We start from the raw sequence: 72,089 nt of genomic DNA on the forward strand, positions 1-72,089 counted from the left end.
AATAATATTTAAACAAATTAAAAATTAAAAAGAAGTTTGGCCACCATTATATATTAATAAAAACAACATTTAGGTAAAAGGTCAAATTTGTAAATTTTTCTTACGTGTCAAATTTCAGGCTTTTCAAAGAAGTTTTTTTTTTGTAAGTGGTAGAGAAAAGCAAATTAAATTAAGATTGGTTACTCGTTAACACGTTCACGGCGGGTGTTGTGCCTGAAAGTGGGATGGAAAAGAGAAAATACTGGTAGAAGAACTATTTAAATACTAGATCATATACGGGAGGAGTTAATCTATTCTCAAAAATAACAATTCACTGCAAGGAAACTATTCACGGCGAAGAAACAATTCAATATAAAAATTGCATCCGTTAAAAACAATTGGTAGTTATGGATTCTTATTAATTCCGGGAAAAAAAAAACTAAAAAATGAAATTTATTTGTTACCAGTTTTTACACCGGTGCGCCGCCCAATGAGACAATCTACCGTGACCCACCGGTGGGTCACCCCGGCGTGAACGTGTTAATATAAAATCTTCCGAAAAAACTGGAAGTGTTCGCAGGAGTGCAAATGTTTTACCCCAGGATTCGCACGCCCCTTTCAAAATTAACAACAGACATCAAATTAGTCACCAAAATATTACACATCACGATAAAATTCTATATCTAAATAATATAAATTCTATACCTTATGTATATCACGTTCACACCGGCGCGGACCACCGGTGGCGCACCGGAGTAAAGAACTGGTAACAAATAAATTTCATTTTTTAGTTTTTTTCCTGGAATTATAAAAATCCATAACTACCAATTGTTTTTAACGGATGAAATTTTTATATTGAATTGCTTCTGCGCCGTGAAGAATTTCCTGCCAAAGAATTGTTATTGTTGAGAATAGATTAACTTCTCCGGAATATTATCTAATATTGAAATAATTCTTCTACCAGTATCTTATATTTTCCGTCCCACTTTCAGACCTGTGAGTAGCCGGCGTGAACGTGTTAAATTTACTTAGTGATAATAAAAAATTCTGGTATCTACAAACATAATAATATAAAAGAATTATATTAATGTTATTACCACCTTTCAATTATTTCATGATGCTTATGTACCCTGATTTAAGTAAGATGAATTTTCTATTTGTTCAAAAATGTTTTGCAATAGTTTACTACCATTTTAAACTATATTTCAAGATACCCTCAAAGGAAGAAGGGAATTGTTACATTAAAAAGTACTTAAAGGAAATAGTAATGCAGTCTTGTTTAAACTTATTAATGCTTATGAAATAATGTTTTTGCATATTAGATACCCTTTTCAGTGCTGTCAATGTTCAACTTTTTTTGTAAAACTTTGTTCCATTGGTAGCTATGTTTATGCTTTAATGTACTGTTTTTTATTCATTTAAGCTTACTTTAAACAACACTATTTGTAAATTATTCAAAAGTTCATAAAAAACGCCATTTCGTTTCAAATCCTCTTGGCCGAGCGGTGTCACTCGCCAAGCAATATGCATAGCGTGGAGGTAGCGGGTTCGAATCCCGCTGTCATCCTGGATGTATCGTCGTGCTGTCCATCTCTTTGACAAAGATTTATAAGCCTATATTGAGCAAACAAGCTTGCAAATGTTTTTAATTGCAATAAACAACTTGGTGAGGCTATTAAAATGTTAGCAAATTTTCTGAAAATTTTGGTGTTGGATTTCAAATCTCTAACACTTTATAAAATATTTTGCACAAAGGCGAGGTAGTTGGGAGGCTTGCTTTTTAAGAGGATTTCTTCATCCTCATACAATAAAAAATTTTCACTTAAAACCCGAATTGAGAGGTTAAGTTTTTATCAATTTTAATGTAATATATCAAATTTTATGAGATTTATATTAATCATAACAATAAACAAATACGCCTTTTTTAGCTGTCAGAAATTTTAATGAAATCAACAATTTTATTAAGAAAAAAACAAGAACTGTAAATCAATAAAACTAACTATAAATTTCAAAACATTTAAGAAATTAATTAGATTAATTTTGTCACATTCATAAACAGTTTAAAAAGTTTTGTAAACACGAGCTATTTTTTATTCCTGGTCGATTACTCTTTAATTTGAATTGTCCTCTCTAGAACTCACAATCCCCCTCTATAGCACGCGAGTTAACACCTTTAGATTTTTTTTCTAATTTGTTACTTGAAGTCAAAGGTGTATGCACACTATCTTATATCCTTTACATACCTGCCAACTTTTAATCCTTTCAAGAATGATTTTCGCCAGTGGTAGTCAAATGGAATATAATTTGCAATTATAGACAAAAAAATATGCTTTATTTTGAACAAGCTTATGAAGATTTCAACAGCTTTACTTTACTTTATTAATCCAAAATTGGGTGCCTGGGCCGCGCAGCGGCCCCTAACCCATCCATCATGAAGTATTTACAAGTTGAATTAAAAACATTTTGAATTATGCAGCATTAAGGTAGCAGAACAGAAGATCAAGCAAATTTGCTTGATAAATTAAACATGAATTGATATTTAATATGAGTCATGATTTATAAAATAATCAGAAATTTTCATGAATATAAAAAGCACAATTGATATTGAAGTATTGAATGGGATTAATTTGATGCAATCATAAGTTGTGTTTTAAAAGTGAATTAATTTAAAATATAAACAAGTACAATTGACATTTTAGCATTGAATGGAGTTTAAATTTGATGCAGTCATAAGTTGTGATATAGATATGAATAGAATCAAGATATATACAAATACAATTGACATTTTAGCATTGAATTGAGTTAGAATTACGTGATTTGTAAAAGATTTCAACAGCAGTATTACATATTGATATATGTGCCTAATTTTTTTTAAAAATAGTGGTGGATCAAAAAGGTTATAAATTAAGTTTCTATATTGCAAGGAATATTTAGAAAGCATACATTTTACTACCACTTTAAATATAGAAATAAAATTTTACGCCAAATGCGTAAAAGTTGGCAGGTATGCCTTTACGTATTGAAAGAGGAGACTCAACGCTGCATCAATGAAATTCAGCTTCGTTTAGTATACGACGGTCTTGAAAAGTTACAACAAAAAAGTGTACAAGTGCCAGCAAAACTGCGGAGGTCATATGCCCGACCTGCCATTTCATCCATAACAGTAAGAATTATTTCATGTTTCAATAAACAATATACTTATTTAAAAAAAAAAGCGTCTTTTATTTATGTTAAATCTTGCGCAAATTTATGGATATCTTTTGTATGTGTAACAACTTACTAATATATTTCCTAAAAATGACGTGAAATTAAGGCATATAAATCTATGATTATCCCCATTTTCTTTATTTTTCGTAATTCAAAACCTTTATTATCAGTTTTTTTAATAAAAACTTTTCTTTCTAACCAAGTTTGGAAGCTGGATGCTGGATATGTCGGGTGCCTCGGTATTTGGCGCGTAGCGCCACCAACTGATTCATCTTATACTGGTTTGTTCTATGCTCAGAAGTCATGTAGGAATAAGCTTATACTGGTACAAAATTAGCGAGGGAGATCCACAGGGTCAATAGTATATAAGAGTTAAAAAACAGTGGTACTATCATTTGTAATATTTTGATATGATACAATCTGACATGAGGAATGCGGTTACTGGGCTATATTCTATGTTGTCGTCTATTAAGCTGATGTCTAGCAGATGATTGAAATTCGTGGCCGTACAGTTTCTAGCTTCGCTATAGAATTTACTGTTGAGTTTGGCAATGAAGCAGTTAATTTCTTCTATGTCTAGATCCTTCCTTAGCAGCCTATTTATTGCTGATAGCTCTTGGGGCACCAGTCATGTATCTCAAAAATTTGCCTTCTGTGTATAACAATTTTTTCTTTAAATTATCACTGATAGTGGTTAGGGCGTAGGTAAGAGTTGGTCGAATGACTTGTAGGTATATCGTTCCTTTATTTGCCAGGTTTAGCTTTGAATTTTTATTTAAAAATCCTTTTAGTGCGTAGAACGCCATGCCTGCCAACTCTTCCGGATTTTCCGGAAGATTTTATTTTCATATTTAAAGTGGTAGCGATACTCATGTTATTCCAATTAACTTTTTGAATTATAATGATAATTATAAATGAGTTTGACCACCACTACATATAAATAATTACAATAAATATATAAAAGAATAATAGTCCTTGCACAAGCGAATTTCAACGGGATCAAAATATAAATATATTTTTGAGTCAGATTGTTTATCGTTAATTGTATTACAACCACTCTGAAAATCCATTCTCGGAAAGAGTGAAAGTTGGCAGGTATGAAACGCACCTCTGGCTTTTTAACTAAGTTTGCTTTTATGAGATTCGATATATATCTTACAAATATTATTGTGGTGGTAAGAATCTAATACTAGAACAGAATACTCTGTACAGATACTCTGTAACCACATTAACAGATACTCTGTAACCACATTAAACTTTTAGGAAAAATTTCCGAATAAAATCCAGTGAAGTTGGCAGGTTTGAAATAATGAAATTGTCTTACCTCTAACAAACCTAAAATAAATTTGAACATTAGAATTATAAAACAATAAGCATTCTTGAAAACAGGTATGAAAGAGTTAAAAATGCATCGTAGCAGAGATGCCAACTGCTCCGGACACGCTTAAATAATTAAAAAAACCGCTAAATAACTACAATGTAAATTTGACAAATATTTGACAATTTTTATTGCTTTTTAAAAGGTATAGCATGACATAAGAAATGTAAAGTGGTGGATTATATAAGTCTATGAATTATTCAGAAATAGTGGTGGATAAAAATCTACTGAATTGTATTTATTAAACCAAGAATCACAATTGATAAATTACCACTTTAAAATATGTATTTGCTCTCCGGAGCAAGTTGGCATCTCTGCGTTGCTATGAAAAATTAGATTTTAATTAGTGTGAAAAAAGGAATAGATTTGCTCCTCCCGAAAACTAGTTGAAACTGAAATGGTTTTACAACTAGCTTTTCTTTTCGTCGGTCTCGTCTTCGCTCATGTCACCCATGCGGATACCTCAATCCTTCGTGACACCTCCAGGAAAAACCACCTCTATTTACGTTCACTTTTGGGGAACACGCACGTTTTTCCATTGACTTCGTGTTGCGGAAAACCTTGAGAGAAGACCATTAAAACCGCTCCTAGCGAACAGACAAACATCAGCCAACGCCTCCACACGGTTTTTTACATGTAGCCCGATCAGACCACTGTGGAGGATATCCACTTTCCGAAAGAGTCATTTAATACAAAGTCTAGTTAAAATAAGAAAGTGGTAGCAAATATATGACTAAAAAATTTTTTTATTTATGAATATTATTGGTTTGCCTTATTCACTTGTCAACCACTACAGATTCAATTCTCAAATGTATATGATAAATTTCTCTCAAATTCTATTATAAAAGGCTTTGGGTTCATGCGCACAACTGGTTCACTTTTTAAATAGTCTGCGCGGACAACTTATAAAAGACTGTGTGGAGGCTTTTTGATGTAGGAGGTGATGCATCAGCATAACGGAAAAATATCAAAGCAAGTAAGTAGATTAAAATGAATTCAAAATATTTTGTGAGGCTCATATTTAGAGAGCTCTTTTTGATGATGCTACCTCATGTTGCATTCAAAGTGCACTAAAGGCGATTTATGATTTACTTTTAGAGTTGAGAGTAAAATTAGAAAATAAAAGTTATTTTAGAGAAACAAACATCTCAAATAAAAAAAACCATCTTCTCATCTTTCAAAGCTAACTAACTTTTATGATATAAAATTAAAAGCATAAACAAAAATACATAATTGCTTATTTATTTAAAATAGCCTTATCATTTATAATTGGTAAATTTGTTTTTGTGCATAATTATATCTGTTGGGATAATTTTTATGGATTTTAAATTTTATTCATGGAACCGTCTTTTCATGACGCCAACAAAAGTGGTATTTTCGCCCAAAGAAAATGATACTGATTGAAATTAAAATCGTTTGCGAAAAATCACGTGCCTTCGATAAAAATATTGAAGTCAATGGAGGTAATTTCTAAGAACCACCAACCTCTATCAACGGCCATTTTACTGTGGAACGAAGTGGTCGCTCCCGCGAGGTTTCACTGTACCTTGATTTTTATAAACATAAATCATCACATTACTTTCAAAAATAAAATAAACATACTTACCCTTCTGTGAATTGTCATCATCAGCTTTTAAAACAAAGAAAAATATTGTAATGAAGCAAATAAAACTGAATTCTTTACACAGAGATAAATATTAGAATCAGAATTCTTTTCCTAGATTTGAAATTGAGTAGAAATTTGAAAATTCAAGATTCGTATGGTTCTTAAATTTTTAAAATGTTCTTGCACAACTAAGTAAATAAGGTGTATTTTAACAATTTTAGTTCATTCTCTCAATATTTCCAAATTATCTAACAGCGAAATCTAATGTTTCTGTTGCTTCATTTTAACACTTTGCACTCCAATGTCGTCTCAGAGTCGCCTTTGTCAGTCACCACTCTTAAATTAAAATTTTTTATTTCTTATAATTAGCAACCACACTTTAGAATTATTACATACTGTAATATATTAACAAAATGATATATATATTTACCTTTCCATACCTGCCAACTTTTAATACTTTCGAGGATAATTTTCCCCAGTGGTAGTAAAATGGAATTCTAATTGATTATAATTAAGTTTATAAATGCAATGAATATATAGAAAGCATACATTCACACTCTAAATATAGAAATAAAATTTTACTCCAAATATGTAAACGTTGGCAGGTATGCATACCTGCCAACTTTTAATCCCTTCAAGGATGATTTCTCCCCGTATTAGTAAACTGGAAATTGAATTTCAATTTTAGTCAGAAGCATATGTAGCATTTTGAGCAAGCTTAAACGGAAAACAGTAACATCATCATTATCGAATATATCTGGGCGCCTGGGGCCGTTAGTGGTCTTTAAGGTGGCACTTTCTGGTAATTGGAATGCAATTGGAAGAAACACAGTAAGAGCATCGCATATTAATTTATATGCTTATTTTTTAAAAAAAATAGTGGTGGTTAAAATCATTATAAATGAAGTTTATAAATGCTAGGAATATATAGAAAGCATACATTTTACTACCACTTTAAATATAAAAATAAAATTGTTCGCCAAATGAGTAAAAGTAGCTGGTATGCATTTCGAGTCAATGCATCAATGCACAGTTTATAATTATCTCTTTAGATTTCATTATTTAAATATTTAAGAGAATTTAATATAGTACTTACCGCACAAGACGGCGCCAACTGAAATAAAATTTGACATATAATATTATTAAGGCGCAGCTCAATATTTTTACTGATACATGAAGACTATAGATCAGCAGTTCCATAATAGTGTTTCGTGGAAATCTTGAGTTCTGATAAAGAGTTCCGAGAGTTAGATCTTTTTTAAACAGTTTTTTTTTTAAACATTTTTAAAACCTGTAATTATATTTGAACCGAATTATGGTTTACTTCAAATTTAACCGAATTATGGTTACCTAAACGGTATGTTTCTTTATCAATAATAAAAGGAGAAATCCAAAATTACGTATAAACCAGTTAAAGGCTACAATTACAAAGAAAAGTTGCACGATGAAGTAGAAATTCCATAAGAAATTTGAAGCCAATGGAAGATTTTAAGGAAGAAAACATTGAAAAATATAATAATAACAACCAAACTGACGTCGTTAGGGAACTAGCCCATCACCTCCTACATCAAAAAGCCTCCTCACAGTTAAAAGTAGTCCGCGCAGACTATTTAAAAAGCGAACCAGTTGTGCGCATGAACCCAAAACCTTTTATAAAAGTAATTGAGAGAAATTTATCAAATATATTTGAGAATTGAATCTGTAGTGGTTGACAAGTGAATAAAGCAAACCAATAATATTCATAAACAAAACAAATATTTAGTCATATATTTGCTACCACTTTCTTATTTTAACTTGATTTGGTATTAAATTACTCTTTCGGAAAGTGGATAACCTTCATGATGGTCTGATCGGACTACTCATAAAAACCGTGTGGCGGCTTTCAGTTATAGGAGACGTTGACTATCCCCGGAAGATATAAGAACACAAAACCTTTTCTATCGAGAAAGTACGGCAAATGTTGGAATTTGTTCTCTCTGTACCGAAAGGTTTTGTAAAGAGTCCAGGAATAGTGAAAAAGAGATTACAAAAGCAAAATACAAAAGGAAAACAATATTCAAAGAACCTACTTAAAATATACTTATGTTAAGCCCAAGCACGTAACTTTCTGAAAATCCTTAACCAAACTGAAATTCACAAACAAACTATGCCCCCATTTTATGCGCAAAAAGAATTTAAAAAAAAACAGACAAAAAAGTTGTCATCTGTTAGAAGAAAATCTTAACTAGGGCAACTCAGTTAAGTCTCGATCTAGCCCTATTAAAAGAAAGTAATAACTAATAATTTTAAGCCTTTCTTTAATTTTTCCTTCAATATTGTAAAAATTAAAAGGAAAACCATTACTCTCTAGATAATTTTAAAAATTACTAGTAGTCTCTAGAAAGTATTCGACATTATTGCAAATTTTATTAATTCTACAGAGTTGAGAAAAAACTAAATTTTTGAATATATTACTACACAAATTCGTATCACAAATACAAAAGAAAATAACCCTAAAATTAAAAGCCTCCCTTTTATCTTAAACTCCAATTTTAATTTGATCATTAGCAATATTAATTTTAAAATCAAAATATTCAACATTTAAGCAATTATCATTAGTCCTCTTCAAAACAAAATCTTCTGGATTAATTTTAAAAATTAAATCATAATTTGCACAATTAAATGAAATTAAATCATCAATATATCTAAAAGCTTTAAAATCATTAAACTCAAGATACTTTGCTCTAAAAATAATGTATACAAAAATCAGCAAAAGTTCCAGAAAAAGAATTACCTAGTGGTATTCCTATCTTTTGTTTATAAAAATCAATGCCATTAAAAAGAAATTTTTCAAAACAATTAAATTTACAAACATCAATCCAATAATTTTTATTAATATTTTCATTATTTAAATATTTATCATTAATGCAACTGCAAATATCAAGTATTTTAGCATGAGTTATACTGGTCTAAAGATTTTCAAAGTCGAATGAATTAAGATTAAAATCACATTTTTTTCAATTAAGTTCAAAACATCAATATTATTTAATAATAACAATATTTTTCTCACTTTTAACTTTAATCAAAATAATTTTAAGAATATTAAAGAATTTTTTACTAACGTTAGAATTATAACTATTAGTAACACAAGCTGTAAACCTGAAATTAACTGGATTTTTTTGAAAAAAATTTAACAATAGGAAATAAATAAGGATAGGTTCACGGTAAGGTAAGGATCTATATAATTTAAATTTTAATTTTTTACTAGAAGTAATAATACCTTTTGTCAAAAACTTTTTTCTCATATTTTAACTTAATATAAGTATTATTAGTAATATATTACTTAATAATCAATTTTTAAAGAAAATATTAACTCATAATGCAAAAGTTGTGATAAGCTTTATCATCAACAGTAATAATTAACTTATTTGTAAGTTTTTTTTTAAATTTTCTCAAACATATCATAATCAGTAGCGATAGCACTAGGATAAAAACAAAATTTAGATTTGTTGAATTTATTTTTTAAACTTTCCAGAATCCCTGTTTTCCATTTTAAAAAAATACAATTAAGGTCTCTTTCAACCAATAAAATAAAATCATCATTTTTCATTTTTAACCTTTTTTTAAATTTAGATCCTCTACTCAAGATTTTAATCAAATCTTGATCTCGAACAATATTTAAATTCCAGGTAATAACATGACCATAATCTATATCAATAAACTGAGAAAATTATGATAAAATTCATGAATTATGATAAAAGAAAGGCTTTTAATTTTAGGGTTATTTTTTCTGTAATTTTGATACGAATTTGTGTAGTAATATATTCAAAAATTTAGTTTTTTCTCAATTGTCTAGAATTAACAAAATTTGAAATAATGTTGAATACTTTCAAGAGGCTACTAATAATTTTTTTTAAAAATAATCTAGACAGTAATGGTTTTCTTTTTGATTTTTACAATATTGCAGGTAAAATTAAGGAAATTATTAAAAATTATTAGGTTTTATTTTCTTTTAATAAGGCTTTTCTACAAACAGATGGCAACAACTTTCTAGTTTTACTTTTTTTCTTCCTTTTGCGCATTAAATTAAAGGGCTAGTTTTTTTTGTGAATTTCAGTTTGGTTAAGGATTTTCAGAATGTTGTGTGCATTAGTTTTTATAAAAGAATATTTTGAACCCTTTCGAGCCGACTGTCACAAATACGTGTCAGCATAAATCCGTATCAACCAGGGTAAAAAGATAAAACTGGTAATCAAATTAATTCTTTAGCAGTTTATTTGTGGGCGGAGTTATACTTGTTTGATTTATTTTATTCACCATTTCTTTGTTCAAAATAAAACTATTTAGCTATATTTTGAATTAACATTGATTAGATATATGATTAAACTAACAATAATTAAAGTAAAAGCAAAGTAAGTCCTTCAAATTAGAAACGACTACATTTAAGTTACCGTTTTTTATTTAATTGCATCCTGATTCTGATTTTGTACGAATGCACTTCTGAATCACCCGTCCCCAAAGGGTTAGCCCTTTCTCTCCGACTGTCGCAAATACGTGCAGCGTAAAACCGTATCAACCAGGGTAAAAAGATAAAACTGGTAATCAAATTAATTCTTTAGCAATTTATTTGTGGGCGGTGTTATAATTGTTTGATTTATTTAATTCACCACTACTTATTTCGAATTAAAAATTGTATAGTTACACTTTTAACACAAATGGTTTGGATGTGTTAGATTTAAAGAGAAGAAAAAATCCGTCAAATTAGCTATGCCCAAACTTAAGCTACCGCTTTTTATTTTTTACCATCCTGGTACTGATTCCTTAGGAATAAATTCATGACTCGCCCGTCCTGAAAGGGTTAAGTAGGTATCTAGAAATTTGTTTTCCTTTCGCAATTATTTTATGGGTTTTGCATTTTACTGATGTATTTTGTAATCTCTTTTTCTCTTTTCTTGAACTTTTTGAAAAACCTTTGGGGTACATAGAGAGCAAATTTTAGACATTCGGATTTCTGACTTCTTATGTATAGAAGGTAGCCGCAATCTGGGGAATATAATCCCCATAGTTTCGTCCAAAAATTTGATTAATTTAATTTTACTTTTTGCGTATTTTGTCACATCTCGAGAAATTTTAAAGTGAACTGAAAAAAATTTGCACACAATGATAAAATTCATTTATTCGAAGATAATTCCACGTAAAAAAAATCTTGTAAATATTTATTATTTTTTAATATTTTACAAGATAATAGTCTAAAAAATTTTGAATTGTAAGGTATACAAGGTAAGGTATTCGTGATTACATATAGTTTCGTTTTATTTTGTTATTAAATTATGCAAATATGCTTTCAAAATAATATAAAAGCTTTTAAAAGTTACACAAGTCAGACAGAAATTTAATTCTTGCAATCTTCTACCTATATATTATAGAATTATTTTTTTTAAAAAAGGTAAGAGTTTCGTAGCATTACTGGAATCCTAGACTTCCCTATATATTTGGATAAATAAGATGAACATCCATTGTTCCATCCTTCTATAAGCATTATTTGATATTCTTTCATCAGTTTCTTTAAATGCGAACAGAATGATGTATATTTGGTAAGATTTTGGGATATCATTTTATTAATTCTTATTAATTGTTAATCGAGTACTATCGTTAATAATTGTTATTTTTATTGATAAGAAAGCAAGAATAAGGAGGCTGAGCAACGTCGTTTCAAGAGCTGAAAATATTGATATATGTTCGCGCTGGGAGTTTGGCATCCATTTGGCGTGCACTCATATGCAAAGGGATAATCGTTTTTTCTTAATTTATAACAGAGTGTAATTACATTATGAAAGCCCTTATTTTTTTATTCCCCTTATTTTCATATTCCCTTATTTTTATTCCTTTATTATATTCCCTAATTTTTATTTTTTAATTTATAGCATTATGAAAACAAATATTTTGAATTGCATGAAAGGAAAATAAATTCTTGTTACAGAGGTGCCACGGGCGACTAAAACTGCAAGAAGTGAAGATACAAAATTTATTTTTATCTATTTAATTTATTTAATCATTCAATCATATTACCATCATGACTTACATTGAAAATTAGTCATATTTCAGCCGAAAATAATCTTTGCATAGCAAACTGAAATAAATATGTAAGAAAATTTTGCGAAATTTAATCTCCATTGTTTTTTATTTGTCATCTCTTATTTACAGTTTTAGTCACGCGTTGTTTTAAAATATCATTGTAAAACAACATTAAAATATAAAATCCTAACAATGAAAACAATAATTGAGTGCTAATATTTGGAAAAAAAGTCAAATGTTAGCATAACAAAAATATAATTAAATGTTTGTATTGTAAAAAAATATTTTAAACTGTGTAAAATAAAAATAAATTCTTACTCTGAGATATCATTGTTAAAATAACATTGTAAGATTAAATCTTAGCATTAAGAAAAATAATTGAGTGTTAATATTTGGAAAAAAATAATTAAATGGTTGTATAATAAAAAATAATTAAATGTTTACTATATAAAAAATATTACAAACTGTGTGAAAGAAAAATAAATTCTTGTTCATTGTAAAATAACACTAACATATTAAATCTTAGCCTTAGGCAAAACAATTCAATTTCAGCAATATGAAAAATAATTAAATATTAATGTAATAAAAAATAAATAAACGTTAGCATTATGAAACATAAAATTTAACTGTATGAAACGGAAATAAATCCTTATTATGAAACATCATTGCGAAACAACACTAAAATTTTAAATCTTAGCATTATGAAAAATAATCAAATGTTAAACGTAATAAAAAATAGTTGAATGTTAGAGTTACGAAAAATGTTTTTTAACTCTGTAAAGAGAAATAATTTCTTGCTCTTAACTCTCTTTGTTTAACATCATTAAAATAACAAATAATAAACAGAAATTTGGTACACTTTTAAACATTTTGGATCCTATATAACTATAATATCGTTTAAACTTGCTACAACCTTAAAATATTTAATTTGGATTCTTGGTAAAATGTTTAGATTCATCTTCTTGATTTTTTTTCCTTTTACAAATTTTTGATGATAGAATGTCACTAAAACAATAAAGAACTTAAACCATTGTGATCCGCTTTTAGTTACAATCGAAAAATGTCAGTCCTTGGAAGTAATATTAAAATATATTCCTAGGAAGAAATATTCGAAAAATTTAAATCTCTGTTGTCCGTTCTAGGAAGTTTTAGATGAAAAATGTAAATCTATGTTGCCCTTCCTAGGATATGATAATAGAAAATCGCAAATCTACGTGACCTGTCCTTGGTTATAATTGTTAAATCGGGATCAATTTTTCTGAGAATGTAAAGATTGAATTTTAAAGGACAAATTAATATGTTAAGTTTGCAGCAAATTTTCTGGCCGAAATTATAGTTTAAAGTACAGTTATAATGGTTAACCATTGAACAGATGTTTCTGAGAATGTAGGGAAGTTTTGACTTGAAAGCACAAATTAATATGTTAAGTTTGCAGCAATTTTTCTGGCTGAAACTATAGTTCAAAATACTGTTAAAATAGTCAAACGTTGAAAAGATTTTCCTGAGGATGTAGGAAAGTTTTGATCTAAAAAAATTAAGTAATATTTTTTTTTCAATTCCTACTATTAGTTCACACTCTCCCTATATCTTATTCAAATTTCCAATCATTAATAAAATACTTTCAATTTTTTCAATTCCTACTATTAGTTCTCACTCTCCCTACATCTTGTTCAAATTTCCAATCATTAATAAAATACTTTCAATTTTTTCAATTCCTACTATTAGTTCTCACTCTCCCTACATCTTGTTCAAATTTCCAATCACTAATAAAATACTTTTTATTCTTCCACTTAAGTTCAAATACGTTTTTTTAACTTGTAGTGAGTGACACTTGATGTTAATACAGTTTTTTTCAAATATCAATCCATTCCTTAAATAGGAAGGAGCGAAAAACGAAATGGTTGCTTTAAATTTTACCACGGCAATTCAGTTTTTCACATATTTTAAAAATAACATAACATCACTGATGATTTCTAACTTATTTGAAAGAATTTTATAAAAATAACGAACGTTATACTCTATTTAAACAAAAAAATAGAGACACAAATATACAGACTTACTTAAAAAGTAACAACAAATAAAGATCAGAATCAAACGGTTGTTCATTGTCAGGCTTGAGTGTATTCTTTTAGAAAACCAGGAAGACAACTTCTTTTTAACAAGGAAAAGTTTTCAAATTCCTTATCATTCAATGCGTGATTTGCACTTAGAGTGTTAAAACTGTAAGTCGCAAATCTTGAGACAAAAACATTGGATATCTTTTCATCAGTATTTTTTCAATATTCGATAGTCTCAATAAGAAGATTAAGCGTGATTACAAAATGTATCAATGATTCTCTTAGATTGTGTGATTTGTATGAACAAGTTACGTAAAATTTGAAAATCGTGATTCTCGGAATTCGTTAGGCGAGAGATAACCTCCGAAGGTGCGTAGTAAAATACATGTATTTGAACTACCAGCTGTAATATATACTTAGCTGACAAAGCTTTAGATTTTCCGGGAGGATTTATTTTTATCTTTAATAGTGCAGTGTAAAAGTTTCATTATTAATTTAATAAATGTTATTTAATATTTTTTTCACACCATTATATGCATATATTTAATACGCACTCAGTAAAGACTGTTATGATAAGCAAAGCTGAAAGCTTGCAGAGGTACTAGAAGGAAAATACTAAGTTGTAGTTTTGTTGTAATAATTTATTAAGTAAAAGTCGCTTTTTATATTTAAAAGAGTAGCAAAATAGTTTCATTCATAATTTAATAAATTTTATCCAATGTAATTTTTCACACCATTATATGCAAATATTTAAAACGTATACAGTAAAGACTTTGTTATCATTAACATTGCTGCCAACTTGCAAGGTCATGGAAGAGAAAATAGTTGTAATGTAGTAATAATTTATTAAGTGAAAGTAGCTTTTTATTTTATTTAAAAGGGTAGAAATATAGTTTTATTCTTAAGTTAATAAATGTGATTCAATATTTTCTCACACCATTGCATGTAAACATTTAAAACATATACAGTAAAGAATGTTATCATTAACAAAGGTGAAAACATACAGTGTCGTTAAATTAAAATACAAAGTCGTTCTGATGTAATAATAATTCAATAAGTAAAAGTAACTGTGATGATACTATCACAATACACCTAAATTTTAACAGTTTAGCTCTTGTCTAAATTTATAACGCTACTTTTGTAACTGTGCCTTGCCACCTATATATATATATATATATTTGTACCACCTATTTAAATGATCTGGTGAGCGTTATACGTTTAAGTTAAATTTCCTAACACAAGAGTAAGCATATAATTTTCTACCATTATAAAAATTATTCCCACGATGCGGAGATAATTCGCAACTCTGCAATTACAGGATACGAACACTCACTGTAAGTATTCAACGCATAAGCAGAGCTGTTAACTTAAAACAAATGACAGCAATGCTTTTTACAGGCCTTTTATTACCAAAACCGATTACCACTAAACAACACCTACCTTGCTATGTACGTGACTATATAAATATGTAAATAATCTCATTTTTCCTTTATATATATATATATATATATATATATATATATATATATATATATATATATATATGTGGTGCCAGTTCCTGTACACAAAGCTGTAACCTGATCTCAGTTCTCAGATCCGTCAGTCAGAAGTCGCCTTAGGCTAGAAATCCCGCAAGTCTATGTAAGCCGCAAGCTGATCTCTGTGCCCATGACTAGGAAGCAATGGGAATTTCCCTGAGACGAGAGAGCGCGGTAGACAACGAACCGAAAAAGACGTGACGTATATGGACTCCAAAGAGGAGTTATGATTATACAAAACTTTTAAAGACGAACTCTTACTCATTCATTATTTTTTGTTATTCATGTGATTGTTAATCGTCCGTGTTTATGTAAATTTAATTTTCAAGATATATTTTTTGTTTTAAAAACAGCGCCTATTTATTCTAAGACGACCACTCATGCCGTCCCCATATATATATATATATATATATATATATATATATATATATATATATATATATATATATATATATATATATATATATATATATATATATATATATATATATATATATATATATATATATATATACACCGGCAAACGCTTCTGGACTGAGTTACATTCGAAGGAAACTATGTATATTAAAATGAAACCATCTTATATCATTATAATGCGGTTTTATTGTTCATTTGTTAGTGAAAGAAAATTGGATATGCAATATATTATGTCTTCTCGTTACTTGGATGTTTAAGAGACTGATGGGGTAAAATCCTAGAATAGTCCACCTCTTGGCGACTTTTTGAAATCTCGGCAAGTTGGTGATTATTGCTGGTATTAACTTTGCTATTTGATTATTAAAAAAAACAAACAATTTAAATAATTACAAATTTACCGTCACTCGCCATTTTCAACAGGTACAACAACAAAAAAATGAACTAATAATGATAATAAATGAAGTAACGGTTAAAAAATTTAATACAGATCTGTTTTTAATTTAAGCGAGTCATTAGCAATGAGCAGCTCCATCTTTTTATAAACTTGCTGAAATTCAGTATCAGTCTTTAGATTTTCATCAGGAACTTAACATATTGGTTTTCAAATCCTACCTTCGTGTTTCAAGACGTCACAAGATACTTTTCTTTCGTCAGTATTCATATTTATATTAAAATCAACATCAAGACTGTAATTATAAGTTAATAATGAAAAAATATACAAATACTTTAAATTATTATTATGTAAATACATAAAAAATGCCTGTTGGTGTGAATAAAAAGAAATAAAACTTATGATACGTTCATTTTCGAACCAATGCTGGCTAAAGAATACTATTATAATTTTTAAAAAAATAATTCTCAAACAGCAGCTGTCGCCATAGCAACGCATGCAATGACGACGCATGCGCGCTGTTTTCTATTACTTTTGAACACATTTGAAAAGTATGATGACGCCCAAATAAGGTGCGCACGCCATAAAACCAAAACCAATACCCATTTTTCCAATGGTTAATAATAACTATAATTCTAACAGTAATACATCAGAAGCATAAATGGGAAAAAAATTAACCCTTTTACCTCGTTTCTAACGAAATCCAACTTTCGCGTACATATACATTTCAAATAACCTACATAACCTACATACGTAAGCATATCATAGTGAGGACAGAGCTGCTCCTACCTTATAAAATATTTTTCGTAATAGTTGGCAACCCTGGTCGGTTCCCGATATTTTGGTCCCGTTACCATTCCGGTCTCTTCCCGATTTAATACCGTTACTAATTCGACTTGTTTATTTTGATGTGGGGATTTCATTCGATTTCTTACTTTTTATTACAGTGCTTATGTTTCAATGCTCCTAAATATGTAGATTTTTTTAAAAATTTATTATATTAATTATTCCTTATTTCTAGTCGCAGAAAATCAAGACAAAGTGTTATGGGTGGAAAGAATAAAATTAAGCACCATCTTTTGCATTCTATCAATCGAGTAATTGTGAATGGGGGTCAGGGACAACCTCCTTCTCAAACATATGAAGTCCAAAAATAAATTTGCATTATTTATGTAATTTTAATGAATTAGAATTTTAAAATTTTGCAAATAAATCAATCAATTCTTGCTGTTCTGTCTGGTAACTGTTTTCAAATCATTCCCACTTAAAAAAATATTTGAAAAGAGGTCAGCTAAAAATTAATAAAATCGAAATAAGAATCATTAAAATTATATTTGAATGTTTAGCATGTTAGGAAACCTTTTATTTTAAATTTCCATATGCGAAAGAGAAATGGCAAAAGAATGAATTTTAACGGGACCAAAACATTTTACTTCAGCCCTGGCTGTGTTAATAAGATGATATACTTGCGTGGGGTTACTTTTCATACCTCTGAGGGTTTATTTTGTGTATCTTTGACTATAGACGTAATGGTGTGGGATTACTTTGTCCACCTCAAGTGTGTCACAATAAGTGTCACCGATTATCAAAATGATTAGTATGTCATACTGTTTCTAGTCAACGCCTCTTATAACTAAAAGTCTCCACACGCTTTCTAATCTGAAGTAGTCTGATTAGACCACTATAAATGTAAATCAGTATACGAAAAAGTCATTTAATTAAAAATCTAGCTTAAATAAAGAAGTGGTAGCAAATATATGTCCAAAAATTTGTTTAATTTATGAATATAATTGGTTTGTATTATTTACTTGTCAACCACTACAAATTCAATTCTTAAATATATAGAATAAATTTCTCTTATTTTCTTTTAAAGAATTAGTTGGAGCCCCTAGCGGGGCTGATGCTAAAATAACCAACACGTATGAGTTCTTTTAAAATACATTTAATTACGCTTCGGCGATTTATCGTATATTCCCACTCAGATGAATTAGTTAGCGCCCTTTGAGGGCTGATGCTAAGAAAACTACCACATATGAGTACGAGTTCCTATAACACGTTCACGCCGGGTGTTGCACCTGAAAGCGGGACGGAAAAGAGAAAATACTGGTAGAATAACTATTTCAATATTCTCAACAATGACAATTCACTGTAAGGAAATTTACCACAGCGAAGAAGCAATTCAATATAAAAATTGCATCCGTTAAAAACAATTGGTAGTTATGGATTTGTATTATTCCCGGAAAAAAAACAAAAAAATGAATTTTATTTGTTACCAGTTTTTACTCCGGTGCGCCGCCCGATGAGACAATCTAGCGTGACCCATCGGTAGGTCACCCCAGCGTGAACGTGTTAAAGTAGAATTTGGGTTTATCAGCACAACTGGCATAATTACAAATAATGTATATATGGTATAATAAGTAACAGATAGTCTGCGCAGACTACTTTCAAAAACGTTGTGGAAGCTTTCTGATGTAGGAGGTGATGATCTAGTAGATGTATGGAGAATAAAAGAAATTTTTATGACTTATAACAGGTTATGAGGAGAAAAATTTATAAGACGGACCACTCATTTAAAAAGGAGATGATTTATTTTTATTTATTTTAATTATCGCTTAATGTGATTTCAAAGTTTTATTTTTAATTAGACGGAGCTACATGAGAGCCGTCTGTCATTGTGGAGGTTACAAAATCTTCTGCCGGTTGGGGCGCTGACGCGCATGCGCGCCAACATCCCGCCCGGCCTTGCAATGTTCATGCAAGAACTTAACATATAAAATTTAAAAAATAAACACAAATATTACATACTTAGCAATATAAAACATAAACATTATAAAATGTAAAACAGAATATATAACATTATGAAAAATACAGTATTTTATTTTTATTTTATGTATCGATAGGCAAGACAGCTATTTTAGAAACAGCTCTTTTAAATACCCCAGATTTTGTGCGAATTTTTACTACACGCACTTTATTATCCGAACCATGATAAACATAAATTATTCGGCCTAAAATCCAGGTATTTAAAGGCAAGAAATCTTCTTTTACAAGTACCATCTGTCCTATCTTTAAATCATTTTTTGTTACCATCCATTTTGATCTAGCTTGTAATGTATTTAAGTAATCCGACTTCCATTTTCCCCATATAAGTTGCACAACTTTTGCAGTTTTCTGCCACCGACTTAGACGATTATCATTGAGATAAGTTAAATTTGGTTCGACAATTGATGTTATAGGCCTCCCTATTAGGAAATGACCTGGTGTTAAAACATCAAAACTGTCATTATCACCGCTTAAGGGGCAAAGGGGGCGACTATTCAGAATTCCTTCGATTTGAATAACTATTGTTTCCATCTCTTCGTAAGTGAAATGAAATTTTCCAACTGCTCTTTTAAGATGATGTTTTACTGATTTTACACCCGCCTCCCAAAGACCACCAAAATGTGGTGATTTTGGTGAAATAAAATTCCATTCTATGATTTCAGAGGTAAAATAATTAGCCAAAATCTGAACTGGAAAATTAATTAATCCATAAAACTTTTTTAATTGAGAATTAGCCCCAACAAAATTAGTGGCATTATCGGTATAGATTTTGGAACATTTTCCGCGTCTACTCATAAATCGTTTCAGGGTGGCAATCATCGAATCGGAAGTCAAATCAGTCAGCTGTTCAAGATGGATGGCTTTTGTGGAAAAACAAATGAAAATACAAATATATAGTTTGTTGAGAGTACCCTTACGTTGATGTTTATATTTAACAGCAAAAGGGCCGCACAGGTCAATACCTGTGACGGAAAATGGGGGTGACATGTTGACTCTTTCACTTGGTAAATTACCGATAATTTGAGTGGAAAGGAAGGGCTTAGATTTGAAACATGTTACACATTGATGTACAGTTTGACGTGCAAGATTACGGCCTCCTAAAGGCCAAAATTTTAACCTAACTGCACTTAACAAACCTTGAGGGCCAATATGAAGTAATTTCCTGTGTAAACAATCGAAGTAAATTTTACTTAATTTGGACTTTTTCGGTAAGATTGTCTGATGCTTTTGATCAAAGGGTACTGAAGCATTATCGAGCCTTCCACCTACTCGTATTAAACCGTCCCCATCTACAAAGGGATTTAAGCTAGAAATGTTGCGAGAAAAATTGTTCTTATTTACCAGTGTCTTCTGAGAATGCTTAATCAGGATACTTTCAGAATACTTTACCTCGTCAACTGTCAAGGGTCCCATTTTCTTATCCTTATGTTTACAATTATGAAGAAATCTGCAAATATAACACAAAATATGATTAATTTTATCATAATTATTTGAGAGTTCTAAAAGTTTATCAATCAGGGTCTGTGAATCATCAGTTATCAAAACAGTCTCTTCCGTACTCTCGGTTGAGGAAACACTTTTTGCTTCTCGGAGAATTGTTTCTTTTTCGCCTTCTGCAAGGGATTCTATATCAGGAAATGATTGTTCCAAAGTTTCTTGAAAATCAGATTCCATCAGAAATTCAGCACCTGTCCACCACCTGGAACTATCAACCAAACATTCAGCACTAATTCCACGAGAGAGAATATCTGCAGGATTATCTGTACCTGCACAATGGTGCCAGGAGTTTGGATCTGTCGAAGTGGCTATTTCTTTAACTAGATTAGCAACGAATTGTTTCCAATGAATTGTCTTTCCCCTTATCTAGTAGAGTGCAATTTTAGAGTCAGTCCAATGATACGCAATTGAAGACCTTTTCAGATTCACAATCTTTTTCACTTTGGATATCAAGCGAGATGCAACTAGAGCTCCCAGCAATTCCAGTCTAGGCAGAGTCACACTATTCAAGGGAGCCACTCGGCTTTTAGCAGTCAAAAGTCTAACGATCGGTCCATTTGGTGTGTAAACTTTCTAATATACTGTAGCACCGTATGCGTTCTTACAGGCGTCACAAAATCTATGAATCTCGACGATATCATCCTTGGATATAGAATTAAGAACCAGTCTAGGTATCTTAAGATTTTCTAAAAAAGGTATCTCTTCACACCATTTTATCCATTCTTTCTCTATTTTCGGTGGCAAGGATTCATCCCAAGGAATTTTTTCACTCCATAATTCTTGGATCAGACATTTCTTTCGTATGGTGAAGCATGAAATTAACCCTAAAGGGTCAAATATCTTCCCTATAGCCTGGAGTATCGAACGTTTTGTACTTTTGATTGAGGAGACGAATTTTAGGAGACTTCTGGTATCTACAGAAAAATAATCTTCACTGGTGTTCCATAAAAGTCCCAACACTTTAGTCTGATTGGAACCCAGACTAACACTAGCGTTTACAAGATGAGTATCTAGTCCCTCATTCTTCCACTGCTCCATCAAATCAGCATCATTAGTTATCCACTTCCTTAGAATCATTCCAGCAGCTTCTATTACTTTATTTGCATCTTTAGATATTTCTAATGCTTCATAAAATTCATTGCTACCGGAAATAAAAGCATCTACATAAAGATTTCTATCTAGAAGTTGAACGATAACAGGAAGATCATTTTCATATTTTTTGATATGGTGCCTAATAGTAGCAGCGAGTAGAAATGGACTTGAGTTGACTCCAAAATTCACTCTATTAAAATGGAAGATAATTATTTTGGGATCTTTAGAAACACTTGGCTCATCATTGCTCCAAAAGAATCTTACTGCGTCTTTGTGTACCTCAGCAAGACCTATTTGAAGGAAAGCCTGCTTCACATCAGAACAGAAAGCTGTTCGGTTGAGTCTAAATTCAATAAGTACATCCAGAAGATTCGGGTTTAAATTGGGCCCTGGCCACAAACAGTCATTGAGAGAGAGTTCATTGACCTCGTGCGCCGCAGCGTCAAACACAATTCTTAACGATGTTGTTAAACTTTCTTTTTTAACGGCCATATGGGGTAAATAAAATATAGGTCTTTCACATTCATCCTGTATACTATAAGGTTTAACTATTTCTATAATGCCTTGACTTGTATAATCCTGTATAATTTCACGGTATCTATCATAGAGATCCGGGTCATGCGTAAATCTTTTCCATAAACTTCGGAAACGTTGTTTCGCTAAAGAATAATTATCAGCAAGTTCATTATAGTCTTTTGTAAATGGAAGTTGTACTATGTAACGACCGTCTTTGAATTCAACAGTTTCATTAAATATTTTCATGGCCTGATCATTCTCTTGTAAAATTGGATCGTCTTTAATCCCAAGCCCCTCCAAATCAAAAAACAGTTTTAGTGTATCTTGTAGCGAATCATTTTTAGTTAGAAAACAATATCTTTCCTGAGTAATTTCGCTTTCTTTAAGTTTACCGCAAGCTATCCACCCCAAAGACGACTCTTTAAAAAACAGATCATCATTTATTTTATACGTATTTTGTTTCAAAACCTTGAAAAAAATATCAGAACTTATTAACGCGTGCACTTTAGTAGCTTCATAAAATGACTCATCGGCTAATTTCAAAAAATGAGGAATCTCTATTTGCGAAATGTCTAAAGTAGTGGGCGGTATGAGCCCCGTAATATTATCAACCACATAAAATTCAATTAATTCATTAAAACTAAAATCTTCATTCGAAATTGATGTAGTTAATTTCCAATTAATGTTTTGGATCTATCCGTTTAAACCTGAAATCGGTGTTTTTATTTTCTCTTTTTTAATTCCTAATAAATCGCTCATATTTTTCTTTAAAACGCATATATTAGAAGCTGAGTCAAGGATCGCTTTTATTTTTATTCTCCTACCATCTGCACATGTAATAAATATTTCAGCAGTTGAGAGCAAAACGTATTTTTTGTTTTGTTTATTAGTGGCTACACTTAAAACCGAAGAATTGGGATTTGATGGATTACTAGTAGAAGAAGAAGGAAGTGGCACGTGATCAACTTCACTTTGAGACCGCAAATGATTCATATTCATAGAATTCGAAGAAATATTTGATTCAGTTTCTTTCAAATTTAATTTTGTGCAAATTAGCTTAGAATGTTTTAAAGAGCAAGGACACCGATATGGAGAAATACATTGGGCTTTAGTATGATTTTTTTTCAGACATATTTCGCACAATTTATTAGCACGAATTATCTTTATTCTTTCATCATTGTCAAGATTCAAAAATAATGTGCAGCGAAAAATGGAGTGCATACATTGTTTACAAAGAAAGCAATTCTTATTTTTATTTTTGTTATCGTTTTCAGACACTAAAAGAGTTTTAGGTTTAGAGGGAAACATTTGGTGCTTTTTTATTTTTGTTTCGTAAGAACAGTTTCTATCTACGGATTCAGCTTCCCGTTGCTCTAAAAAGGTTATGAACTCATTGAAAGAGGGAATTTCTTTTGTTTTTTGTAACAATTCAAAGTTTTTACGAGATTTTTTATCGAGATTTTTTAACATTATAGTTTGTAAAAATATATCAAATAGAGGATCTTGATTATATTTTAACACCTTTAGAGCTCTTAAATTTTTATTTAAACAATCAATCATGGCACGAATTTCTTCAGCATTTTCTTTTTCTATTTTTTTAAAATTCAAAATAGATTGAATGTGTATATCTGCGACTAATCTTTTATTGTCATATCTTGAAATTAATGCTTCATATAAAGAAGTAAATGTATCAAAGGTAGAAGCAAATTCTTTCACTTCATTAGCAAGACAAGAATTTAAATAATATAGCTTCTGTGTTTCACTGAGTTGACAGTTAGAAGAAATTAAATCATCAAATTTATTCTTAAAACTAGAAAAATGTTCATATTTTCCAGTAAATATAGGAAGATTAACTGGAGGAATTTTTAATACAGTTTCTAAGTTATCATTTAGTTTATGATTATTCTCCGTCTTGTTATTAGAATCAGAGTTCAATAGTTTATTTGAATTTATTAATTTCAAAATTCCTACCTCTAAATTATCCAACCGTTCATCACACTGATTCAAATCAGTATCGATGGCTTCAATATCACCAGGTTGGATGTCCAAGTTGTAGTATTCTTGTCGCAATGACTCACTTCTATTTTTTAAGACTTCTACACATTTAACTCCGTGATATCACGCAGGTCACCAATTTGTAAAAAGTTTTCTAGGCGGGTAATTTTACCTTTAAATGAAGTTCGTGATCTATTTATGATGGCTTAGCCATTGTTCTGATTCAAACTCCGAAGTTCGACGGAGCCAGATGAAGAGAAAAATTTATAAGACGGACCACTCTTTTAAAAAAGAGATGATTTATTTTTATTTATTTTAATTATCGCTTAATGCGATTTCAAAGTTTTATTTTTAATTAGACGGAGCTACATGAGAGCCGTACTGTCATTGTGGAAGTTACAAAATCTTCTGCCGGTTGGGGCGCTGACGCGCATGCGCGCCAACAGGTTATGAAGAGCTATTGAAACGGAACAAAACATTCAATGGCGAAAACGTGATGAAAAAACCTCGAACTCGAAAACCCTTTGACTAGTTTGTAACATTACTTGAGTTATTGACTGGCAAAATTTTAAACATTTGTCATATATCTGACTTCTCATTCACCCAGTTGGCAGATTACTTATTTATTAACCAGTTATTATTATCGATTTGAACTTATTAATAACCAGAATAAAACTAAATATATGTTTTCTATTAGAAATTGTCACAACCCACCTCATTTTTTGACTGGAGTTTATAAATTCGATTAACTGAGGAATTCTGAAATCAACTTTTAATTGAGACAATGATATTTTATCTGAAATAAAGACACGTTTAATTGTAGTTAACAAGACTTTCTATGGATTAGGATATCTATTCAGATCTTACTCTTTAGAATGACGAAGTTTTGTTGTATAAGACACTTATCCGTCTCCTGTTCTGACTCACGCTTCAGAAACCTGGATAATAGCTGTAAAGGAGGAAAAGATTTTTGGTACCTTTGAACGTAAGATAGTGATGAGTATCTCCGGAGAAATTCAAGAAATTGGTATCTAGCATGGAAGAAGAAACACCGAATTATTCCACTTATTTAAAGAACCAGATGTGGTTCGCTACTAAAAAATAAATCTTTTCAACTGGGATGGGCATGTTATCCATAAAAAACACATTAATAGTCAGAAAATTTTTCCCCAGCTAAATAAAAATTAACATGAAAGAATAGGAAGACCTAAACTATGTGGACAGACGCAGTGGAGGAGGACTGTTATATCTTCAACGCTTAACTGGTTAACGCTCAGCGTCATATATTTAGGACAGTTTCTTTTTTCAAAGACATTCATTGAGATGGGAAACTTTTTTCAGCATTTTCATTTATCTGGGTGAATTAAAAGATTCTTAGATACCACGATGATTTAGCTACTTCTGATTAGATCTAGAATTATAAGGAGCAAGTACTTTTTGATTTATCAAAAACTTTTTGAATGCCCTAACAGTGAACAAAAAACAATTAAATTCGATAATATATTTTACCACTTTTTCCATACAACCACTTTTTGTATGATTTCAATATGTAAATTCAGTTCGAAACGGGTTAATATTGGAAGAATTTGGCTGCTAGTAGGAGTGGCCTGGGATGGAAAGCCTTAGTCCACCCTAGGTTGACGCATCACCTCCTACATCAAGAAGCCTCCACACGGTCTTTTATAAGCAATCCACGCAGGCTGTTTAAACAGAGAAACAGTTGTGCGCATGAACCCAAAACCTTTCATAAAAGTCATCATCAATATTTATCTGGGCACGTGGGGCCGTCTTTTATAAAAGTAATTGAGAGAAATTTATCTCATATTTTTGAGAATTGAATCTGTAGTGGTTGACAAGTGAATAAGGCAAACCAATAATATTCATAAATAAAATAAATTTTTGGTCATATATTTGCTACCACTCTCTTATTTTAACTATATTCTATTTTAAATCACTCGTTCGATAAGTGGATATCGTTTACAATGGTCTGATCGAACTACCTGTAAAAAACCATGTGGAGGCTTTCAGTTATAGGAGGCGTTTATCTAAGAACTTCAGATTTAGAACACTTTTGATGAATGCATTACTTCTCTGAACATTTAAAGTATTTTCGTAACTCTATCTCCAAGGAAAGGATGAGAGGAATTTCTTTTCAAGCAGAGTAAATCACATTGTGTAGCAACTTATATATTTTCAATTATTTCGCTTACAGTTAACTACTAAACAGTTTGTAACAATAATTTGTCAATTTAACGAGTACCTAGCAAAAATATATTTTATAAAAATTATAAGAAATGTATTTGTATTGTATTGAATAAAACAAATATGAATAAAGCACAAAAAGGGCGCTTTATTCACTTTATTTTGCTTCATACAGTGGTAGAATTATTTTAAATCCTGTCTTCATTGGAATAAATTTTATATTTCTTACAAAAAAATTACACCCAGCAATTCATTTCGAACAAAATTTGAAGATTCCATCCGTACTAAATTTCATTCTTTCTGATTTAAACTTGTGTTAAGGTAACGTTTCCCACACGTTGTCTTATGAAGCAGTTTTCAATAGAAAACGTGTAGTGGACAGAGTTACCTCATATGACTAGATAACTCAGCCTGAGCTAAAGATAATTTCACACATATACAGACAATAATACTTTTTTTAAAAAATAATTTCCTTTATTTAAATCTTCAAACATTTCATACAAGTGTTTGGGCCTGCGTTAACCATAGCCTTCAGTTATATAGTTCATCAGTCAATCTAAAAGTATATTAAAGTTTATGATTTCTTGAGAAAAATAATTGCTATAAATAGAATTTTAATACATATAATACACGTTAAAAAATGTAATGACGAATGGAATAATTTCACTCAGGTTTTCTTATATGTATATTTGACCCTTACTAAAAACTTATGTCTGTATTACCGAGATTAAAGTTCATATTATCCTAACTGTATTACCCTCCCTAAAGGCAAATGGACTGATTATAATAAGCCTTGTATATATATATATATATATATATATATATATATATATATATATATATATATATATATATATATATATATATATATATATACTCATATTTGTGAAAATTGCAACACCATGAAGGAATCGTCATAATTGAATGAAATTTACTACACAGTTGAGTGGTAGTATTACAAATACATGTTTAAACTTTCAAAGCAAACATACAATAACAGGAGATCGAAATCAGTATTTTGTGTAGCCACCACGCACCGCAATAAGCGCTGCTACACGACGTAGCATGGAGTAAAGCAAATTTTGAATGTCTGTCTGAGGAAGAGCATTCCATATAGTTTGTATGCGTACCTTAAGTTCGTCTGTAGAAGCAACAGGACGAGGATCACGAACGAGGAACTGACCAACGAAATGACACACATGTTCAATCGGTGACATATGTGGGGAATACGCAGGCCAAGGAAGAAGCTGTACCTGCAATGCAAGGAAGGATTGAACAGTCCTAGCAATATGAGGGTGGGCATTGTATTGTTGAAATACTGCGCCTGGCAAGGCTTGAAGGAAGGGAACAGCTTGGGGCTGTAAGACTTCACAGATGTACCGGTTGTTGATCAGATTACCCACAATTCGTAGCAATTCAGATCGTAAATGATATGCTATGGCACCCCAGACCATAACTCCGGGTGTTCGTCCATTGTGGCGTTCGATAATGCACTCCGGAAGGTGGCGTTCACCGGCATAGCGTCTGACACGAATGCGGCCATCATGGTACCACAAATTTAAGCGAGATTCGTCAGAAAACACGACACGCTGCCAATCAGCACTCCAGTCCCTATGCTGATTGGCCCATTGTAGCCGCAGGCGGCTATGGGTTAGAGTGATATAAAGGAGTACAAAGGATATATAAAATAAAGGAGTTCTTGCGCGCAGTCCACGCTGCAGTTGACGTCTACGAATTGATGAAGCACACAATGAAGCTCCTGTAGCTATTGACCAATGTGCTGTCAGTTGTCTAGAGGGAGCCATACGGTCTGTCAGCGTCATGCGGACCAGGTGTCTATCATCGGGAGCTGACGTGACATTTCGGGGTCCACTCCCAGATTTCCGAGTTGTCTGAAACTCGTCCGTCCACTGCTTCTAAACACACATCACTGTGCTGCTGTTACGCTGCACACGAGCGGCTACTGCACGATAAGACAATCCAGCTTCACGAAGGCCGATGATTCTCCCCCTTTCAAACTCCGTAAGCTGTTGAAATCTCGCTCTCTTTCGTCGAAGAGGCATAAGTAGCGCCTGAGCTAACGTTTACTACTAGCAGATAACCACCGATAACCATACACGCCTCGCTACAGCCGCCTATTTATTCGGATCCATCCGCCGTTCAGAGGGGGCAGCTCAGCATACGCATGCGCTACAGGGGTGAAATTATAATCATTTGCATATTATGCTCTACTTTGCATTTCCTGAAAATTTCAGCTCACTCGCGTGAGTCTTCATGGTGTTGCAATTTTCACAAACATGAGTTTATATATATAAGACCTTTCAACCTGCCTAGATCCCTATGAAATGATGATTTTTGTGAGGAAAAAAATATGGCCATAATGAAATTAAAAAATACTGAAGATTTTTCAATCCTTATGATATAATGGCAATATTTGCAAGGAGCGGAATTTTTCCATCAGCTTATCATCTGATCAAGATGGTGTTTTCTTTTTTCCTCATTGCAGCTGACAGTTTGAAATCAATTGAATAATTAATTATTCTGCGACTGGGTGAGAGCAACTTAAATATTTTTACCCTTTAGATAAATCGCAGCCAGTCTGACAAATCTAATTCAATAAACGTTAAGTCGAGAGTGATACACAGGACAGTTAATTTATAACTAACTGTCCTGTGTAACATTACTAACATTAACAAATTTATAACTAAATTTATAATAAATTAATTTATGAAAAATAATTTATAATAATTTAAATTTATGCTACATAAAAGTTGTAGTATCATTTTAATATTTTATCTACATCTTAGAGTTGTAAATTATTCTTTGGGTGACTGTTCGGGAAAAATCTCGAGGATACCATCACAATTCTGATCCCTTGCAGAACGAATGCTTACACCGGCTCGGAAGCCCGACAATCTTCGCGTATTCGAGCAGTAATGTAATGTATAACAGTTTGAAAAGGAGCAATACCGCGCTCCATCGGTCCCTTCTTAATTCCAAAGGGAAAAGTCGAGAGTGATGCATGAAACAGTTTTATTATTATTTACAATGAAAATATTTAAAGAAAGACTGATTATGCTTCATAAGATTTAGGTACTAGTTCCCGGATAGTTAACACATGTACAATGCGTTTCTATAAAGTGTTAAAACGTTACTCTGAGAGATTTGCCAAATTTCTACGCTTTTTGGGTAAATTTCTTCGAGTGGCAGATAAATATATATTTTGAGGAATGATTCCTTGTTTTGTGAATTTGATTTAAAACTATTTTCCACACCACTGCCTGTAAATTATTCAAAAGTTCATATGAAACGTCACGTTCATACGTTGTAGTTCTCTTGATGGAAAGCTGTTTAATAATTGGCGAAAATTGCCAAAAATTTTTAAAGTTTAGTTTTTAATTGTCAACTTTTCTTAAAATATTTTGCAAAAAACGTAGTAGTTCGTAGCTGTAGTCGACCAACTACTTAATTAACGTCTTAGTTAATAAAAGTGTTCTAAACATTACTTTTAAAAGCATTTTAAGATAAGTTCGACTATAAAAAAAATTCATTTAAAATTAATGCAAATTATCTAAAATTTCTTACTTTTCAAACAGTTTTCTGAAACAAAGAAAATATAAACTAATATAAAAAACAATTTTTTTATGTAAATAAAATAATAAAAAAAATAACACCCGGGAACAAATTTTTTTTGTTGCATTTTGACAAGTAACTGATCTTATTTAATTCAGATACGGGGATTTAAAATCTGAAATTATTTTTGTTGGAAAAGTTGCAGAGTTTTTGTGAAAATGATATTTTAACTTCAGTTTAATTGCGTAAATGCGCAAGTTTATAAAGAGGATATTTATTTTATATTTTATAACCGTCGTTGAACAGCCAACCCAATTTTGGGTTTACGACTCTTAATTTTCAAATACGCAGCCTTGTTTGAACCGAGTTCAGAAGACAAGAGAACTCTTGGATCAAGTATTGGGCGAAATTTGCCTTCGTGGAGGACTTTTGATGGAAATAAACCAAAATTGCGTTACATGGAGACGAAAACCACGAAAACCTCCCATGGTTATCCTGACGAAGACGAGACTCTAACTGATAATCTATCTACTACTGAGGATATTTTACGTCAGCACTGTGGTCGGTACGAGTCGGGTGCGAATCAACCAGCCATCGCTGGGACACGAACCCTGTTCACCTCATTGGTGGGTGAGCTCTCTATCCCCTAAATCCCCCGGATATATACATATACATACATTTATACACTTTTCTTCTCTGAAAATAACACTTAAGACAAAAAGAAAATGACTCTAACGTGACACATCATAAATTCAAATATATTATTGCTCTCTTCCTATTACTCTCTAGATAGCAGAGAAATGAGGACACCTATTAATCACTTTGAGAGAATATTAAAAACACCTAGTTCGGAGCATAATATTGAATTGAGGTAAATTGTACCCTGTAGCGAGAAACTGGTGTGAGATCTGAAAGCCAAGGCGAGAAAATATCTAAGATTCGTTCAAAAATGATATGTAGCAGAAAAAAAAAATTCCCTGATATAATTTGTACAGGCATGTCTTGGGAACACTTTTCTTTACAGAAGATTTTTTAAAAAAAAACTTACCGCAACTACATCCTCAAGCTATTTGAAAGAAAAAATAATTTTTATTATTTTATGATTATGATTTTTACAATTGTATTTGTGAATAAAAAAGATAGATATAATTCTAAATTAATATTAATTGAAACAAAATGGGTATTTATTTGTCTAATTATCATTATTATTCCAATGGTCCAGTTTAAAAGTTGTAAGAAACAACCAATCTGTCACAATTCGAAGTACCCCAAGATTCCCCAAATCACTAAACCCCCTCCCAAGATTCTTCCTACGCACAAAAAAAAAAAGAAAGTAAAATAGGAATACTATGTCTTTAAAAAGAAGTATATTTAAAATTTGAATTTTCGATATTTATACGAAAGATTTCGTACAAATTTTGTGATTTGTTATATACGTTACCGGCAAAGTTTGGAATCATTGTATATAATGCCTGAAACTAGATGGCAATGCAGAGATGCCAACTGCTCCGGACAAGCCAAAATAATTAAAAAAACGGTAAGTAACTACAAAGTAAATTTTGCAAATATTTAACTATTTTTGCTTGCTTTTTAAAGGGTATGGCATGACGAAATTACTATAAAGTGGTGAAATCTATAAGCCTACGAATTATTTAGATATAGTGGTGGATAAAAATCTACTAAATTGAATTTATTAAACCAAAAATCACAATTGATAAACTACCACTTTAAGATATATATTTACCGTCCGGAGCAAGTTGGCATCTATGGCAATGTATAAAACGATTTATATTTCACACATTTCCTAGGCTTTCTATAGAATGCCAAATGAGAAACCGGCAAAGTATAAAATACATCTCCGATTCGTCAAAATGTCATTCAAAAATGAAAAATTCAAAACGTCATTCACGCCTGCCATGTTGCAACAATTAGGTTATTTTCTTATTTTTTATATGAAAATTTTGTTTCCCTTAATAAGAAAGGCATAAATTATGTTTTGCACAACTTTTTATTTTTCTTTAGACATTTTGAATAAATGTTTTTTAATGGCTCTCTCAGTATTTTTTCAGAATAACATTTTTATTTTTGAGAAATGCATGTTACTGTGAATGACCGAAATCTGGAGAATGTCGACTTTCACCGGTGAATGTCAACAATCACCGATTTCGGTCATTCACAATAACATGCACATTATTTACATAATAACCTCATCAGTATGTTTTTTTCATACTTTGCCTAAATAGCATTTGTCATTCCATAGAATGCCTAGGTATTTTATACAATGCCTAGGAAAGTATGTAATACTTCTCGCATTTCATACTTTGCCTAAAAACATCCGGGATTATATACAATGCCGGCTTTTCCAACTTTGCCGGTAACATATAAATTAACATACATTTAAAATGATTCAGAAACATTATATACCTTACAATTCAAAATTTTATGTACAATTATTGAATTAAATGTTAAAAATTATTAAATTATCATTAAAATTATTTTTGCGTTGAATTATCTTTGGAAAAACAAATTTTGTAAGTATGTGCAAAAACGTTTTCAATTCGCTTCATATGATCTCGAGATATGCGATGTACGCAAAAAGTAAATGAAACATTAAGGAGTCCAAATTTTCGACGGCTCTCTTGAAGAAATTATTATAATCATAATTTCCAGATTCTTAATCTCATATTATGAGAGTCAAAAATCTGAATTCATCCATTAAATAAATTTTCATATCACGCTTTTGTAACTGATTTGTGACTTAAAATATAGTCTGTACCACTTGGAAGTATTGAAATTGAGTCATAGATTGAGAAGATCCAATCATTAGACCAAAAGTTATCCAGGGTATTAAGTTTTTTTTATTTTATTTTTTACCTTGCACCTATTTTAAATTTTTATTTCCTATATAGAATGTAATAATTCATTGGATAGATAATGAGTTATCTAATGAGTTTGTATAATGCATTTATTACACTTTTCCCAATATAATTTCTTGGATCCCATTAAAATTGTGAAATTTATCATTTAAAGTGATTTAGCTTATACTAATAAAAGAAATGTGTCTGCCGTCATTTAATAAATAAAATTATTAAAAATAATTAGTAATTTTTTTCCTTTTAATCGTTTTTGGATAAAATAAATTTTTTAAATTTCAAAATGTAAATAGATTATATTTTAAATTTCAAAATGTAAATAGATTATATTTTAAATTTCAAATGTAAATAAAAAATTCAAATTGTACTTAACTGATTTTGAAAAGATATTTTATTTAAAAGCATGAAATTGTAACTTTTGTTGTCATTTTTTTCTTAAAATACACAACTTTTTTAATGATAATAAAAATAAATAATGAAAAACTAGAAAATATTTTCAGACAATTATTTTTGTAGACAAAGTTTCATTTGGATATAATTTTTATTACAAGATCTGAAAATTTTACGATTTTTTTTTATTTGCTTAAATTTCTTCATAGGTGTGGAGAAGTACTCAAAAATTTATAGCATAAATTGCAATACAGGAAAATTTTTCTTACTTGAACTATTGAGACGATATTCAATAGATTGAGCTCTTTTTTTGAGACAATATTTAATAGATTAAGCTCTTTTTTTGAGACGATATTTAATAGATTGAGCTCTTTCTTTGAGACGATATTTAATAGATTGAGCACTTTTTTGAGACAATATTCAATAGATTGAGCTCTTTTTTTGAGACGATATTTAATAGATTGAGCCTTTTTTTGAAACGATATTTAATAGATTGAGCTCTTTTTTGAGACGATATTTAATAGATTAAGCTCTTTTTTTGAGACGATATTTAATAGATGGAGCTCTTTTTTTGAGACGATATTTAATAGATAGAGCTCTTTTTTTGAGACGATATTTAATAGATTGAGCTCTTTTTTTGAGACAATATTCAATAGATTGAGCTCTTTTTATGAGACGATATTTAATAGATTGAGCCTTTTTTTTTTAGACGATATTTAATAGATTGCACTCTTTTTTCCGACCCGGGAGTAAAAAATATGATCCCGTCCCCAAATTTACTGAGAAAGTACGTAATGTCTGATTTAAAATTTCGTCTGTTTGATTTAATTAGTAAGTTTTACTTCATAAAAAATCCAAAATACGTATTAATAAGTGAGAATTCGTTAATTGGATCTAGAATTATTACGTTTGTTTTTTTCATGTAAATGACATAAATAATATTTTCATACACAATAGAACAATTAGGATATTCGTAAGAGGATAAATTTTGTCTTACCCCTTTGCTGATTTGCTGGATAAAGAAAAAATTAAATGTAAGCTCAGTATTTTCCATAAACAAAATATAAATGCAAATATTTAAATTCTGAAAAAAAGAATATATATATATATATATATATATATATATATATATATATATATATATATATATATATATATATATATATGTGTGTGTGTGTGTGTGGGTGTGTGTGGGTGTAACATAAAAAGCTTCAATTGATCTTTTTATGTTATCCTAATTAATTATTCAAATCGAAGTACTTTCTCACACTTTTAAAAGCTACATCCTGTTTCTAAAGCTATTTTTGGCCCAACTATGCATAAATTTAAATAAAGATCTTTTTTTCCCTTTTAAGCCGAGGGAATCACTCGAGCAAGCTCATTAGCCAATAGTAATTTCTAAGATTTCCTTTTATTATCTAAATAGAGACATTTTCGGATCATATGCAGGATTTTCCCTACCAGAAAGACTGATCCTGAATGGAGTTAACATAACTTTTCGCTGGTCTTCCATAAGAACATGATCTAAATAAAATACATATGATTTTATTAAAATCCTGTGTCTGTTTCCCTGCTCGGTCCGACTGCATCATTTTACAAGCCGGCAGGATTATAAGAACTGATGAAATGTGCGCAGGATAATATTAAATGCTTCTTCAAAACAGAAAGAAAAAAAAATTAACTGAAAGAACACACTTCTACTATGTTGGAAGATTTGAGCCTATTAACAAACATATCGAAATTGGACTTCTCAGCGAAATGTCATAACTTCAAACTAGAAGAAAATGCCGAGCAGTTTATAGCCAATGTTGCGAAATTAATTGGATTTGGATAAATCTTGACCCTGGCTGGCGACTCTTTCCTGTTTTACCCAGAAATCGAAAGCATAATCTGCCACAATTTCTTTATCACTTTCGGCGTTAGTCTGTGACTCATCTTAACGAAGAAAATTGGTTTATTCCCCTTTTTACTAACTGTCGTGTTTACTCTTGGAATGGAGCAACTATGGAGAAAACATTAGGAAAGAAAAAAAAAGATGTTTCGTTTGCTTCACCTTTTCGAGAATTTCATGCCTCTAAAGACCTGTTCCATATTTTTGATTTCATGCCTATTTCAAAGTGACAGTGATTCTACATTTCCAGAAGTTCATCTTGGTGGCACTTAATGTTAGCCAAAACAAGCTGTGTTCAGCGTGTGAACTTTAGTGGATCGTGCTTATTAGTAAAATCTTGTGAACAAAAATGAATGAGTGCTATGAAAATCTTCTTTGGAGGGATTAATATTTTACACATTTTATATCAATTATACTTATTTGACAAATCGTGCTCTTATATTTTTTAATGGTATTCTCGAAGTGAAATTTTTAAATGTGAATGCTTTCTAATCATTCACGGTCATATCTTGAAATTTCAACAAATAAATTTATGGCTATTGATATATATTTTGATAATATTTCCATTTATTGATATTATTATTCAATGGCTTACCATATTATTTGTTTAAATTAAATAATATTAAAATTTAGTGTTACCATCATACATTTTTTTTTCACTTTAGATTCAGTATGATTACAATTTTAATTATTTAAGGAATCACTCTTTTTATTGCATTATGTATCACAGTGTGTATTATATTAATTTTAGAAGAGAAATTTAAATTTTTATTTTATTATGGTGTTTAAAAAAGTAAAATATGTGCTATTCATATATTTAAATTTATTTTTCTTCCTTCTAAATGTTGTATTTAATTATTGAAATTCGATTATTTGAATGCCATTTAAATTTTTTTCTCTTCGTAATGCAACTGCAATAATTATTGAAATTAAATTTTAATATATGAATGCAATTACGGTGTGGCTAAAATTAAATAAAGAAATGTTAAAACTAATGCAAATAGTTTAGAAAAATGAATAAAATACTTGTTGTTAGAATTTAAATTGAAGTACAACCAGACATTAATGCTTTAGTCCAACGTTGATAATTAGTTCATAGCTCTGTTCTAGCTCAGTAATTTCCATAAACAAATCGTTTCTTTATTTCTGAACTTTAATTCCAGCATACAGATAGGAAAATGATCAAACACAAATTGAAAAATTTAGTAACCAAATACACAAAAAAATACAAAAACACGTTTAAAATAAAAATGAAAATATTTGAATTCCCTAAGAATTGGGACAAATTAAATTATCAATTAAGATCTCTGCACAAAAATTACTTTAAAAAATGCCCGAACTAAAATTTTTGAAGAAAAAAATTATGTCCAAAAAAAAGAAAGAAAGATATAAATAATTAAGAAAAAAGAAAGAAATTAAAGGTGATTTGCAAATTAACCAAACTTGCACTTCAGATTAAAAATAAGGAAAATAACTAGATTAGTCAGAAATGAAAAACTGATTTACCTTAATACCATATTAAAATTGAAAGTTTGTTTTGAATTTCAATTAGCGATTGTGTTAGACAGGTTGTAATGCAAAATCTGAGAAGACTGATCACCTTTTCTGATTATAAAAGCAATTTGTCTTTACATATTTCCTGAAATCCGGGTTAATAATTGCAATAAAAATACCAATAAAGAAAAAGTATAAATAAATATGGAAAGTAGACAGAAGAATAAGAGAGAAAAAGGAAAGAAAAAATGTTACAAAAGGCAAATTTTGGACATAAAGAAAAAAAAAACTTTTTTTCGGATAGTTTGCTATTAAAGTGTTAAATATGTAAGGTAAATAATAAATAAAGTGAAATGAAGACAATTCTGAAGTGTTGGACTTCAGAATAACAACTACTGTGTCATTTTTTATTTTGTTTTCAAACAAGGTAAACAATACTCAAATCTAATTTCAGATTGAAATTTATCCTGTAAAACTGTTTTTTGCATTTTGTGTTTTACATTTTAACTTACTCATTTTTAAAAATGTTTCTAAATGTTTTTTATCATGATTGAAGAGTTAACTTAAATTGTGTTATTATGAAGAATACTTCTTATAGTGAAAAAACTGAAATGTGATCTTTTTACAAAATACTTTTGAAAATGCTACTACAGATTTTTGATTGTGTTAAAATTTTTACCATGAGAACATATGTAAATGTTTTATAATTCATTTTACTTTCATATAATGTTAACATTACAAACTTGATTTTTTTAAATTTTAATTGTACTTCTACCATAGGGAAGATTTTGCAAATAGATAATTTTTAAAATTTTTGGTTTGTAAGTAAACATTTTTGGCGAGGGGGGATGTAACATAAAAAGTTTCAATTGATCTTTTTATGTTATCCTAATTAATTACTCAAATCGAAATACTTTCTCACACTTTTAAAAGCTACATCCTGTTTCCAAATCTATTTTTGGCCCAACTATGCATAGATTTAAATAAAGATCTTTTTTCCCTTTTAAGCCGTGGGAATCACTCGAGCCAGCTCATTAACCAATAGTAATTTCTAAGATTTCCCTTTATTCTCTAAATAGAGACATTTTCGGATCATATGCAGGATTTTCCCTACCAGAAAGACTGATCCTGAATGGAGTTAACATCACTTTTCGCTGGTCCTCCATGAGAACATGATCTAAATAAAATACATCTGATTTCATTAAAATCCTGTGTCTGTTTCCCTGCTCGGTCCGACTGCATCATTTTACACACACGCACACACACACACACACACACACACACACACACACACACACACACACACACACACACATATATATATATATATATATATATATATATATATATATATATATATATATATATATATATATATATATATATATATATATATATATATATATATATATATATATATATAGCTCTATGAAAAAGGTTTTCCTTTACGAGAAAAACTCCACCATTGGAGATGAAATTCATTTTGATTTATTTTATTTATTTATTTGCTTGTTCAATTATTTTGATTAGTAGTTTTTTTAATAATTATTTATTTGCTTTTAATTTAAAAAGAATCTACTGGCAAAATAAGTAGGTAAATTTCTTTTCTATTTTAAAATATTTATAAATTTTTTTGTTTAGTTATTTTGATTTGTAACGTTAACTTAGAAATCTCGGGGACAGTCCGTAAAAATACACCAAATGGGAGATTTCCAAAATGGTGTCAAAAGAGGGGTTCAACTATATTTTATCATTATACATTTATAAAGCTATAACATTAAATATTACAATCATTATACATTTAATATTATATTAAAGCTATTATTATATTAAACGAATTATTATACTAAGCTCTAGATATTCTCCGCTTTATTGGGATTTTCAATTTTATTACTATTCCAGATTAATTGCGAATAACTAAGCGTTAAATATCTTAATTAAATATAGGGGGAGTTATATTGGAACAGTTTGTTAAAAATTATTTTATATAATGTAAACAATTTTTATGGCAAAATGCATTTTAACCCAATTCTGGACGCCATTTTGAAAATTATCAATTGCAAGTGTTTTTACGGACTATTCCGGACAGTAAGTAAAGGTTTCAAATAGAAATAATTAAACTTATTATAATCGACCTGATTATTGATATCGATACCAACTGTTCTTGTCTTATTGAGAATTAAAGACCTTTCAAGGGAGAATAGATAAAGGTAAACAGAAAAAAAGGAAGTGTCTCTAATCTTTTAGAGATAGCACAAAACGTTTTTCAACAATCATCAAAAAGATGCATGCTGAATCTTATAACTCAGAAATATCTTTCTTGCCATCTCGTAAAATGCTGAAAAACCAAAAAAGAAATGTACATTTTATTGATATGTTTGGGGTAGACCTTAAAATTTACAATTTCTTTCCGAAATTTGTTTGTAAATATACAATTTTTAATATTCTTATATTTAATTTCATGAATGGTGGCGATGGTATATTGTCTTGTTTACAATAACCAAGGCTGAACTTAAACAACGCCTCCTATAACTGAAAGCCTCCACACGGTTTTTCATAGGTGGTCCGATCAGAGCACTGTGAGGGATATTCGCTTACTGAACGAGTCATTTAATACGGAATATAGTTAGATTAAGAAAGTGGTAGTAAATATATGACTAAAAATTAATTTTATTTATGAATATTACTGGTTTGCCTTATTCACTGGTCAACCACTACAGATTCAATTCTCAAATATATAAGATAAATTTCTCTCAATTACTTTTAGAAAAGGTTTTGGGTTCATGCGCACAACTGGTTCACTTTTTAAACAGTCTTCGTGGATTACTTATAAAAGACCGTGTGGAGGCTTCTTGATGTAGGAGGTGATGACTTAAATGTAACCGTTGACCGCATAACAGTTAAGTTACGGATCTAGTGAGGCCTTACAATAACAAAGAAAATAGTTATCAAAAGAGCATTAAATACTTACATTTATGAGTTGCGTTAAGCCATCTCTTGCCTATAAAAAGAAATAACGTAGTTGAAAATAAATATAAGATGAGAAAATAATTTAAAGAAATATATTTGTGTAATTTAAAAACATTGTTTAACTATATTAACCCGTTTTATCCCGACTTTGCAAAAGTGGCTTCATGAAAAAAGTGGTATTCACCTAAAGTGGTATGTTATTCACCTAAATGGCTAATATCAGCTGTTTGTTGCCATTTCATTTCGAAATATCCCTGCACCTTATAGTTCTAGATATAGTGATAGAAACTTAAACCACTAATAAATTATGGTGGAAGGGAATCTTTTAATTTTCCAGATAAAAGACAAAATTGAAACAATTGTTTACACAACCACAATATGTTTTTGAAAAAGGAAACTGTTCTATAAATATAACGCTGGGCACTAGCAGGTTAACACGTTGCCGCATACTCTTAATTTGACTGTCTGCTCAGAAACGCATCATTTCTAATTGATTATGATTGCTATTCATGTTTTTCAAAGTGAAGTTTTTTTTATATTAACATCAAACATTAATCAATGATATATTGACCATTCTGTTGGATGACCTTTTGCCTCCTTTCGGTAAGTTGACAAATTCCACGTTCCAGGAAACCTTGGTTTTAAGAAGCGAAGAACTGGTCCAACTCATTTTTAGTAGCCTGATCGGAAGCGAAAGTTTTACCATTCAAATGGTTTTGAAGGGATCGAAACAAATGCATACCTGTCAACTCTTCCGGATTTTCCGAAAGATTTTATTTTCATAATTAAAGTGGTAGTAAATATATACTATTTTTTGTTTTATAATTTTAAATTTTAAATGATTTTGATCACCACTATTCTTACAGAAATTAAGCACATATAACAATACGCGTTACTATCATGGTTGTCAATGCCACCACAATGTAGCAAAATTTCAAAATGTTTTTAAACACAATGTATATATGTCACGATGTATGGGATAGGGGCCGCTGAGCGGCCCAGGTGCCCAGTTCTTTTTAAATAAAGCGAAAGCGAATGGTTGTCAACTTGTTTTCTCAAATACAACGTATTTGATTGCTTCAAATTGAATTTTTAATTCCATTTTAATACCACTTTGAAAAATTATAATGGAAAGGATTAAAAGTTGGCAGGTATGCAAATGTAATCCGAAGGTGCTCAGTCAGGGTTATAGGGTGGATGTGGCATCAGTTCCCAATTCAGCTCCATTAATTTTTGACGGGTTATCAAAGATGTGTGGGGCTGGCGTTATCATGATGAAACATAACTTTTTTGCGATTAGCCAGTTCAGGGCGCTTTTTCTTGATTTCTTCGTTCAATTTCGATAGTTGACGACAGTAGATATTTGAATCAATAGTTTGATTCCTTGGAAGCAGCTCAAAGTAGACTATACCCTTGCAATCCCACCACACAGAAAGCATAATCTTCTTTTGGTGTACATTGGCTTTGGGTGTCGATTGTGGGGGTTCATCTTGCTTGGTCCATGATCGTTTTCGGACTACATTATCGTCAACAATCCATTTTTCATCACCCGTTATGATTCTTTTCAGAAATGGGTCGTTTTTGTTACGATTCAGCAAAGATTCGCATATGTTAATGCATTTGGTGAGGTGGATTTCCATTTATTCGTGAGGAACCCAAACATCCAGTTTGTTTACGTAACCAAGCTGCTGTAAATGCAAGTAAACGGTTGAATTCGATGTGTCGAGCTTCTCTGATATCTCTCGAGATGTCATACACCGGTTAGCTTCGAATAACGCCTTTATTTTGTCGTCATCAGTAGTGGTTGGACGAGCAGTATGTGATGCATATTGCACATTAAAATTTCCAGCACGAAAGCGAGCAAACCAACGCTGACACTGGAGTTCAGTGAGGCAGTCCTCACCATAAACTACACACAATTTCTTCCGAGCTTGCATCGCATTTTTGCCCTTTCGGAAGTAAAACAATAAAATATGACAATAATGCTCTCTTTGAGTGTCCATTTTCAACTAAATTTTTAACCAACTTGTTGTTTACTAATGACGCTCTGATTTTGACTAAAGAAAGTCTAAAGTCTGATCTTTAAAATAGTATACAATAATATTAGCCACGCAATAACTACTACATTAAATGTGCAATTTAAGTCATCTATGAGAAAAAAACGACAGTAATTATCGAACAACCAGATAACATTAAGAAGCAGTCGTATGTTTGGATGTAAAAGTTATCACTATTTATCATAGATTTTCCATTAAATACTCTTATCGTTATTTGCTCAGCACGCCATTTTTTATCCTATTCCCAAACCAAAAAAAAAACGATTGTTTATGTTATCTGGAAATTTTACATCTTTCGTTTCGATGCATTACTAAATAACTAACAAATAAATGCATTAGTATATTTCTAGCAACCTAAAATTACTATTTTTATTATTTAAAATGTGCACGAAACGGGTATCTATCTTCTTTACAAGGAATTATTACTTAATTTTTCTAATGTAAAAATTACATGTTTATTAACAAGTAATTACTGACAGTAATTAGTTTTTAAAAAGAAGTAGTGATTAGCTGATCGACGAAAAGAAAGTTTTGTTTGAGAAATTATAGTTATCACTTTCCTACATATCGCCAAAATTCAGAATGCTATATCCTCGTTTTCTGCAATGTCAGGGATGGCCTAAAAATGTAAGAAGTGGTAAAATCGTAATTCGTTTTTTTATTTAATTAATTAATTAATTTAATTTATTTATTTAATTTAGCTATTTAATTTTTTTATATTATGACTACAGGGACTTTTAAAATTATTCAAATTTTATATATTTCAAGCGAAACTGTCTCTTGCGTTCTCCTTTCTTACTAAGCCGAAAGAAATATGCCAAAAATAGTTACTAAGTTTAATTTTTTAATAAATTGTTTTAGTCACCACTTTTTACATTTTTTGGAGCACGTGGATCCCTGCTATGTGCTAAAGTCTGGAAATATTTGTTTGTATAAATCTATTGAATCAGACGAATAGTTTCTGCTATACTCCAATTTCTTCTTAATAATCTTATTTATAATCAAGTTTCTTTTCGAAACTATTTGGCTGATTTATTAAGATTTTGATATTTGTTTTGTCAATTTGTTTAATAGTAAGAGAGAAAAAATCGAAATATCCGATATTTCTTAGTGTCAATGGGAAAATGTGGTCAATTACCACCACTGTGATGTATCTCATAACTCTGAATTGATATTCTTCATTCAAAAGGCTGAAATACTGAAGCTTCAATTTTGTCGCTTGAAAGAACCAATCCAAATTTGGGTAAAATTGTGATAATTCATAACTATCAAGCCGAAAAATGGCAAAAACTGGCGGAAAATCAATTTATTTCAACTTGTCTTCGGGAAAATGAAATTATCAATTTTGTAAGAAGTTATTAGCATACAAGGGATCGATGGTATGAAAATACTGTTAAAATAATTTGATTCCTACAGCAACAAATTTCTTTCAAAATTTAACATGACAAAACTGTTGGCATAATTAAAAGAATTATGCTTGAAGATTGAAAAAATGAGGCCTTTCTTACGCGAACGGATTGATCAAAACGAGCAAAGTAGAGGTAAATAACTTTTTTAAAGTTTAATACCAGCATTATAGATGCGGAAAACTGCACAAACTAGTAATAGGTACACTGGAGTACCTGGCCAAAAAAGCCACCTCCGTAAATGATACGATTATAAACTAAAACAAAGGCCATTGATGTTAAACTTAATTGGGTTAGTAAAGTTAATGTTACGTAGTTAAATAATAATGAGGAAAAAGAAGATAGAAAGAACAGCACAAGACAGGCATAATACAATCATGTAATAACATAGACAAATGAAGTCATTAGTCTGCAAGAATATATATATATATATATATATATATATATATATATATATATATATATATATATATATATATATATATATATATATATATATATGTATATATATATATATATATATATATATATATATATATATATATATATATATATGTATATATATATATATGTATATATATATATATATATATATATATATATATATATATATATATATATATATATATATATATATATATATATATATATATATATATATATATATATATATATATATAGGGTGTCTCAGTTAAACGTTTCAGAACTCCTAAGAGGGGTGGAGTGCATCCTGACGACTCGAAATCATATAGCAATGCGGGGTAGGAAATGCTTTCCAGAGGCGGTAAATGGCGTTTTACGAAAGTTCCGAGCTTTCCAGTGCGTTGGCCTCCTCGGTCACCCGACCTATCATGTCTTGCTTTTTATTTCTGGGGTCATATGAAAACACTGGCTTATGGCACCCCTGTTGACAATGCTGAGGGGCTGGTTGTAAGAATCGCAGTAGCTGCCGGAGACATTCGAAATATGCCTGGAGTATTGCAGAATGTTCGGATGTCCATGCGCCGGAGGTGTGAGGTGTGCATTGTAGCCGGTGGCAGAAACTTTGAACACTTACTTTGACCCATGTACCTTATGCTTATTTCAATGCATTATTAAAACGATTTTTCACAGACCGTCTCCTTTCTTTATGGTGTTTCTGTGTGCATTACCGCCTCGGGAAAGCATTTCCGACCCCACTTTGCTATATGATTTCGAGTCGTCAGGATGCACCCTACCACTCTTAGGAATTCTGAAACGCTTAACTGAGACATGAGACACCCTGAATATATATATATATATATATATATATGTAATACAAAAATTAAATACTTTTGTATTAATAAAAGCATTAAAACTTTATTCCTTTTTATTAAATATCTTTAGTAAAGGATAAGGGTAGAAATTCTATTTTGGGACTTCAAGGTTAAAAACATGCCAATGAATAATAATTAGATTAATACTTCAAAAGAGAAGTTATTTTAAGATCTTTCACTTCCATATAAGGAAAGATTAAACGATTTGCTTTGAGTAATAAATAAATTTGATGAAGCGTAAGAATACAGAAAAAGCATATGACTGGGACCTCTTCACACTGTTTAATCATCCTATAAAATGCAGAGCGCTAATTTTGGCGTGGCTTTTTGTTGTTTGTTTTGCTAACATAAAATCCGTCAGCTTAGACGGGATATGTGTCCCCCCTCTCCCGCTTTGGAGAGGGATTAAACTGCTATTTCACCATCGCAACTTAATAAAAGAAGATTATGCACAACTGGACTCTTCAATCATGTTGCTCTCAATACTAATTTACTAAAAAATCATCAGAAGCCTCGCAGGATGGTTGCTTTGTGCAGGAAACCCCTTGAAAGAAAATTTTTGTGCAATACTACTGCGAACTATACCTAAACTTGAATGCTACTTCGTCGCCTTGGAAATCCCTGTTTCACCCCTTGTCAAAGCTTCATTGGACCGGAAGAAATCGCCTAACGCCGTCTGAAGGATTCATCATCATCCCTTCGTCAAAAATTTGTTCCTTATCGCTTCTGGAATGCTTCGCTACTGGAGACAGACCGTTGAAAGAAAGTGTGACTGTTTTAAGTGCGATTTATACAGATTAGTGTTTTAGAAAAGTCCTAATCAAGTGTGCGGAAGTGTGCGAAAGTCCTAATCATGATGTTGTGAAGAAAAGAAAGAAAAATTGTGTTGTGAGTCGGCACCGAGTGATAAAAAAAAAAGAAAAAAAATAAAGTTTTGCGAAATCAAAACAGAAGAAGTATGTGCGCGTTTGTTATATGTGCGCGTTGTTTATTCGAAAAATTAGAGGAGCTTTTGCTCCTATGGAAAATTCCTATATAGGAAAAAGATTTTTTTTTTTTCCCTCCTTCGAAGTGTGATAAAAGTGCTTATTTTTTTTTATTACAAAGATAAATCCCGTGCATATCTGCATTTTTTTTTCCTTTCTCCTTCATAATAATATGAAGTGCATTCTTGTGTTTATATTGTTTTTTTTTATTTATTTTTATGATATATAGCTTTTTATGATATAGTGCATTTATACTGCTTTTAAAATGTTTTTAAAAGAAATAGATGTGGTTCAAACGTCAATTAAAGTAACAAAGGCAAACAAAATTAAGTTATTATTTAAACTTTTGTTTCCAAATGATTTGTCTAGATTAAATCGTAACAAAATTCTTAATTTTTCAGAATTTTCTTTTGAAACTAACACTAATGAATTTGCAAACAAACTAAAAGAAATTTGTGATACTTTTAATTTTTCGGATTTAATCAAAATTTCAGATATTCTAAATATTTCCAGTGAAGGAAATAAGGAGGAAATTGCCAAGCATATTTTAAATTGTTTATGTGATTTTAATCACTTAAAAAATTCGATCGTAAAGGAAAATCCCTCCGAAGATGAGGAGGAAACTACTCAGTTTGAGAGTAAACACACTCAAACTGATTTTGAACCACATTTACAGACTAAAACTTGTGTAAATCAATTAACACAAGTTAATTTAAATTCTATATGTACAAAAATTAGTGTTGATGAAGATATGGTATCCTATAGTCAAAGTTCTAGTAATAATATAAATAGGGAAAATGAAACAAAATTAATAGTTAGTTTTTCAGATATTGAAGCAGTTACCCCTATGTTTAATGGAAATCGCTATGATAACATAAATTCTTGGTTTGAAAATTTTGAAACTCATGCTAATTTATTTAAATTGTCTGATATGCAAAAGTTTTTATTTGCAAAAAGATGCATGAAAGGTAACGCATTAACTTTAATTAGAAGTGAAACTCAGTTAAATTCGTATGAAAAACTAAAAAATCTTTTGCTTGAAGAATTTGGACTTAGTTGCAATAGTGCAGAAGTACATGCAATGTTGCAAAAAAGAAAACAAAGGTATAATGAAACTCTTCAAGAATATTTCCTAAAAATGAGAGAAATAGCTACTCAAAGTGATATTGATGACTTAGCTCTAATCACTTATATAATTCAAGGAATACCAGACCAAACAAATAATAAAACAGTTCTTTATGGAGCCAGTAACCTTTTTGAATTTAAACAAAAACTTAAACTTTATGAAAAAATTAAAAGTGACTTAGATAAAAATAAATTTCAATCTAATAAGGGACCATATGTTAGGAAGTTAGAAAACCCGAAATATGACATTAAGTGCTTTAAGTGTAATGCACCAGGACATAAAGCCCCGGCTTGTCCTAAAAATAAAAATGTAACCCCGAATGTGACAAAACCCAAAATACATCATACTACACAGGAGAACCCATTGAATCAATGTAAAGAAAGGACTTTTGAATCAATTTCACATGGGCTCTTCGTGTGTAAACAACCCTAGTAATGTGGTTGATGTGAACGTTCAAAATATGACAAGTAATCAATAGCAATTACTAATATCCGGATATATAGTTGAAAATGAGTACGAAAATGGATATATAGTAGAAAAAGAATACCTAAATGGAGGTAAAGTGAAAAATAAATACGTAAAGGGACGTCCAAAACAAAATAAAAATGAAAAAGTAAAAGAGATATTATTGAATGTTGATACCGGGTCAACATTAAATGTAATACCAAAAGATTTGGTGTTAAAATTGAATATTCCTATTAAAAAATGTAAGGAATTAAAGGTTACCCAAACAAAAGGACAACTAACACTTAACAAAATTTGTGAGTTTCCCCTTAAATTAGGCAAAATTGTTAAGTCAGTTAAGTTTTTTGTAATTGATACTGATTTACCATATGCTTTACTTGGGTTGCAGACTTGCAAAGAGTTTTGTTTGTTTATTAATTGTGTCGGGCCAGTTGTTACTCAATTTGGTAAGAGATTGATCACCTCTGCTAATTTTAACAGTGACAACTTATCTTTGCACATTAGACAGCACAATTCTCAAAATGTTAAGGGTAAAAATGTTGAAAAAATAAAAGTTGAAGATGTTTCAGTTAAAGTAAACATTGAAAAAAATAATGTAAAGGGTAACAAAAATAAAAGGAAAAGGACAAATAGGAAAAAGAAAAAATGTCCAAAAATTTCAAATGATTCGAAGATAGATCTAGGTAATGGGTGCACACATTATCAGGTTAATATCGACGAAAAAATAAAATATGAAAGCAAAATAGAAAATGTGGACTTAAAAGAAATTTTAGAAAGTTATGATGATATTTTTGCAAAACATAAACACGACGTAGGAGAAATTCGAATGGAACCGCAAAGAGTCAGGTTAACCTCAGATTTACCTATATCTCTAAGGCCGTACAAAACATCCCCAAAACAACAACAAGAAATTGATTTACAAATAGAGGAATTGTTAAAAAATAACATTATAAAAGAAAGTTCATCCCCTTATGCTGCCCCAGTAACTTTAGTTTTTAAAAAAGATGAAAATAAAAAGAGTCGTTTATGTATTGACTATCGAAAACTAAATCAAATTACAAAAACAGATTCTGAACCTCTACCTTTAATACAAACTTTAATAGAAAAATTGTCTAATAGTAGTTATTATTCTAAAATAGATTTATCACAGGGATATCATCATGTTCGTATTCATCCTGATGACACTGAGAAATTAGCATTCGCTACTCACAATGGTCTATTTGAATACTTAAGATTACCTTTTGGCTGGAAGAATGCCCCGAGCATTTTTCAACGTACAGTTCGTAGAATTTTAAATAAACATAAAATTAAATTTGCTACAAACTACTTTGATGATATCATTATATTTTCTAATTCTTATGATGAACATTTAACCCATCTTAAAAAGATTTTTGATATTTGTAAACAAGAAAACTTAAAATTAAAACTTTCAAAATGTTCATTTTTGCAAAAACAAATAGAATTTTTAGGATATGAAATTAAAAATGGAATTGTATCACCCGATAACCATAATATCGAAGTGATTAAAAAATTAGTGCCCCCTAAAAATGTAAAATCATTACAAAGATTTCTCGGATCAATAAATGTTTACAATAAATTTATTGATAATTATGCGAGTATTCGACATCCTTTAAATAATTTGTTAAAGAAAGATGTAAAATGGGTGTGGTCAGAAAAATGTCAACAATCTTTTGAACTTTTAAAAAATGCTATTATTTGTAAACCAATTTTGAAAATTTTTAACCCTAATCATGAATGTCATCTTTTTGTTGATGCATCATTAGTTGGAATTGGATGTGTGCTAAAACAGACAGATGAATGTGGTGTATTGCATCCTGTAGCTTTTCATTCTCGTTCATTAAGGGACTATGAAAAAAACTATGCAATTACAGAACTTGAATGTCTTGCTATTGTAGATTCTTTAAATAAATTCCATCATTACCTTTTTGGACAAAAATTCACCATACATACAGACCATGCTGCTTTAGTTTGGCTAAAAAATGTTAAAAATTTAAAAGGAAGATTATTTAGATGGTCATTATTATTAAGTATGTATGAATATGATATTAAATACACAAAAGGCTCTGCTAATTTTGAAGCAGATTGGCTTTCGAGAGATGCAACACATTCAATTGTCCAAAGTAATAGTAAAAATAATAATGTTCATGTTTCACATTTATTGAACTTGAGTGAAATAGTGGAAGCTCAAAGGAAAGATAACTTACAAGGTAAATTTGTTGATATCAATAATGTTTTGTGTGTACGTAAGAAAAATTTTACTAAAATAGTTGTTCCATTTTCGTTAAGATTAAAACTTCTGCAAAATGCTCATGATAAATTTAATCATCCAGGAGTACAGAAAATGATTAACTTAATAACCCCTGTTTTTTATTGGAACAACATAACTTCAGATATAACAAAATTTTGTAAACATTGTCATACGTGCCAATTAAATAAAAAACCGCGACAAAAAAGATTTGGATTATTACAATCCTTACCCCCTGTTAATCAGTCTTTTGACTTACTAGCAATAGATAGTGTTGGTGGATTGAATTACTATAATTCAACAAAAAAATATTTAACTTTAATTATTGACCACCTTACACGCTACATGTGGGCTTTTGCATCAAAATCCATTAGCTCAGAAACTTATACAAATTTTTTGCATCAAATTTTTCAAAATCAAATCCCTAAATCCTTGTTAAGTGATCGAAACGCTGCTTTTACTTCTTCTCATTTTAAAAAGTTTTTGAAACATAATAAAATTCAACAATTATTGACAACTGCACATCATCCGCAGTCTAATGGCAAGGTTGAACGCCTTGGTCAAACAATAATTACCCGTTTAAAATGTAAAATTAATGAAAAACCTACTAAAACTCCCTGGCCTGTTTTGTTGAAAGATATAGTTAATACTTATAACTTAACTCCCCATTCTGTAACAAAGTTTCCACCTGCATACCTCATGCATGGTAGACTCCCCTACGAAAATCCCTTAAATGAAAAAGTCTATCCACCTGTTGAAGAAGCTAAGAAAATAGCAATTCAAAGAACTAGAGAATATCATGAAAGAAATAAAATTTATTATGATTCTAGATTTTTAGATATAGACTTTAAAAATGATGAATTAGTTCTGTTTGAAGAATTTACTTATCCTAATACGAGGAAGTTGTCACCTCCTTTTAGTGGACCGTATAAAATTCTTCAAAAAATTTCAGAAGTTAATTACAAAATAAATAAAAAGAATAATTTAAGTAAACAAAATTTTGAAATAGTACATGTTTCAAAGCTTAGGAAATATCACAACCCACAAATGTTGAAATTAAATCATGAATAGTCACCAACAGAAAATTTTTACTTTCTTCAAGGGAAGAAGTAATCCCTATTTTTTTTGAGAGATCCGAATCGCGTTGTGTGGAGATGTTTACCTCAGCATCAGTTAGGAGTGAGGGCGAAGTAACTTGAACTTTTTTTCTTTCTCAACACTGAGAAAAAACTTTCTAAACTATTTTTGTTTTATCCAGTATGGATCTCTCAATTACACAGTGCTTCATGAAATTCTGTTTTCCTCCATTTTAAAGGGGAATACAGAATTTCATCTAGTAAAAAACCCCATTAACCATACAGAATCTTAAATTCTGATTAAATGACACTTGTTGTCCAGGTCGTTTTGCATAAAAATTGTGTATATTTTTGTGTGAAAATTTTTGAAAAGTTATTTTAGAATAGTTATATTATATGTTTAAATTTTTCTTTCTGTTTAGTTCACTAAATAGATAAATTGTATTATTATGTTTTTATTGTTGTTGCTGTAAATAATTTTTTTCACATAGTGGAAAAAGGTTATTTATAGTAGGAAAGAGGACAGTCATACCATCACAAAGTATATATTCATAGTATTCTTAATTTTATTATTTTTTTTTGGCTTACCAAAATTTTTTTTGGGGGGGATGTAATACAAAAATTAAATACTTTTGTATTAATAAAAGCATTAAAACTTTATTCCTTTTTATTAAATATCTTTAGTAAAGGATAAGGGTAGAAATTCTATTTTGGGACTTCAAGGTTGAAAACATGCCAATGAATAATAATTAGATTAATACTTCAAAAGAGAAGTTATTTTAAGATCTTTCACTTCCATATAAGGAAAGATTAAACGATTTGCTTTGAGTAATAAATAAATTTGATGAAGCGTAAGAATACAGAAAAAGCATATGACTGGGACCTCTTCACACTGTTTAATCATCCTATAAAATGCAGAGCGCTAATTTTGGCGTGGCTTTTTGTTGTTTGTTTTGCTAACATAAAATCCGTCAGCTTAGACGGGATATGTGTCCCCCCTCTCCCGCTTTGGAGAGGGGTTAAACTGCTATTTCACCATCGCAACTTAATAAAAGAAGATTATGCACAACTGGACTCTTCAATCATGTTGCTCTCAATACTAATTTACTAAAAAATCATCAGATATATATATATATATATATTTACTTATTTTTTATAGTTTTTAACAAATAAGCAGTTAGTTATTAGCTTTGTTAGTAGTTGTATACGTAAATTGATTCAAAATGAGCTGCAATAATTCCGCGGAGAAATGTAGGATCAACCCAAGTAATTGGGAAAGAGTAATGATGATGGAAAAGATAAGGAGCCAGTCAGGGGGAAAGAAAAATCAGCAATACGACTCAAACGAAGTCTTGAAGATTTTTATAGTAGTGGAGGATGGCCTTTGGTCGTCTCCAGCAATTAAGGACATCTGGGTCGTAGTTAGAGGAACACCATATAATGGTGTTGGAGTGTCAAGTACTTTTAACGAAATACTTAAGAGATCTATTTTTATATAGGTCTTAAAGGCTAGGCGTACAGTTACAGGTATTTTTGTTACTGAAATACCAGGGTGAATTTGTGATGTTGAGGAGGGTTTTGTTATTAGCACCTTGTAAGAGTTTAAGATTTATCTTAGCAGTCCCTCCGAAGGCGGGTGCTGCATATGTTAATAGGGGGAGAGAAGCATTTAAAAAATTAGAATCCTGTTTTTAGTGCTTAGGCGTGAGTCCGTTTTAGAATAGGATAAAGCGTGCATTTTGCAGCAATGAATTTATTTTTAATGTTTTTAAAATGATAATTAAATGTCAGGGTTTTATTCACAATGACACTTAAGTACGTTGCCTTCGTTTCCCATTTGAATGAGAAGTTGTTATCAATCATAACATCCATCTTATAGCTCCTTTTCTGGTGAATAGCACTGCCTGAGAATTGTCGACATTGAGGGCAAGTTTCCAATTTTGGAAGTAGTCAATGATGGTGAGGAGAAGATAAACAATATTTCGGTTGATATCGTTGATGTACTTGCTTTGTGTGGCAATAGCTGTATCGTCAGCATACAGTGCAGTCAGAATACTATAGTCTCTAGGGATACCATTAATAAAAATAAAAAATAGGAGGGGTCCTAGCTTGCTACCCTGGGGAGCATCGCTCCCAGTGGGTCTATTAATGGGTCTTATGGTGGAGAAAAAGTTGTTGCAGTTGACCATGAACTTTCTGCGCGTTAGGTAGGATCGTATAATTATAATGAGTTGCCTAGGGAAATTGTATTTATTTAATTTATACACCCTTCGTGTATGTATTAAGTGAGCCTGATGAGTTGGTGTTGTGTGGAATGTTTAGGGTTATGGTTATCATCACAGAAATCTCTTATTCTGCACAAGATGATGTCCTCAGCTATTTTGCTCAGTGAGGAAGGAGACTAAACTGATTGGTCGATAGCTCTCCGGTTTTGTTGGGTCGTTTCCTGGCTTTAGGATAAATTTAACGACTGCTATCTTCCAATGACAGGGGAAATATGATAAGCGCAGCGCTGAGTCAAGAATGCATGTTAAATAGTGAATGTAGTTAAGGGGGAGTGCTTTGATAAGTTTATTATTAATTTTATTTTCCCGGTCCCTTACTATTCTTAAGTTTCTTAATGGAGTTATTACATCACTATAAGAGACTGGTTAGCAATATAGTTGTTAACAGGAGGGTGATATTTTCATAAGAATGCTCTTAAAATTATTTAATTATAGTGGTTACTTTTTTCTTCCAACGCTCATTTCGTAGAGATGCCAACTGCTCCGCTTTCTGCGAAAGTTTCAATAATTTTGAAGATCGAGGAAAATTACGCCTACTTTTTAAAAGTGTCACTACGAAATAACTGCTCCTAGTCTAGCATGCTGATGAAGCTGGGCAAATGGGCCCTCACCTCCATCATCAGAGAGCCTCCACACGGTTTTTTAAAAGTAGTCTGCGCAGACTATTAAAAAAGTGAACAAGTTGTTTTCATTAAACCAGATTCAATTTTATAATGTTGGATGCTGGATATTGGGGTTATCTCGGCGTTTGGCGAGAAGCACCACTAAGCATTTCGTCGAATCTGTTTTGACGTATTCTAGGAGTTTCTAAATATCAATGAAGTTGTAGTATGTTGCAATAGCAAAGCAAGTCCTTAAAGAAGTAAATCTTGAGTTTGGAGGTGAAGATCATCATTGGCATGGGGAAACCCCTTGAGTAGAGTTTGTAAGAGGCAAAGTACTTCTTGATCTTTCTTGAGTTCTTGTAACCCCTTGCGGGTATAATCATCACCTCCTACATCAGAAGGCCCCCAAGCGGTATATTATTAGTCCGCGCAGACTATTTAAAAAGTGAACCAAATATGGGCATGAACCAACATTCTATTTTTAAAGTAATTGAGAGAAAGTTATATATATATTTGATAATTGATTCTTTGGTGGTTGACAAGTAAATAAGAAAAACCAATTATACTCATAATTTAAAAGAAACATTTGGACGTATATTCGCAATCACTTTCTTATTTCCACTAGATTTTCCATTAAATGGCTCTTTCGTAAACTAGTTTGTCCACATAATGGTCTGATCGGACTACCTATAAGATACCGTGTGGAGACTTTCAGTTATAGGAGGCGTTCCACAATTTGAGATTGATTATTGCAATTGCTGCGAGGTAGCTTCTATAAAGTTGGATCTAATATGATACTTTTAATTTTTGATAAGCAGTGGAGAAAAAAATTAATTGAAATGTAACATATTAAATTAAAAATAGCTTAACTTTCATAAACATTAGAAAATATTATCTAACAAAGCGTAGCTAGTTGGAATCTTTGATTTTTGTCAATGTAACATCCACCCCATAGACTGCTGAACTCAAACTGTATTTTATTTTAACTTTTTGTATTATTTCATAATGTATGGGATATGGGCCTTCTGCACGGCCCAGGTACCCAGGTTTTGTAAATAAAGTAATTTTTGTCGATGCAAGTTTTGCATGTGTAAAAAGGAAACAATTTCTAAAAGCTTCAAGTATGATTTTTTAAATTTTGCCAACAGTTTTGCGTCGTTAAACTTTTTCAAACATTTGATGCTAAAATAATGATTGCTTACTGAGAGTAAGTATAAAAGTTTTTTCATATTCTTATGGAACCCCTGTATATGATCTGGTCTGTCCAGGCTAGATGAATATTGATGATAGGTACTAGATAGGTAAAATTGCTAACTGTTGAAACTGATTTACTGAAAAAGGCAAGTTGATAGTTATAATAACGTTTTTGTCTTGTTTTTTTGGCTAACCAACATTTGATACTTCAGGAAGTTCCCTTCAAATTTTCAGATCCGATCATCAGCGTAGAGAGTCCTAAAGCTGTTATCATTCCGATCAATGGCAAAATCATGGATGCGAAAAATGTGAAGTATTGGACCCTGGATGCTTCTAATAAAGTTCTAGACATAATAATCTATATATATATATTCTCTTACACGGCACCAAAAAAAAGCCTCATTACAACTCCCCGAATGGCAACGTTAGAAAATCGACCAATGATTGCTGCTAAAAATGTCACATGGCAAATGTCACATGAGGTGGCTCAACATATAGCGCTTTTAAAAACGGAAACAATAACCAGAGTGAGCATTATCAGGTTGTTCAATTCAGATTCATGCCCTAAGAACATGATAATATTTCATTTATACTGGCTCAACATATAGCGCTTTTAAAAACGGAAACAATAACCAGAGTGTGCATTATCAGGTTGTTCAATTCAGATTCATGCCCATAGCGCTTTTAAAAACGGAAACAATAACCAGAGTGAGCATTATCAGGTTGTTCAATTCAGATTCATGCCCTTAAAACATGATAACATTTAATTTAAATTCAATTAGGAATTAATTAGGCTGGCCTTCTCCATGACTACAAATAAGTCACAAGGTCAGATTTTTGAGAAAATCAGTTTAGTATTGACTAAACAAGTTTTTAGTCATGGACAACTTTATGTTGGCCTGTCAAGAGTTAAGTCATCTGACAGCCTTTCAGTAATTGCTCCAAGATGCCAAATCTATAATTGTGTTATCAAAGAAATTCTAAATGCTTAGTGTTAATTTCTTGAAGCTTTGCAGAAAAAAATGTTTTTTGAAAAAAATTTAATTGAAACTTCTATTGGCAGTAGGCAAGGGGAACTGCCAAAATCGAGACTCCCCGATTAGAAATGCAACATGGCGACCTCCAGGTGGTATTTCTCGGGTAATGCTAACAGTCATGCATTTTAATTTATTGTATGTAAAACATCCTTATTTTGTTCCAAAATGTTATGTACTTTATCACAAATGTTAATTAATATAAAAATTGATTTTAATAATGCTGATCACCAAAAAATATTTCATTTGGCGATAAAACAAATTTTTGTGTTCTTGAAAATGAAAGACTTTTTTAGGGTTATTATCTCACAAGGAAAAGTTAGGGTTTAAAGTTTATATTTTTAAATAATAAAAAAAAATTCTAAAACTTTCAGAATTTCTAGCATTAACTAATTTATTATACACATTTTGAGTAACTGCAATATTTGATAATTTATTTTGCTGATATGTTTCTCATTTAGCTAATGTTTTGATTTTTTCACCATGTACAATCAAAATAGCTAATATACTTTTTTAAAAGCCAATAAGAACATTGATAGAATTCTTCTACATAAGTACAATACTATGTCTTTGATGATAAAATACTATGTCTTTGATGATAATATACTATGTCTTTGTGCTAGAACATTGTGTTCATTGGCGAGCGAGCGCAGTGAGCCATGGTTCACGGCGTGAACCACATAGGATTCTGTGGCAATTCTCGGGGGTTGGCGAGCGTTAGCGAACAGGGGGCGGAGCCTCCTAGTCTTAATTTAATTCGGTATCTGAGGTCGCAATTGTACTTTTTTTCCATTCGTCATGTAAATTGGACATTTGAGGTGAGAACATCTGGTGGTTTGAAAAACAAAGGGTGAATGGTTTATTTTCAATTTTCTGAACAGTGTTGTGAATAAAAGGGTTGTGAACTCTCTATGATTTTTCAGGAAATTTAATTCTACTAATAACTATGCTTAGGTTTTAATGTATGGTTCTAGGTTTTTCAAAAACTATTTAAAGTTATTTCCGTCACTAATACATTTAAATGATTCAAAAATTCTTATAAACCGCCATTTGCTTCCTAGCCTATCGGGGCCTTCCAGGCCGAGGTATATCACCTGACAAACGTTGTCTATATCATGGAGGATTCGAATCCTACTATAACCCATTATGTATCTTCCTCATTTCCTTCTACTTGACAAAGATTTATAGACCTTAATTGAGCACACAAGCTAGGAATGTTTATTTTACCAACTTATCAATCTCTAAAGCTTTAAATTTTAGATGTCAGCAACTGTATGAATAATTTGAGAAAGCCATGTAGCTGGAAACTTTGTATCCACATTTGCACTGTTAATAAATAGCTGTAGTCTTGAATAAAAGTGTAAATAGTATAAATTAATTCTGTTGAAATAAATGCAAAAAATGAGCATTTTTTGTACTAATACTATATATATATATATATATATATGTGTGTGTGTGTGTGTGTGTGTGTGTGTGTGTGTGTGTGTGTGTGTGTGTTACGGTTAAAGTAATAAATCCGATTAATATTAATAATAACGGCTTCTTTCGGTCCAATTGAGATTAAAAAAAAATGGGGAGATTTCCTAATCGTGATCAATGGTGGGATAATCGCCAAGTCATTGCAACTTCCGGGCAGCAGCCCGTGAGAAACTAACAAAAAAAAAATAGCAGAAAGGGACTAGCTCAAAATGTATAACTCATAGTCACCCCCGAGGTAAAATAAACATTTTATTATTTTTTGAAAAATTTTCCTGCTTAAAATTAATATGGCGCCTTGGCAATTGTAGCAGGCGTGGCAGATCATGTAACGGAAATATCTCCAATAAAAACGCGAAGGAATGACATTTACCAATATATATATATATATATATATATATATATATATATATATATATATATATATATATATATATATATATATATATATATATATATATATATATATATATATATATATATATATATATATATATATATATATATATATATAAATTTTGTGAGAAAAAAAATGTCTACAGTAACAACTTTTTTACCCAACTGAAAATGTTATTTTAAAGGTTCTAAAATTTCTTTTTGAAATCTTTATACTTCTATTTTGATTTGTCTCAAATTCTTACTCTAAAAGGAAAGATTAATCAAGAAATGAAATTTATACTTACGTCAGCCACAGCATTCTAGAAATTTCAAAAAGTGTTTATTTAAAGCTGTAAAGCTGTAAAGCGTTATAATAACATAAAATAAAAAATTAAAAAATTGTAAAAACATAATAATATTAGTTCATACTTACTGCCAGTCTATCTAATAAAACCTGCAAATAAGTGTCACAAATTTAACTATGGTGAGCAGTAAACGTAAAACGTTTTTCATTGAAGATAAAATGTACATAAACAAGAAAATATAAAATGGATGTAATCAAGCAGATATTTGCAGTAAACACATTTACACATTAAAAGTTAACACATTTTTTGTTACTACATAATATTTTTCAGTCATTTATTTAAATAATGTATAATAAAAGGAGGAATTTGGAATTATATATATATATATATATATATATATAGCACAATAAAAACAAAGAGAAAAACGAAAATAATTAATAAGTTTTATTATCAGTTTTCAGTTCGGCTTCTAATTTTTTGTGTTTAGGGATTTGCTCTTTGAGCCTAATATTTGGATTTCAGCAGCAATAATAATTTGGCTCCTGCTAAAAATCAATTCTAAACGAGTAAATCCTGTTTTTTTTTTTTTTTTAAATAATTGTTTTAATTATCAAACTTTTTAATTACAAACTTTAAATTATCCTGTATTATATTATTACCTTGCGCGCATCCATATTCGGGCCCACCCAAGGTAACTAACAAATTAGACGAGCTTCAGTTTTGCAGTAAGAATGTACCATAAGATATCACTTTATTTATGCTTCTGTTTTCATATATTGTAATCTGGCAATCTTATTACGAAAATATTATAAATCATTCTTGAAAGATTCAGGTACGCGTAAGTTCATTTAATTTTGCTCCTCATCTTGTAGATTTCCTTTCGTGTACTGTTCTCTAATCTCTTTACATTTTATTTTCAGTTTTTTGCTTGATATATTCCTTTGTTTTTCCGTACATATTTTTTACTTAATGTGTTCTAATTTCGTTTAAATTTTTTGAGTGCTCCTCACACTGTTGTATTGATATATTTTGCTCTGGCTATATTAATACAATATTAGAAAGCACTCCTCTTGCGGATATAATCGTGTGAGCTGATGAAGAGATTATATCTTTTCTTAGTTTTGTTTTCCAAATTTTAAATTTTTTTTTTTTTGAGGTATTAAAAATTATGTTTCTTAAATACTTTTAAAAAAATTATTGTAAATGATTTTCTTCTCTTGTCATTATTTTTTATTTTTTTCTCAATTTTTTAGCTTATATATATATATTTAACTAAAACATGAAATTCTTCAATTAAACTTTTTGTGTTATTTCTTAATTTATTATTCAAATCGAAACGCTTAGCTCATGCTTTGAAATCCACATCCTGTCTTTTAATCTATGTTTAGTTCAAGTATGCATCAATTATCAGTCTGGCGATTATCCCTATAACTAATTCGTGGGAAAGACTTTTTCCGTGGACCCTTTTAACAGACCAATAACAGATACTGATTTTTCCCTTATTCCTTAAAATGAAACATTTTACTGATTTACTTTGCAAGATTTTGCCTAACTTTTATTGAGGAGGAGCACAACGATTTCGTGTCTACTTTTATAGCTGTCCTCACTCTAATAATTAATAAATAAATTTATATATATATATATATATATATATATATATATATATATATATATATATATATATATATATATATATATATATATATATATATATAAAGAGAAATTTTGTCCACAGAATTATTACAGAATGTTTGTGCGAAGATGCTGTATTGAGCCAATAGAGAGCTGTTTTCATAGAGGATTGACTATGTATGTCTCCAGACGAGATGAAAGAGAATTTCTACAGAATTTATTATAGAGTTTCTGCAGTTAAAATTCACTGTACAAGGATAATCCTTTTAGAAGTGCGTTGGTTGTGAACCATGAAACTGTTTCGAAGACAGAATACATCCGTCCCATTCGTTAAGCGTACAAGCATTGTAATGTTAACTATACCAACTGGTACCAGGCTGCTTTCAATCAAACTTTCCCGCACATGATTAGTTTAAACTTTAGACCAATAATAACCCTTGTGACAAGAGAACATACGCCTAACAATTTCCTTTAACACTAGGTTTACGGACGTTTCTTATATACCAATCTCTACGAACACGCGTCAATTTGACGAATGAAAGAATACATATAACAGCACTTACTGAGATGCCAACTTACTCCGGACAGCAAATATATATTTTAAAGTGGTAGTTTATCAATTATGATTCTTGGTTTAATGAATTCAATTTAGTAGATTTTTATCCACCACTATTTCTAAATAATTCGTAGGCTTATATAATTCACCACTCAACATTTGCGTAATTTACGTAGTAGTTATTTACAGTTTTTTTAACTAAATTTTGGCGTGTCCATAGCAGTTGGCATCTTTGCACTTGGAAAGCAACGTAATTATATACTATAAAAAAAATGAAAATATGAGATATATATTTATGAAATATTATAGCATTTTATTTTTCAATACTCGAACTGAAGCCCTAAAAATCTGACACTCTGACATCAATTGACATTCTGCTTTTGTTCTTTCTATAATTGCTTATCGGCAACAATTGTTTATCGCTTGTTTCATTTGAGATAACGATATCGGATTGAAGTATTGTCGGTACATTCCTATTTGTTGTTTATGTGATGTTTGCATGTTTACTCAAAATTTTGTCTATATTACGATCGCGTCAAATTGACGCATACCCGTAGAGATAGGTATACCACAAAGAGAATTTCAATATTTCAACGCTTTTGAAGAAAATAGACTTCAATATATATTTACCTCGATCAATGGATAAAAGTCATAAAATAAAATAGATAAAATAAAAATGTAAACGGGTTTTGTAATTTTTCTTATAAAATTCGAAGAGTGTAAAAATGACCCGTCCCGTAAACTTAGTATTAATATTTGGGTAGACATTGTTGTACAATAACTTAGTAGGACCGTACATTTTTGCTAATCACTTAACTGTACACATAACACCTTCCAACAAGGCCTCTGACCAGAAATTCTCGTTGATGTTACTCTTACTGTTCGCCTACGAATGCTTATCCAATAAGATGAAGCTCTAGCTCACTTCAGAAAGAATGTCAGGAATCACCAGGGCAATGTTTACGGCTAGCATGGGATAGGACGAAATGAGTCTTTGGCCTTCACATTTTCCAGATTTGACTTGATTGAATTTCTTCATTTTTGGTTAAAAAAAAAAGGAATTCTGTATGATATTCCCTTTACATATAAAGAAAATCTAGATGCCCAACTGTCATTTATCCCTGGAAATATTAGTGAAAAGTCTGATGTTTTTACTAATGTACGCTGATCCATGTGCTGTCGCTGTAACTCTTGTAGCGTTGTTGATGTGGTGTGATTGCAGCTATCCAAGTGATTATGTGACAGCAGCTATCCAAGTGGTTTCGGCAAACGTTTTGAATCTGTCTATTATCCCAGTAGGAATCTTCCCCTGTATACCTTTTTGAATTGTTGTGAAGCCCTTACTATGGACTATGCTATCTACTTTATAAGGAACGCAAAAACCGGTATATGAATACCAATAATGAAGAACAAAATAGCTTGGAGACATAGTGAGGGAATCATATTTTCACATTATTCATTTTGGAAGCTCGCGCGTGCAACATGCTATGATACCCTCTTCACTTTTTTCCATTTATTTAATATTTATTGAATTGTTTTTACCTCATAAAATTCTGTTATCGATTTTATATTTCTGGCACTCCTCGCACTATATAATTAATAAATTTCATTTTGGCGGTATTGATAAAATTTAAACAGGTAGATTTTACAGGGGCAGTGGCGTAGTTTTAATGTATATCTCCCTGAAATATAATATTATATATATATATATATATATATATATATATATATATATATATATATATATATATATATATATATATATACAGAGATGCCAACTGCTCCGGACAAGACAGAACAATTACAAAAACGGTAAATAACTACAAGGTATATTTTGCAAATATTTGACTACTTTTGCCTGCTTTTTAAAAGGTATAGAATGACGTAAGTACGTAAAAGTGGTGAATTATATAAGCCTACTAATTATTTAGAAATAGTGGTGGGTAAAATCTACTAAATTGAATTTATTAAACTAAGAATCACAATTGATAAACTACCACTTTAAAATATATATTTGCTGTCCGGAGCAAGTTGGCATCTCTGTATCATACCTGCCAACTTTCACTCTTTCCGAGAATGGATTTTCAGAGTGGTTGTAAAACAATAAACAATCTGACTCAAAAATATATTTAAATTTTGATCCCGTTGAATTCACTTGCAGAATAATCATTATGCTTTTATATATTTATTGTAATTATTTATATGTAGTGGTGGTCAAACTCATTTATAATTATCATTATAATTCAAAAATTTAATTGGAATAACCTGAGTATTGCTACCACTTTAAATATGAAAATAAAATCTTCCCGAAAATACTGAAGAGTTGACAGGTATGATAAATATTTAAAGGCTATCAACTTAATCTAGCTCTTGACGTTGGTAAAGGATGCAGTTAAACAAAACTAAGAAAGCAAATATACTTAAAATTTCGGCTTCAACCCCCAAGTTATACGTTGTTTGCTTTTACGACATTCGACGTGTATCTTTCAAATATTTACATGTTGTGGTGGTAAGAATCTTTTAAAATCAAATGTTAAAAAGAAACTCTGGTACCACTTTAAACATTTAGGAAAAATTCCCGAATTAAAGGCAGTGAGGTAGTCAGGTCTGAAATAGTATAATTGACTTACCACTATTAAACCTGCAATAATTTTGAGATGATTAGACTTATGAAACAAATAGCAGTCATGAAAACAGGTACAAAACCAATAAGTTAAAAATGCAAGTTAAAACTTATATAAAATTATTCTACAGGTTTTATTATTAAGATAAAGATACCCTTTTAATTCAAGTTCTATTTATTTTATATACAGTTTTATACATCATTTAGAAGAATGCTATTTTACGTAGCAAAATACAAACATTTGAGCGAATTCGGTCATCACCTCCTACATCAAAAAGCCTCCAAACGGTCTTTTATAAGTAGTCAGAGCAGACTATTTAAAAGGTGAACCAGTTGTGCGCATGACCCCAAAACCTTTTATAAAAGTAATTGAGAGAAATTTATCATATATATTTGATAATTGAATCTGTAGTGGTTGACAAGTGAATAAGGCAAACCAATAATATTCATAAATAATAAAAATTTTTAATCATATGTTTTCTACCACTTTCTTTATTTTAACAAGATTTTATATTAAATGACTCGTTCGGAAAGTGGAAATCCTTCTTATTGGTTTGATCAGACTACCGATAAAAAACCGTATGAAGGATTTTGGTCGAATAATACCTATGAAAAATTGAACTTTACAAAGGCAGTATTTTTAAAAGTTCATTTCTTAGGAAAAAGATTTCTCTTAAAAAGGTCTAATGATCTAGCAACATACGCGAAAAAGTAAAATTAGCATTACGGAATCCAAACTCTGGATTATTCTCCTGACCAAACGATTGAGACCACATTTATCAGATTGCGGCTGCCACTTAAATTTTGTGGATCAGAAGTTCAAATCTGTTAAAAAAAAAGGGTATGTTTATTCAGAGAAAATATGTTTTCGTGTCTGATATCGCATGTCAAAACATTGTCTGCACTTATTATTTAGGATATTTGAAGTTGCCATCTTGAACCATTAAGATCGAGTCCTAGAACATGAAGATCCGATAGTTAAAATCATAAGTTATTCAGGGTGGTTCGCTGTTTTTACATACTGTACATCTACGTGTTTTTTTAAAAATCATTTGCGTAAAATCTTTATACCCCATTCAGACCAAGTGAAAGGAGAACGAAGATTTTTTCCGAGGCCTCCTCACTATGTAAATATACTTAGTTACTAATATGAGTTACTATAGACCGCTTAGTTGTACTAATATGAGTAGTAATGCAAGAGAGTGTCGAGTTGTAATCATGTCCATGTGATCTTGAACAACTGGAGTCAAAAAGAAACGTAACTCTGGGCCTTGAAGGGAGAATCGCGTCATCAGGTTCCTGATGAGGTTAATTAGCAATGCATCATTAAAAGTCACAAATGAGTGCTTTTTCTCTATTTTTCTCAATAAATACAGAAACATTTAGAAACTGCTTTTTTTCTATCCCCATCAATGTACTCACGTGAAATCAAATTTTTCAAAGTAAGACTTTTTAAAATTTAATAACTCAGAAGCTATTCGATCGATTTCGTTCAAATACTAAATTTCAGCATTTAAAGTTGAAATCTCAAAAATGATGACTTCAAAAGCTTGTCGCGAAATAATTAAATATTTAATAAAAAATAATAAATTATTATATTTCTTTTATAAAGTGGGTGTGGATAAACTAATTTTATAACTGAAGAGCTTTGTGGGTAAACCAGGTAAGTGAAAGGAAAAAAAAATTATATTACATTAAACCTACCCTTACCACTTTATTTGTTTTTCCGAATTTATAAATATACCTGGAAATTTCAACTCCAATGCTGTTTGCTATTGAGTAATCAAAAATACTTACAACATGCTTCAAACGAGATCAAGTTATAGCAAGATGAATGTTGTCATCCGATTTTTTTGCAGTAAATAAGCTCTTTTTTTTCCATGACAATAATACATTTTTTAATAAAATTATCTTTTCATAAAATTAAAAGTGGAAAATTTACCTCTAACCTTTTATTAAACTTGGACAATAGAAACAAAAGTCGAAATTGCTTATTTTCACCCAGTCGGATACCTCAATGCTTGATGATACAGTGAAACCTCCAGTAAGGACCACCTTCATGTTGCTGCCACCTCTATTTAAAACCACTTTTGGAAGGCAAGCAATTTTTCTCCATTGATTTTGTGTTTGTGTAAAATCCTTAGCAGAAACCATTAACCCATTTTATGCCATTTAGCATTTACAAGGAGCAAAATGATATCGTTATTAGTAACAATTGTTTCCAGAGCATTGCCATTCCATTTTATGGCACATGTTACTGTATCCTTGCTGAATGCAATATCGTAGGAATCATGATGTTTTCTTTTTTTTCTTCATATTTGTGTAGTCACCCAATATACAACCACCTATGAGATTTTCGCGAGCTGTGCCAGATGCAAAGAAACCCTTTTCTTTCAAAATTTCAAATAAACTATAGGAAGGTAAAATTTATCAAAACTTAAATTTATCCATCTCAGGTATTGAAACAACGCTAAGTAACTTCAGAACAATGCATGTTACTTATGGCATATCTTGTCGAACATTGTTAGCCTGAGCACAATAAAACTCTGATAAAAATAAAACTAATAAAACTCTGAATATACAATAAAACTTTGAAAACTTGCATAAAAAGTGGGTTTTTAAATTTCGCCTATTTCTCATGGATTCGGCCAAACGCACCATTAAATTTGAATGAAAAAATTTACATTTTTTTCTGGTGTTTGTTTTATTTCAATTTTATTTTCAGAACTTACGACTTTAACCCATTATAAAAAACATATAATAAATCTCAAGTGGAATAATTATACAGTTTAAAAAAATGGACTTTTTCAATAACCGTTTGAAGTTCGAAAATTTGCGCGTTTTGAAAATTTCTCAACAGAAATTATTTACTCAAAATGAATTACAAATATTTCATAGATGCCTTTAGAACCCTTTAAAACAACATAAAAAGTAAAACTATTGAAAAATATTCGCCACGGTGTTAATAAAATCAAAACAAAAAATTTAGCAAAACAAATAAGTAGATTAAAATGTATTTAAAATATTTGTGTGAAGCTCTTATTTAGAAAGCTCTTATAAACGATACAAGTTCATGCCATAGTCAAACTGCACTAAAGACGATGCCATCATTGATTTACTTTTAGAGTTGAAAGTAAAATTAAAAAAAGAAGTAATTTTAGAAAAGCAAGCATCATCTCACCTTTCAAGGCAAACTAATTTTTATTATATAAAATTAAATGCAACTGTAAACCAAAAACATAATTGTTTATTTATCTAAAATAGCTTTATCATTATTTTAAATAAATAAACAATTCCGTTTTTAGTTTACGTTTGCATTTAATTGGTACATTTGTTTTTACACAATTACGTATATCACTTGTGATAATTTTTATAGATTTTAAATTTTATTCATAGAACCGTCTTCCTATTACGCCAACAGAAGTGGCACGTTCGCCCCAAAAAAATGACACTGAATAAAATTAAAATCCTTTGCGAAAAATCATGTACCTTCTATAACAAATTTGAAGTCAATGGAGGTAATCTCTAAGAACGACTAACCTCCATCAACAACTATTTTACTGTGGAACGGAGAGTGGTCTCTCCCGAAAGGTTTCACTGTACCTAGATCATTATAAACATAAACCATTACAATACTTTAAAAAATAAAATAAGCATACATACCACCACTACCTTGATCATCTATTAAGACGAAGAAGAAAAACATTGTAAAAATTTAAATAAAACTAAATGCTTTACACAGCGATAAGTATCAGAATTTACTTTTCTTAGTAGAAACTTCGTTATTACGAGCATTTCTTCTTTTAAAATTATTTTTTTTAATTACAGAACGAACATTAAAGTCAATAAAAACAGTAAAAATGTATTACAATGGTAATGACCACAATAAAAAAATTAATGTTTTGAAATTGAGCCAGAAAATTGAAAGTACAAGGTTCGTACTGTTCTTAAAACAGTGTTTCCCTAACTTATGATTTTTGTGTACCCTTTCTAAATTTTTCGTAACCCTGTGTACCACTAATACAAAAATGAATGCATTTTTTACAATAAAAAATTTCACAAAAGTTAAAAATCACAACTAGCTACTGACACCACTAATTATTAACTGTTAACTCAGCAAAAAACAGCCAATAGAAAAATATGTAATCGTAAATTTTCATGGCTAGCTTTGTTTTTAAATAAAAAATTTTTAAATTTTTGTTTGTTGCAAAATATTTCGCATAAGAACGCGTACTCCCGCTAAACTGTTGTCGTACCCCTGGGGGTACGCGTACCACGATTTGGGAAACACTGTCTTAAAAGATTTAAAATGCTCTTGCACAACTAAGTAAATAAGGTGCATTTTAGCATTTTTTAAATTCATTCTCTCAATATTTCTAAATTATTTAAACGCGAAATCTAATGTTTTTGATACTTCATTATAACACTTTGCACTCCAATGTCGTCTCCGAGGCACTTTTAACAGTCACCACTCTTAAATTAAAAATAGATGTTTCTTAAAAATTAGCAACCACTCTAAAGATATAGTTCTATCATCTACTATACCTACAATAATATGATATTTATATTTGAACCATACCGGAACATTTCGTGAAAAAACTCAAGCAATGCCAGAATAGGATACTAACCCAGATACCAAAAATCACCGTTGCCAGATGGTTCATCAGAAATACAAATGCCCACAAAGATCCCGATCTTATCAGAACATATTTACAAATTAAATGCAGATTTCTATGACAAGGCGATAAAATGCAATGCAGTGAACTTCAACCAGATATTCAATTTTGAAAATTACAAAAAAGATATAAAATTAAGACCAATAGACGCCTCATATCACAATTATCAAAATAAATAATTAATCACACCATCTATGGCATCAAATTCAACGACAATACTGAAAACTTGATCAAGCGTTTCCCCACGTTGACCATCAATCTACATTCGAAGCCACACATAGCAAGCCTGCTTTTTACAATTTTCATTATTATTATTTACTCAAGCAAGGTGCTTGAATTCCGCTAACAGCCACCACATAGACTGCTGACCTTAAAATTCCTACCACAATTATCAAAATAAACAAGATGGATGACAAAATGGAGGGCTTTTTGCAAAATAATTCCTAAAGTGGTAGACATTTAAAAACCAACGCTTACAGAATTTTTGGTAATGTTGACAACACTGTGAAAATCTCATCACGAGAAAGCTAGAAATAAGAGGCCTTGCATATGAAATTTTGAATAATTTACAGGCAATGGTGTAGGAAATAAGTTCAAAAAAATAAAAAGTAATATGTTTAAACCCAAACTTAGGTGCCGATAAAATAAAGTTCTACAAAAACCGTAGAAAATTGGCAGCTGTTACTTGGTTGTGCTGTTACGTTAAGTACACGGTGTGGTAGTAAATTTTTTGGTATGTAAAGTGGAATTTGTCTTCGAGGTTTGTTTTATTTTTTATGCTTTCTTCAAACAGAGATGCCAACTTGCTCCGGATATATACGAGGGTTGTAAATTAAATAGTGGCAACTTAACCTTTAAACTCACAGAAGGACGGGCATGCGCAAATTAGATATGGGAGCTGTGAGGTGGGGCTGTTGTCAATGTGTAGAGTGCAAAAAAAGTCGATTAGCTTAGAAGGGTAGTTGTTGTGTGGCGTTAAAGTGAGGAGTTTCGTTTCCATCGCTCTAAAGCATGTTTTCAAAAGGTGATCAGTGGTCGTGGCTTACAATCGAGGTTGCCCGTGGCAAAAATGCAACAGAATGCTATCGAGGATTAGTGGAAGCCTTTGGAGCAAATGCTTTATCATATAGGACAGTAGCACGATGGATTCAAGCATCTCGTCTTTTTTCGTCATTAAGCCTTTTCACAACATGCTTTAGAGCGATGGAAACGAAACTCCTCACTTTAACGCCACGCAACAACTACCCTTCTAAGCAAATCGACTGTTTTTTGCACTCTACACATCGACAACAGCGCCACCTCACCGTACCCATACCCTATTTACGCATGCGCGCCCTTTTGTGAGTTTCAAGTTTAAGTTGCCACTATTTAATTTACAACCCTCGTATTTTAAAGTTTTATTTAATTAATAGTGATTCTTGATTGAATAAATTCAATTTAGTAGATTTTTATCCACCACTATTTATAAATTATTTGTAGGCTTATAAGATTCACCACTTTATACTTATGTCATGATATACCTTTTAAAAAGCAAGCAAAAATAGTCAAATATTTGAAAAATTTACTTTGTTGTTATTTACCGTTATTTTTTAAAATTATTTTGGTGTGTCAGGAGCATTTGGCATCTCTGCTTCAAAGCATTATTTTGTGTACAAACAGAAATTTTTATCTTGTAGACATTTATCCAAAATCAATTCTGAAAGTTTGCAAATTTTTCCTGGCGAATCCTAATTTTTCTTAGTGGTATGAGCCTAGTGGCAAAGGCTGTGTATTAATACTTGAAGGCCTAATTTGAATAATGGTTTTCTTTGTTCATTTTGAAATCATACCATAGCAGAGATGCCAACTTGCTCCGGACAGCAAATATATATTTCAAAGTGGTAGTTTATCAATTGTGATTCTTGGTTTAATAAATTCAATTTAGTAGATTTTCATCCACCACTATTTCTAAATAATTCGTAGGCTTATATAATTCACCACTTTTATGGTACTTATGTCGTGCTAAACCTTTTAAATGACAAGCAAAACTAGTCAAATTTTTGCAAACTTGACTTTGTAGTTATTTACCGTTTTTTTAATTATTGTGGCGTGTCCGGAGTAGTTGGCATCTCTGCCATAGAGGGACCCCAACGTTCTAAATTTTGTGGGTAATTTTCTTCCAGTGGTAGCATATCTTTATGTTTTGAAACACGATCCTTTGCTTAATATATCAAATTTAAAGTTATTTTCTACTACCACAACTTAAGGTTGATCGAAAGCCATTTTGTTTCAATTCTATCTCTTGTAAAGCTTTTGAAATGTTGGCAATATTCAAAAAAAAATCTGAAAATATTTGTTTTTTATTGACAAAAGCAAAGTTTGTAATTTTTAAAAAGCGATTGGTGGTACATAATACATTTGAGGTTTATAAGAAATAGTTCTTTCCTATAGGTGTGAACCAAAGCAGAACTTTTTGAAGTAAATAAAATATATCTTCAACATTTTGAAGTATTTACAAGCAAAAATCATAATTTGATCTCTCTATCTATCTCTCTATTTATCTATCTATACATATATATATATATATATATATATATATATATATATATATATATATATATATATATATATATATATATATATATATATATATATATAAGATGCCCATAAGCATAATTAGACATTAAATCAATCATATCTACAAATTTTTTTAAATTATTGATTCGATGTGACATTTTATAAATTTTTTTCGAAATTTTATACTTATTTACTACACCAAAACGCTAATGTTGCTACCAGTAAGATTACAATTTCGAGTATATATATATGTTTAAATTGGTATACATGTAGTGGTAGACAATATTCTCTTAACTTCAATTTATTAATATGATAATATATTTTTTTTTCTACCAGGAGAAAAAACATTTCCTGAAAATCTGCCACGTTAAATATTGCCAGAAAATAGAATACCAGGTCTACAAGTATGATTTGAGCTTTGCAGAGATGCAAACAACTCCGGATACCACAAAATATTCGGTAAAAAAACCACGATTTTCGGTTCAATTCGCAAATATCTTACACGTATGCCTGCCAACTACTTCGCTCTTTGCAGAATATTTTACAGAGTGGTAGGCGTTTAAAATAAGAGCTTTCCGAATTTTTGGTAATTTTGCTAACATTTTAAAAGTCTACCCACTGCAGAGCGGGGAAAAAGTGGCTCAGCAAACGAACTTTTAAATTATTTATATGTAGTGGTTTGGGAAAATAAGTTTAACTAAATAAAAACAATAATTATAGCTGCAACTAGGGTAAAATTTTGCATAATGTGAAGAAAATTGTCAGTTTTGCTTGCTTCAACTCGTATTATTAGCAAAAATGTGGCGAAACCCATCAGCCTTTGATTTATTTACAAGTAGTAGTGAGTAAAACCATCACCTCCTACATAAGAAAGCCTCCACACGGTTTCTTATAAGTAGTCTGCGCAGATTATTTAAAAAGCGAACCACTTGTGCGCAAGAACCCATATTCTATTTTAAAAGCACTTGAGAGAAATTTAACATATATATTTGAGAGTTGAATCTGTTGTGGTTGACAAGTAATTAAAACAAACCAATAATATTCATAATTTAAAAAATTTTTTAGACACATATTTGCTACCATATTCTATTTTTTAATAGATTTCATATTAAATGGTTCTTTCACTAATAGGTTTATCTTCATAGTGGTCTGATCGGACCACCTACAAAAAACCCGTGTGGAGGCTTTCAGTTATAGGAGGCGATGGTAAAACCCCTTTATACCGAGTTTATTAGGCCTAGAATAATGGATTCAAAGACTACCATTCGACGATATTTATTCGCAGTCCGGAACAAGTTGGTATATCTGATTTTACGCCATTTTTTTCCTGTTATGACAGTCACAGAAATAAAAAACGGTCTCTATAATAAGCAAATAGTTTAGCAAATATGCACCACTTTTTAATTTAAAAAAAAATTGTATTTAAATTAAAAACAAATTGCTTGCACGAGCCAACGCATTATAATAATAAAAAAAAAACGATTTAGCTTACAATTAGGGTTATCCAAATTCTTCATATTCTCACCCGACACAGCACCTTAAATATAACTTAAATGAATTTTGCCTTTAAATATGGCACAAAAACTGCCAACTTTTACGTTTTTTGCGAAAAACTTTTTCCTTGTAGGTAAAGGGACAAAAGGAAGGTATTGTAACAATACAGAAATCTTTTTTTGTTAACCATTATCTATATATATGTATGTTAAGGCCATGGAATTGAACATAACCATAAACGCCGCTAGATGGCGATAACTGATCACTAGACAATATTGTAATAAACGAGAAGACAATGACGATCTGGTAACGAGATTATTACGATGTATATGTAACGAGCTGTAATGCACTATGTTGATGTTTGAAGAGAAGAGACGTTCTTCTATGTTCGCTATATTCTATAATTGTTGTGTTTGTCCTAACTAATTTACTTTTGTTAAATTAAATATTTAGTTATCAAGTGCATGCATTTATTTACCACTCCATACTAACAAATGGGGGCTCAGACAACAGAGTAATTACTCTCCCCTAGACTGTGAACCGAAAGCGATGTTCGAATTGGAGATATTCGAAATTATCTTCAAAAAATAATAATAACTGTATTAAATATCAGCAAAAGAGAGCTGATTATTTGAAGTGAAAAAGAAAAGACGAC

General features: G+C 30.6%; 1 protein-coding gene and 3 long non-coding RNA genes across 4 annotated transcripts in view; all 4 read right to left on the reverse strand.

Annotated features, from left to right (window-relative positions):
• Nucleotides 1-6,129: 6,129 nt before the first annotated feature.
• Nucleotides 6,130-14,746, reverse strand: LOC139426614 (uncharacterized). The gene is made up of 3 exons (XR_011637835.2): nt 14,285-14,746; nt 7,267-7,284; nt 6,130-6,194 (listed from the first exon to the last, which is right to left on the reverse strand). It is a non-coding gene; the product is annotated as an uncharacterized LOC139426614 (long non-coding RNA).
• A 4,767-nt stretch (nt 14,747-19,513) lies between these two features.
• Nucleotides 19,514-23,548, reverse strand: LOC107441743 (uncharacterized). Its single transcript, XM_087162662.1, has 3 exons — nt 23,380-23,548; nt 21,530-22,974; nt 19,514-21,313 (listed from the first exon to the last, which is right to left on the reverse strand). The coding sequence occupies exons 1-3, from the start codon at nt 23,546-23,548 to the stop codon at nt 19,514-19,516; spliced, it is 3,414 nt and encodes a 1,137-aa protein (XP_087018788.1).
• A 5,705-nt stretch (nt 23,549-29,253) lies between these two features.
• On the reverse strand, nt 29,254-58,212 carry LOC107456106 (uncharacterized). Its single transcript, XR_015433640.1, has 5 exons — nt 58,026-58,212; nt 57,898-57,912; nt 39,945-39,974; nt 34,586-34,600; nt 29,254-31,391 (listed from the first exon to the last, which is right to left on the reverse strand). It is a non-coding gene; the product is annotated as an uncharacterized LOC107456106 (long non-coding RNA).
• An 8,081-nt stretch (nt 58,213-66,293) lies between these two features.
• Nucleotides 66,294-72,089, reverse strand: part of LOC147808663 (uncharacterized) — a 17,829-nt gene continuing 12,033 nt past the window's right edge. Inside the window, exon 3 of the long non-coding RNA XR_015433641.1 lies at nt 66,294-66,389. This is a non-coding gene — a long non-coding RNA (uncharacterized LOC147808663). The remainder of the gene's footprint in view (nt 66,390-72,089) is intronic.

The sequence above is a fragment of the Parasteatoda tepidariorum genome, chromosome 5 (assembly GCF_982258835.1).
Source record: "Parasteatoda tepidariorum strain Cologne lab strain chromosome 5, Ptep-v5.0, whole genome shotgun sequence".
In the NCBI taxonomy this organism is placed as follows: Eukaryota; Metazoa; Arthropoda; class Arachnida; order Araneae; family Theridiidae; genus Parasteatoda; species Parasteatoda tepidariorum.

What these genes read in the sequence shown, in the direction of transcription:
- LOC107441743 (XM_087162662.1), bottom strand. Translation starts at nt 23,548, where the DNA reads ATGAATCATTTGCGGTCTCAAAGTGAAGTTGATCACGTGCCACTTCCT. An exon ending in ATTTATTACATGTGCAGATG is followed by an intron (nt 22,975 to 23,379) that starts GTAGGAGAATAA and finishes TGTTTTTTAAAG; the next exon opens with AGTCGTCTTTGGGGTGGATA. An exon ending in AGAACGCATACGGTGCTACA is followed by an intron (nt 21,314 to 21,529) that starts GTATATTAGAAA and finishes GCACTCTACTAG; the next exon opens with ATAAGGGGAAAGACAATTCA.